At 37.2% G+C, this 72,089-nt stretch overlaps 2 protein-coding genes across 2 annotated transcripts in view; both read right to left on the bottom strand.

Moving 5' to 3' along the window:
- Positions 1-35,731: 35,731 nt before the first annotated feature.
- LOC128124291 (vomeronasal type-2 receptor 116-like) lies at positions 35,732-55,013 on the bottom strand. Its single transcript, XM_052760453.1, has 7 exons — positions 54,994-55,013; positions 50,685-50,852; positions 43,242-43,542; positions 42,082-42,888; positions 41,093-41,311; positions 39,288-39,411; positions 35,732-36,660 (listed from the first exon to the last, which is right to left on the bottom strand). Exons 1-7 carry the CDS (start codon positions 55,011-55,013, stop codon positions 35,732-35,734), a joined length of 2,568 nt encoding a protein of 855 aa, XP_052616413.1.
- Positions 55,014-64,959: 9,946 nt separating this feature from the next.
- The window catches only part of LOC128124290 (vomeronasal type-2 receptor 116-like), a 25,241-nt gene continuing 18,111 nt past the window's right edge, over positions 64,960-72,089 (bottom strand). The window contains exons 6-8 of the mRNA XM_052760451.1: positions 71,770-71,893; positions 70,495-71,383; positions 64,960-65,005 (exon numbers count right to left, since the gene is read on the bottom strand). Of these exons, the coding sequence (XP_052616411.1) occupies positions 64,960-65,005; positions 70,495-71,383; positions 71,770-71,893 (1,059 nt within the window). The remainder of the gene's footprint in view (positions 65,006-70,494; positions 71,384-71,769; positions 71,894-72,089) is intronic.

Here is a 72,089-nt window from a genome sequence, read left to right as displayed (position 1 = left end):
AAGAATGTTGGTAAATTTGGAAGTTTGCGTGCATTTCCAACTTTAATATAAATATGTCAAAAATCAAAAGAAGAAACATCAAGCTGTAAAGTGTTTTAGAACCACCAGAAGCAAATATTTATTATATTAATACATAAAAGTGCTTGCTAAAAGGCTATATCTACAATGATATAGTAAACAAACTATTAAAATTCAAATTTCCAGATATATATTCTTATGATACATGAAGTTTTATGCTGCTATTAACATAAAAAATGAATGTGTTTTTGCTGTGATCCACATTGATAAACCAAGTCAATCACAATTTCCATAACTGTAAGAAATACTTATATGCACCATCTAAAGAATTGTAACAGCGTGAAAATAAGTCCAATTAAAAACTTAAACGACACAAAAGTTGACAAAGTGGCACAAGACTCTAGTCACAACTTAGGGCATATTTTAGTGATGATAATGATGAGTATTCTTATGGGTGTAAAAAAATTAACAAAAGCAATTGGAGAGAAAGGGAGATGGGGGAGGGAAGGAGACAGAGAGGGACAGGCGCAGTTGCATAAATTTGTAAGTGCATAAAGTGAAACATGTGCACCACACAAACATGCAGTACCACTGAAAAATACACATTCCACCTGAACAAACTTTTGGAATTTTGTGTATCTCAATCAACATACCATACCACTTATACACACATCTATTTTTGGTTTTTGCACTGTTTATACAGAAAGAATGTCTTAGATGCCTATTATGACATTACTGAACAAAGAAAATGCAACTTAGGCACATGTATTTGGATGCACAGACTAACATGATGAAGATTGATTCACTTGTATGGAAGTAGACGATCATAATAACTGCAGAAAAAAATGGATAGAATTGGGGGCCAGAATTTTAAGACAAATGTGTCATAATCTAAATGTAAAACACCATATATTTTTCACATTTATTATCTAACATATATATCAAGAAGGTACATGATTTGATCCTCCATAATTTGATCATAAGACCCCATTGTTGAAGACACCACATGCTGAATCACATAGAATAGAAGAACCAAGATGTTAGTCATCTGAAAGCTGCATCTCTTCTGGTTTGAGTTCAAAGTGCTGGGAAAATCTATGCATCATCTCATAGAAGAAACACAGTCATCACCTTCATCCAGCTGTGAACCAAGATAGGTACAGTAACAACTGCCCTGTGGGGAAAAATGGTCAGAAAGTTATGTTTGTAATCAATCATTTTCTGATTGGATCTAAGGTCCCTACCATAGTATGGAACACATGACTGGAAATATACACATGACTAAATTTCTATGGCTAGAGAGTTCATAGACTCTTGGTTAGAAACAAATGCTATTATTCTGCCAAATGGACACAGTATTAAAACAAGTCCCAGTGAATTATTTCTGTACCATGGATTACTGCATCTCTCAGTCCTCACCAGAGAAGGTCCTACTTGAAGTAGTTAGCAATTCAAACTGAAGCCTACAACTGACCAAGTTGCAGACAATAAGAGAATGTGAAGCTCACAGCCATAGATGGGGAAAACAACATATTCATCCCCGCTAAACATCTTTGGTGAAGGTCTGTAAAGCTTGTAAAATCCAGATTGTGTAGATAGCCTGAGACAAACATTGTTTTCTGAACACCACAGGGCATGTGAACATATGAAGTTACAGTGATTGTGACGGTATTCACAAGATTTTTGAATTCTTAAGTGAGAAAAACTTTCTAGCATGGCACTGGGAGTTGGGCACAAAGTCTAAATTTTCTTTTATTTTCTTATAATATTTTCTCTTATGGAAAATAGATTTGTTTCTCATACAATATATCCATATTACAATTTCCCCTCCCTCTAATCCTCCTCTCCCCCTTCCAACCTTTCCTCCTCTCTGGATCCACTCCCTTTCTGTCACTAATTAGAAAAGAACAGACTTCTAAGAGAAAACAAACATGACAACCTAACATATAGTAAGATGAAGCAAAAATATCATGTCCAATTCTACATAGAGTTGCCTTGTTTGTTCCTGATTTTCATGGAGTTGCTATGATTTTCCCTTCATTTAAGTTCATGTTGGCATGTGCTTGATGTAAACTCCTTTTAGTATCTTACGGTATATCTCTTGTATCTCTAATTTCTCCAGTACTTCTGTCATAAAGTGGTGTTGAATTTTGTCAAAGGCCTTTTCTGTGTTCGGTGAGATGATCTTTTTTTTTTATTTCAATTTCTTTAGGTGGTGGATTACATTTATTGTTTTTCATCTGTTGAAGCATCCCTACACCTCTAAGATGAAACATAGTTGATAATGGTGAATGATCATTTTGATGTGTACTTGGATCCTTTGCTTTTAATATATTGAGAAAATTTGCATCAATCTTCATGACCGAAATTGGTCTGTAATTCTCTTTATATGTTGGGTGCTTATTTGGTTTGGAAAATAAATTGGAGAAAGTTGCTCTCTTTATATTTTGTTCAGTAATTTGAAAATTATTTGTGTTAGGTCTTCTGTGAAATTCTGTACTAAAACCATTTTGTTCTGAGTGGTTTTTTTTATTTTTACTTTTTGGTTGGGAGAGCTCAAATGACTGCTTCTATTACACAAGGAGTTATAGATCTGCTGAAATTGTTTATGTGATATTGATTTAACTTTGGTAAGTGGTATGCATTGAAAAAATTATCTATGTATTTTAACGTCCAAGTTAAGTGAAGTCAAGGTATTTAAAATATGTCCTTATGATTCTCTGGATATCCTTGGTATCTGTATTTATGTCATCTTTTCTTTTTTATTTTTTCTAATTTGGGATTATTTTCTCACCTAATTTAATTAGTTTGGACAAGGGTATTTCAATCTTATTGATTTTGTCAAGGAAACATTTCCAGTTTCATTGATTTTGAGATATATATTTGTTTTGTTTCTATTTATGGATTGAAGCCTTGAGTTCAGTTATTTCTTGCTGTCTAATTTTGGATATGATTTCTTTTTTTCTCCAGATTTCCTGTGTGCTGTTTTGTTAGTAGTATGAGATATCTCTTCTTTTTTCAAGTAGACATTTAGTGCTATGAACTCTCCTCTCAGAACTCTCTTCAATCTTTCCTGTACTCAATATTGGTATACTTTGTATTCATTTTTATACAATTTTAGAAAGTCATTAATTTATGTCTTAGGCCATTTTTCATTCAGTAATGAGTCCTTTATTTTCCATGGATTTGTAAAGTTTTTCCTGTTTCTGTTGTTGTTGATTCCAGATACAAGCATGATTTTCAGAGTGGATGCATGTTACTATTTCATTTTTTCTTGTATCTATTGAGATTTGCTTTGTATCTGAGTATGTGGTCAATTTTGGAGAAAGTCAGATGAGCTGGTGCAAAAAATGTATTTTATTTTTGTGCATGTTTGAGTGAAATGTTCTGAAAGTAACCCTTAGGCCCATTTGGTTATTAATATCATCAAGTCAGCACTTTTCTGCTTAATTTTTGTCTGCATTGGAGGTCCACTGATGAGAGTAGGACATTGAGTCTTCCACTATCAATGTTTGAGGCTCAATATGTCATTTAAGATACAGATTTTTTTATTTATGTACTTGTATGTCCTTAATTTTAATGTGTAGATGTTAAGAATTGCAACGTCATCTGCATGGAGTATTATTTTTGTTGACTATCTAATGTCCTTTCCTATTTCGTCTCATTTAATTTTGTTTTGAAGTATATTTTATCAGATATTAAAATGGCTACACCAACATGGTTCTGAGGTACATTTGTATTGAGAGCTGCTGGTAACAAAAGTCCATGAGAGTATACATTAGTGACAACTAGAGTTCAGAAGGTCAACCTATCAGAACTAAGGGTTCTGTTAGAGGAAACCATCATGCAAGGCATTATGGAATTACCGCCTTTTGAATGAACTGGCTGTCTCTTCTTGTAAACTTCTTGTGCAATAACAACTATGATTCTCCCAATTTATCATGCATCTCCATGTTAGGGTACATGTAAACTCATGATTGCATCTCAATCTTGGGCACAACTTTCCTATAAATTTGGGGTAATTGGACAACTGTCCCCAGCTGTGTTTATTTATTTATTTATTTATTTATTTATTTATTTATTTATTTATTTATTTATTTTTTTAGGTTTTTCGAGACAGGGTTTCTCTGTATAGCTTTGCGTCTTTCCTGGAACTCACTTGGTAGCCCAGGCTGGCCTCGAACTCACAGAGATCCGCCTGGCTCTGCCTCCCGAGTGCTGGGATTAAAGGCGTGCGCCACCACCGCCCGGCGTGTTTATTTTTTATTAACATATATCTGCCTAGGGCCATTCTCCAGACAAACGAATTTCAGCAAAGATACCTTTTTCAAGGACAAAACTGCACATAGACAAAACTGCAGATTGCTAAACATTAGCTCACCTCACTCACAGATAGAGAAAAGAACTACTAACAATTAAATCCTCAACCCCTTACCTTCACCCTGGGTTATTTACACAAGACCCTAACTTAAGAGATTTACTGCTCACATTCCTAGGATGAAGTTTTAGTCATTTGCTAGATACTGAGTTAAGGCAGTTACTTCCCACTGACCCAAAGAGTTTGCCTCCAGGCCAGGTAGGCAATAGGTACCAGGCTTCTTTCTTGTGCAAGTTAAGATTTTATTCCTCCTCAGCCAGGTGCTATTCCTAGATTTTCTCCTCAGCAATTACTCTGAGTGAAAGTGCTTTTACTAACCAAATACTGCATGCTTTGACATAGGTTGCTTAGCCACCTAGCATATGTCCCCCTCCATATCAGAAAGCAGCTGTAGCCGGGAAGAGTGGGAAAAGTGGCGCCAAAGACAGTTTACTTTCTTGTGACTTAATTGACCCCTAACATTCTACCTAGCCATTTCTAGATTGTAGTTTGAGCACATAAATTCCCTAATTGGTCTTAGCCTTTAATTGACCCTACCAGAGAACTCCCCTTTAGTCACTCCCCTTTTGGGTTGTAATTGGAAGCTGACAAGTAATTGCTTTATGAGTGGGACTTTATCATCTCTCTCTGAAACCCTGAAAACTTCAAGCCTCGCATTGCTTTACCAAAGAATTACTGTGTGGGTATATATACTGGTTCTCTGAGAGCACTAGAAGAAGAGGATTGATGGAGAAGAACAAAGATGAGGACAGGGAGGGAAAGAACTAGGTAGAATGATGAGAGAACAGCAGAAGGGACCAAGAGCAGGAGGGACCAAGAGGAGCTAAGTAAGGGAGCAGAAAAGAAATTGTGTAGATAGAATCGCCATAGAAAAATAAAGTGTATGGACTAAAGAACTCACTGTGCTTAGATTCATTGAATATCCCTCAGATTAGAATCCTCAGCTGGTTGGTAGACTCTTCCACAGACCCTGGGAGCAAACAATATAGGCTGGACCAAATATTGTTTGCGTTACATTTGCTTGTAATATATAGTTCTGGTCTTTTTACATAAAATGATGTCTATCCATGATGTAAAGGCATGTCTCTTGTATGCAGAAGAGGAATGGATTCTGTTTTCACATCCATTCTATCAGAGTGTGTATTTTTATTGTGGAATTGCAATCATTGAGATTGAGAAATATTAATGCAAACGATTTTTGATGCCTCTTATTTTGTTATTGTTATTGTGGTGTTTGTTTTAGTAGTGCTGGTCATGTGTGTATCAGTATTGGTTTGAGTGTTTTTATTCTTTTGATTTGTTCATCTGGAATCATTTATTCCATGTTTTTTCTAGGGCATGGGAACCACTTTAGGTTATATTATTTCTGTGCCTTCTTTAGGGCAATATTTGTAGGCAGTTATTTAGATTTATCATTGAATGTCTTATTTTGTCCAACTTTGGTGAATGAAAATTTTGCTGGGTATAGTAGCCTGGGTTGGTATCAAAGGTCTCTTAGAGTCTGTATAACATCTGCCCATGACTTTCTGACTCTTAAAGACTCCACAGAGAAGGCAAGTGTTAGGCTCTGCTTTTATGTGTTAATTGGTTAATTGATCATTTTCAATTAAAGCTTTCTATTTCATTGTTTTATAGATTCACTCTTCTGATTATTCTTTACCAAGGGAAATTTTCCTTCAGGTCTAGTCTGCTTGGTGTTGTGCTTACTTCTTGTACCATTTTAGCCTCCTCCTCCTTTAGGTTAGGGAAATTTCCTGGTATGGTTTTGTTTAAATATTTTCTATGCCTTTGACCTGATCTTCTTCTACTATTCCAATTATTCTTAGATTTGGTCTTTCCATAATATTCCAGATTTCCTGAATGCCTTGTGCCAGGAGTTTTTCAGATTTTACATTTTTTTATTAAGGCGTCTATTTTTTCTATATTCTTCAGTGCCTGAGTTTCCCTTTTCCACGGTTTATATTCTGTTGTTGAGACTTCAATCTGAGGTTCCTGTTTGAGTTCCTACATTTTTAATTTACAGATTTTCCTCAGCTAGAGATTTCTTTACTGATTTTTTCCACTTTCCCATGTTAAAATGTTTTATTCATTTTCTTCCATTGCTTATTTGTGTTTTCATAGATGTCTTTAAGAGATTTACTCATTTCGTCTTTAAGGACATCTATCATATTCATAAATGGTATGTTAACATCTTTATCATGTGCTTCCACTATGTTGCAATACTCAGGGGATACTTCAGTTGTGTTGTAGGCCTCTAAAGGAGACATGGAGTTCTGGTTGTTATTGTTTATATTTTTACATTGATGTCTAGGCATCTAGGTTTGGGATGATTATAAATCTAGGTATTGATATCTGGACTAGTCTATATTTTGTGGATGCTGTGTTTTTCTTTTTTTTTATTTCTTTTGCTTTCTGCCATTGTTTGGAGTGTATTGTGGCTGCATGTTACCTGGTAGGAACTTTGTCTAGGATCATGATAATTTTGGTCCCTGGGGCTTCAGGGTAAAATATGTTTCTAGTTATTGTGAGATGACACTTAGAAATGGAGATGAGCTGGTGGGTATGTGGATGGTTCCAGAGGCAGGAGGAGACAAGTTGTTTCACCAGGATCTATTTAGTTCCCAGGGAATGAGTGTAGAGTCTGAGAAGAGTCCTATTGGCATTGTAGGTTGAGATAACAAAGTATGTGATGAGGAAGGTTTCAAGAATGTATCTTCATGATCCACTGGATATAGGTACATCAGAGAAGCGAGGCCTCAGTGGGTGATCTGTTACAGAGCTGGGGGTGACAGCAGAGGTTGAATGTGGAGTAAAAGAGGCAGAATTGAAAATCTACAGTTAACCTACCTGCATCCTTGGATTGGAAGGAATTCCTGAATTCCTTCCATTGTATGTAAATGAATAAAACAGTTCAAGGCATGAAAGATGAAATAGAATCAATAAAGAAATCCCTAACTCAGGATTATCTGGAAATTAAAGATTATAGATTTCATTTATATGAAATATTCTGATTTGCTTTTTCCTCCCTCTACTCCACCTAGTTTCTCTTTCTCCCCAGTTCCCCTCCCACCTGGGTTCACCACTGATGTCTTATTAGAAAACAAAGAAGCTTCTGAGGGATAATAATAAAATAAAATACATCCAAAAAGTATTGGAATAGGACAAAATCAGCAGACAGATGGAAAATATCTGAAGAGTAGGAACAAGAAACAAATAGTCACAGAGACCCAGTTTTTCTCCCATTCAGGACTCCAAAGAAAACACGAAACCAGAAGCTACAATATTAATGCAAAGGACCTGTGTGGCCAAGATACACACACACACACACACACACACACACACACACACACAGAGAGAGAGAGAGAGAGAGGAAATCAAAGCAAAAGACAAAATTAAAAATAAATGTAGAAAAACAGAAAGATTAAATTTAAAATAATAAGAAAGGCCTGACACAAAACAGCAAAACAAGGAACCTCCAAAGGTGACTTTGAGTTAATTTTCTTGGGCCATCTAGTACTGCACTTGTGGCCTACCCTTAAGAGAATTCGGTTTCCCTAGAGATACTCCCTTGGAAAAAATCTACGTATTCATTTGAAAGTGATTATCATTTGGAGATAGCCATGGAGTGAGTGATGAAGGGATGAATCCACTTCTCCTTTCATAAGGACCCCATATGTTTCTACCTATCAAAATTACTATAAAATGTTGAGGGTTAATTCTAAGATCTAGCAAGTCTACACAAATATAAAGAAGATGGAAATTTGTATAATGGAATTCAGTTTTATGGAAGCAAAGAACACAGGAATAAGAAGTATGTAACACATGGTTTACAGTGGTAAATAGTTTCTGGTAAGTTCTTCTGATGTATTCTCATTGTTGTATTAAAATGAGTGATTATTCCTACAGAGACAAATACTATCAAATTTGTAAGTATCTCTGTTTATAAGTAGAAAGTGAATAAAAATCATGTGAGGCCATTCAATTAATTTCTTTGCAAGAGAAGTATCTAAGATTAATATGGTAAAGGCATTCTTTTTTTTTTTTTTTGGTTTTTCGAGACAGGGTTTCTCTGTGTAGCTTTGTGCCTTTTCTGGAACTCACTTGATAGCCCAGGCTGGCCTTGAACTCACAGAGATCCACTTGGCTCTGCCTCCCCAGTGCTGGAATTAAAGGCGTGCGCCACCACCGCCCGGCAGTAAAGGCATTCTTATTCAATGAATATTTACTAGTTTAGCAAGTAGAATGGCAAGATAACTATCATGCAAAGTAGTCTGCACTATAAAGATTGTCATTGTCTTTTTAGAGTACTTAAATCTCATGAAAACATTTAATAGTTCTTAATGGTCAAAAATCATGTTAGATATTCAAATATACATGTAATGTATCATAAAAATTATATATGTGTGTCTGTGGCATATCATATCTACATTTCTGATATGACAGTTTTATTACTATGCTGCAAATATACTGGTGATAGAAGACACTAGTGTGTGGTGATATTTTACTTGTACTGAAATGTGATTTTAATTGTATGTTAATAAATAAAGTTGTCTGGGGGTCAGAGCTATTGGAGCCATAACAAGTGTGTGGCGGCGGTGGCACACACCTTTAAGGACCTGGAGGGCGGTACATACAGGCAGTGATGAGGCAGTCACATGTTTGGGTTTACAACCAATGAGAAGGCAGAAAAGAAAGACTATAAAGACATACACACACAGGTAGTAGGTCCCTTTTCGGAGAGCTCTCTTGGCTGGAGAGGATCCCTGAATCAGGAAGGGTGAGGCTCTTAGCTCTGACCTCTTGGCTTTCTTCTCTGAATTGGCTCTGTGTTTCTTATTTAATAAGACCGTTGGTTACATCTACATTTGGCACCCAACGTGACAAGAATCCATTAAAAAACGCTTAACTTGGCTTGGCGGCAGGTCCGGTTTCCCGCCAGGGTGGCCAGCAGGTCCGGTTTCCCGCCAGGGCGGCCAGCAGGTCCCGTTTTCCATCAGGGCGGCCGGCTCCCTAGACCAGGCCCAGGTCGGCTTGGCCTCAAGCCGGACTAACTTTGAGCTACTTGCTTAAAGCCGGTGCTACAGACAATTCAGGCCTGCCCTGCCGAACAGGGCCCCTGCCTGTAAAGCCAATGCACGTGGTTGGAGCTTAAGGTAGCCAGAGCCAAGGCTTGACTAGGCTCAAGTGGGAACGCTTGCCTGGATTCAAGCTCTTAGGCAGAACTTGTGGCTACGGTTCTTGCGTGTTCTCTCTCTCTCTCTCTCTCTCTCTCTCTCTCTCTGGATTCACACCTTGGACACTAGGAGGTTGTTTTGAAATTCCCTCGGATTGGTACTGTTCTACAAGGACTTGGTAAGTCACTTAACATATCGAATATTTTAAAGGAAACTATTTAAAAGAGAAATTTTTTTCAACATTTAAAAAAAATGAGTTTTCTGTGTTCATTGGAAGAAAATTGGGCTTTGTTTGCAATTTTAGACAGTCTGACAATGGAACAGCTATATGAGAAGATTAATGTTGATCGAATTATGCAGTTTATTACTATGCTTATCCTCATTTTACTATTTAAAAAGATAGTCAATTTAAGTGCCAGGATGACAGCTTTAGAAAAACTTGATAAACCTGTAAAAACTCAGACAGAAGAAACTAACAGTGAAGTTGCTTCAAGATTGGATCATAGGGTTACAGAAAGAAAGCCTGTGTTCACACAGTCACCCTTAGTTTTTCCAGTAACCGTACTGCAGTTGCCTGATCAAATGACTACACAAAATATTTGGGCTCCAATTGAAATGTTAGATTTACAAAGGTTTAAGGAGGCAATAGTATCTTATGGCATGCATTCCCCATATGTAAAGCAAATGTTAAACTCTTGGTCAACATATAATAGGATTGTACCACAGGATTGGCGGGAGCTGGCACAAGCTGTTCTTGAACCCAGTCAAAGGCTTCAGTGGCTAACTTGGTTCAAGGATGAAGCTAAAAACATAGAAAAACAGTGGAGGGATAAAGGAATACAAGTCTGCCAGGATCAGCTTATTGGAGAAGGTCAATATGCTTCAGCACAAGCACACTGTTTATATGATGTCCAAACCCTAATTTTATGTCGAACAGCAGCCTTGAATGCATGGGACAGAGTTGAGGAACCAGGAAAAAAAACTGAGTCATTTACAAAGGTTGTACAAGGCCCAAAAGAATCTTTCACAGATTTTTTACAAAGACTGGCTTCAGCAGTAAAGAGAATGGTCCTGGATTCAGAAGCTAGTAAGATAATAATTGAGTCTTTGGCCTTTGAGAATGCAAATGCAGCATGCAAAACAATAATCAGGCCATTAAAGTCAAGATCTGCACCTTTGGAAGATTGGATTAGAGACACGGTTAATGTTGAAGCTCATGAACATGATGATACATGGGTAGGAGAAGCAATTTCAAAAGGTTTGAGAAATGTTAGATGTTTTGGATGTGGAAAGCAAGGACATTTGAAAAGGGACTGTAAACAGGTCATTCCTAGAAACAATGTTTCCTCAAGGAACAATGGCATCAGAATGCCCCTTCCTTCTGGAGTATGCAGAAGGTGTGGTAAGGGAAAACACTGGACCAATGAATGTAGATCAACAAGGGACAGACAGGGTAATCCTTTGCCTCAGTCTTCGGGAAACTAACAGAGGGGCCTCATGCAGGCCTCAATAGCAAATCCAGTTCAAACCTTTCCTGCAGTCGTAGAGGAAACCCCTACTCAGAGCAATTAAATAACCAAATGCCTTTTGGAATAAGTCATGCTGGTCAGGATGATGAAACAGAGAGAATGGAAAATTCAGGAGAAAACATAAAGAAAATTTTTTGGCAAACTTCTATTAATGAACAAAGACCAAAATTATCGATAAAAATAAATGGTGTTTTGTTGTCTAGTCTGATAGACACAGGTGCGGACGTTACCATAATTGCACCAGAATTTTGGCATCCAACTTGGCCTCTTCAGGAGGTAAACATTCAACTGTTAGGAATTGGGACATTATCTCAGGTGAAACAGAGTGCAAGATGGCTCGAATGTATAGGTCCAGAAGGACAGAGAGCAAAATTAAAACCATATGTGGCTAACATAGCGATGAACCTGTGGGGTCGAGACTTGTTACAACAATGGAATACTCAGATTAACATCCCTCCAATCTCAGAAACAAATCATAAACTAGCACATGTTTCTGAGAGAAATATTAGAAGGCATTATTCTGAGTGGTCACCAGCCATCCATATTATACAAGAACAGGGCACAACAACTAATGATCTTCCAAAAACAACAACAGCTCTACCTTTAAAATGGTTAACAGACAAGACTGTATGGGTCCAGCAATGGCCTTTAACAACAGAGAAACTCCAGGCTTTAGAAGAGCTGGTAGAAGAACAGTTAAATGCTCAGCATATTGAAGAATCAACCAGCCCTTGGAATTCTCCTGTATTTGTTATTAAGAAGAAATCTGGTAAATGGAGAATGGTAACAGACCTTAGAGCAATTAACAAAGTAATTCAGCCAATGGGCTCTCTACAATCTGGAATTTCTTTGCCTACTCTATTACCAAAAGGATGGCCTCTCATAGTTATTGATTTAAAAGACTGTTTCTTTTCAATACCCTTACAAGAAAAAGACAGAGAAAGATTTGCTTTCACAGTGCCTACTTACAATAATTCTCAACCGGTTAAAAGATTTCAATGGAGGGTCCTCCCACAGGGAATGTTGAATAGCCCAACTCTGTGCCAATATTTTTTACAACATCCATTGGAAGTGATACGTAAAAAATTTCCTAAATCTATAATTTATCATTATATGGATGATATTTTACTAGCTGACTCAAATGCAGATATTTTAGAAAGAATGTTTGAAGAAGTAAAGAAAATTTTGCCTTGCTGGGGATTACAATTGCTCCTGAAAAGATACAAAGGGGAGATTCTATTAATTATTTAGGATATAAAATAGAGCTACAAAAAATTAGACCCCAAAAGGTGCAAATTAGGAGAGATAGACTACAGACTCTTAATGACTTTCAAAGATTATTTGGAGATATTTCTCATCTAAGAACTATTGCTGGGGTAAAAAATGATGAACTGCATAATTTGTTCAAAACCTTAGAAGGTGACAAGGACTTAAATAGTCCAAGAGAATTATCACCTGAAGCTGAGAAAGAATTGGCCTTGGTAGAAAAGAAAGTACATGAAGGGCACGTGGATCGTATTGATCCAAAGCTGGATTGCATTTTGGTTATTTTACCTTCTAGGCATTCTCCAACAGGAATATTAATGCAGTGGGAAGATATTACCTGGCAACAAGCCAAAGAAATAGTAAAGAAATGTCCTACTTGTTCCTTCTACAATCAAATGCCATTACCTGCAGGATGTAACCCAAAGGGTACTCAGATGAATGAAATCTGGCAGATGGATGTGTTACACATTGTACAATTTGGAAAATTGAAATATGTACACCACACTATCGATACTTATTCAGGATTTCAGTGGGCAACTGCTTTGAGTTCTGAAAAAGCTGATTCTGTAATCACTCATTTGCTAGAAGTTATGGCCATCATGGGTATACCTGCACAAATCAAAACTGATAATGCTCCATCATATGTCTCTGTTAAAATGAAACATTTTTTGCTTATTACAATATAAAGCATATTACAGGCATACCACATAATCCTACAGGTCAAGCAGTTATAGAAAGATCAAACAGAACTCTAAAGGATATGCTAAATAAACAGAAAGGGGTAACAAAAACCCCCAGAAACAGACTGCATAATGCTCTATTAACTTTGAATTTTTTTAATGCCAATGAGAAAGGAACAACAGCTGCAGAGAGACATTGGATAATAGAAAAAACTACAGAATTAAATCAGCCTATACACTTTAAGGATGTGCTGACCTCAAAATGGAAACCAGGGTATGTGTTACGTTGGGGACGAGGTTTTGCTTTTGTTTCTACAGGAGAAGATAAGCTGTGGGTACCATCAAAATTGATAAAGGTTCGATTTGAACAAGAGAAACCTCTTAATTAGAGGAGGTGATAGTTCTTCAACAAGCATGAACATCCAATTTAAACTAACTTATACCAGTAACACATGTCTTTTCATTTAATCAGATAATAACTTGCCCAAAAGGAACATCCCCAAAATTAGTCTTGGGGAAAGGTTTTTGTTTTTGTCTTTTAGAAGAATGAAGGTTAAGGAATCTGAAGAACACTGGACAAATGAGACCACTGAAGAAAAGGGACAAATCATCTATCCCAGGAAACAGAGTGAAATGGCATATGGGTATATATTATCTAAAAAATTTTTATGTCTTCCTAAATGTTTGTTTCTGCTTTTCTCTAAAAATTTAACACTATTGGTCTTCTAATAGTCCCAGTTAAATTAAAATTTAAAGCTGACTTTGGAGTTGGAGAATGGCTCTCTCCTTCTTTAAACTCAAGCATGTTGTTAAAAGGAAAATGCAAACCCCCTGTATCATGCCAGAATAAAAGAGCCATCTTCTGCTATGGGACAGGAGAAAAGCCAAATTAACTAAGGGACTATTCTATTACTAATCTCAACTCTTTGATTCTATTCTGATTCTTTAAAACTTTTCTTAAGGTATAAATTTTATATCAAAATTTACAAGATTAATATATATATAGATATATAGATATATATACATTTTAACCTTTGTTAAGATATGAATGGTCATATAGAGTATTAATTAATTCTAGAAAAAAGGCTTCAATTAGCTGCATATATATGTCTTTGTGTTCGAGTCTCTTATCAGTTTTCTGCAGGAAATCACGGTCAGGCCTAACATCAACTGAAGTCTCCTGGAAGAAATTGGGGCCCCACAACAACAACAATTCCACGTGGACAATAATAATATCACTAAGCTGACAAACATCATCTACAGATCAGCTTTGAACTACAAGGTGCTCAGAGCAATTTTGAGATGACTAGCTGAGATGATCCAGTCTCAAAGACTACTTGAATAAGGACTTGAGATAAACCCTGAACTTTGGCATTATACACAGACTGGATAATGAAGGATATGGTTACCTTTCCTACAATTTGACAATTAACCTAAAATTTTTCTTTCAGGATAAAGATAACTTCGCCCATACCCAGAGAGGTGGTGTGGGGCGGGTGGTTTTTTGGTCTTTTTAATGGGTTTTGGGTCTGGGATAATTTTCATTGTTTAGGGGAGTTGGTTACAAGTTGTTGTCAAGGGTTAGGAAAAAGGCTAAGCAAAGGAGATTAGATTTAAGGTTCTTGTTTAAAAAAAAGCGAAAGAAAGAAGACGAAAAAGACAATTACTAGTTTTAAATACTTTACATTGGATTGGATTGTTTTATATTGTATACAAATTATATATATTGAAATTGATATTGTTAGAAAATGCTATATGTATATCTCTAATTGTACTTATACCATTCATTTAACAATGCAATTTTCTGATCCTTGAATGTTATTATTACCAACTATTAGGATATAAAGAAATGAAAGTTAATAGTTACACATTACAATAGAACTTGTAGTCATATTAGATATGTTTTAAAAATTGAGCAGATATATTTTAGACAGGTCATCTTCAAACCCTTCAGAGATCTACAGAATATGGCATTTAAAATGTTTTAATAACTTAGAAAATTTTTCTTTTTTGTTATGATTATGAGGCATGTCGGCTCCTGGCAGTACCAATCTACTTCAGAGAAAATATGGGCATTGAAGAAACTGTGTATGGAGTTAACTTTCATTGTGGCAAAAGTTAGCCACTGGACAACAAAGTATCCTCGAATCAACTGCTGACAAAATGGACAGACAGGACATGAAACAAAAAACTACTGATTCTTGCCAAAACAAGTGTGGATATGGCTTTATCAAAAGGCATCTTCTGAGGCCAGGACAATATGGCACCATCCCTGAAATGGCCTTCACAATTTGGAAAAGGTACAGTGCCCTTTTCTTCGAAGGCAGCTGAATAGGCAGTGGGCCGATGGCTTTTGATGTGCAATGGAACAGCAGCTGAAACAGTTATTCTTGAAGAGTAACTAAGCTCACGCCTCGCAATAGTAAACTGGCATTTGACAGAGGGATGTGGAGAAGAACGGGATGCTGAGATGAAGCCATATATACACAGCCAAGAAGAATGGACAGCTGAATTAAAAAACCAACAACAATTTCCAGAATTTAAAATCCTGAATCATGACATGACACTAGTGGAATTCAGGTGTTTCTGGTACATGGACTGCTCTCACCCAATGTGAGGTTGAACTGATGACCTTGTGTACATCCTACTTCACAAATGAGTCTGTCAGATATGCTAAGCCTATAGGCTGAAGATGATGCCCCAACCCTGTGGAGAAACCTCAGGTGACTGTCCAGTCAGCTGGCTGTTTCTGTCAACTCACAAATTTTTTGGAAGTTGCTTGCATGCACTTTCTGTTTTTATTTTTGTTAGCTAATATTATTTCCTTCTTGGGTCTCTGAGGGAGTTGAAGATTAGGTAGTTATAGTTGAAGGTTAGTTAGTTATAGTTGAAGATTAATTAGGATAGAAAGTGAATTAGATACATTTTGGACTTAACAAAATAGGATAGATAATGAAATTATTTTCTCTGAATTTGTCAAATACAAATGGACTAGACATTGTTTAGACATTTATTACTTGTATATATTGTATATAGTCATTGTACTTTTGTATATAGTTTTTCTTTTGTTAGTTATAATCTTTTTCTTTTTTTTCCTTTTTATTAAAATAGAAAAGGGGAAATGTGGTGGTATTTTACTTGTACTGAAATGTGATTTTAATTGTATGTTAATAAATAAAGTTGTCTGGGGGTCAGAGCTATTGGAGCCATAGCAAGTGTTTGGCGGCGGTGGCGCACGCCTTTAAGGACCTGGAGAGCGGTACATACAGGCAGTGACGAGGCAGTCACATGTTTGGGTTTACAATCAATGAGAAGGCAGAAAAGAAAGACTATAAAGACATACACACACAGGAAGTAGGTCCCTTTTCGGAGAGCTCTCTTGGCTGGAGTGGATCCCTGAATCAGGAAGGGTGAGTCTCTTAGCTCTGACCTCTTGGCTTTCTTCTCTGAATTGGCTCTGTGTTTCTTATTTAATAAGACCGTTGGTTACATCTACACTAGTGCACACTAATCCAAGTCATCATGAGCCCAGAGAGCTGGCCTTGCAGGCAGGATACAATTCCTGTTCCCTAGTGTGCTGAGTTAAATCAAATCAGCCTTCAAGCACGAGATCCAGTTCTGCCAAGGATAAATGGATCCTCTTTACTGTGTGCATGGGGCCATTGAAGGAGAAACTCCTAGGAACCTGACAATTCAGAGAAGGATACCTGTGGACAGATGAGCAACAGCTGGATTTTTAAACAACTCTCAGTTCTTTGAAAACCAGGTGTCATTATCACTACAATTAAATCAGAGCAGTGTGAGTGGGGAATTCTATCCATGTAGGTGATCTTGGGATTTGGGGTCTACAACCTCAGTTATCTGTTGGTGGGTCATGTTTCTCTGGATTTATTCTGATTGATGAGATCCTGTCTTTATGTCATTTACAAACTCACTTGGGTTTCTGGTGAGGTCACTTACCTTAAATTTTGTGATTACCTTTGACTTCTGTACTCTGCCTAGAGGAGTGCACATGGAGACTATACCTGTGACATTCCTTTTGAAAACATACTGTTTTCAGTTCCATGATCTCTGTGACCAGCAGGTGAGCTTCAGGGAGGAACCCAGTGCCTGAGACATGGGATTTGTGTCTATGATCTCCCCTACCCTCAGTCCTGCAATTTTCTCCTACAGTAATAATGGGTTCACAGAGATGTAGAGCAATTTTTCTGAGCAACTTTTTCCTGGTGACAATAGTCAAAAATGGAAAAAGTCTCTTGATATCATGGTGAGAACTCCTGAAAACTGCAATCCTGTAGCTCTCTACAGGATGTGTAGAAATCCACACTGTACCTCATCTAGGCAGCTGGACACCTGAGGCTATCCTCCCATAATGCTTTTCTGCTTCTATGTCACTGGAGAGAGGTCCTTGTGAAAGTTACTTGCTTCTGCCTTCCCAGACAAGGGAATTTGTTTTTCCTTGAGTACAGTGTACCTCATATGTCCTCCTGAGGTGCTGTTTCAACTCAGAGGAAACTGAAATACAACAGAGAGGGCTGTACTCTGCAGTGGGTGCACAAGTGATGACAATGAATATCCATGTTACAGAATTCATGTTTATTTATGTAGGGAAAAACAGCACCCAAAAATCACCTCCCTGGTGCTTGTTTGAATGTTGAAAGGCCCAGTGTTATACAGCCACAGTGCAGGCAACAACAGCAGCAAATTGTGATGAGATCTTGACTTTAAGCAAAGAAAAGCAGCTCTGGCACTGTAGTACTCCTTTCTAATATAGGGACTCCATGCAGGGGTCAGGGAGTTAGGTCAGAAAGTTCATTGAAAAGAGCAATCCTGGTTTGTCCACTCAATCCCCAGAGATACATACTGGTAACTGAAAAGTTGATTGTAAAAGGGATGACATATTTATCATGTTATAAATTACCCTTTTATATACTTATACATTCATTTAAAATTCTGATTAGGTTTCTAATAGTATATTATGATTCTGTAAATAAATTAATTCAAGATAAAACAACAAAAACAGAAATTTTGTGGTTGTCATAATGCAGACATCACATGTTTATTACTTAACAAATATGCATCCCTGTAGATGAATTTCTAGTCTTATCAAATAAGAAACACAGAGCCAAATAAAGGAGTGCAAGCCATAGAGATCAGAGAAAGAGCTGCCAACTAAACTTAGGTCACCACATCGCCGTAGCTTCCCAAGAAAATCTCTTTTTATCTAACCTACGCCTTTATTGCTTTCCTGTTCTGCCTTCTTATTGGCTCTAAGCCCAGCCACATCACATCCTCATCACTCCCTGTCTATACAGACCTCCATATCTCTATGGTTGGTACTGGGATTAAAGGAATGTGTCACCACGCTTGGCTGTGTCCTTGAACACACAGAGACTGGCTGCCATGTGATTGGATTAAGGGTGTGTGCTGTCACCACCTGACTTGCCTTTATGGCTGACTATGACCTCTGATCTTCAGACAAACTTTATTTATTAACATACAAATAAAGTATCACATGTCAGTACAAATAAAATATGACCACACATCCCATTTACTGAAACACAAACAAATTGCAATGTTTCAATTTAAATTGTGTGTCATTTGGTCAATACCTTCTACAGGAGCTTCAGGACCCTGCATGGGGAGATAGTCATGGGTTACTTGTACCAGGTTATCTCAATCCCAACCTTTGCCCTTCAACAAAGTCCCAATGGAATTAAGATCAAGGGATTTACTGAGACTTAAGAATAGATTTGCAATATAGAGATCAAGCTATTTAAAAAGAACAACATATAAGATGTTCAATCTTTGACGGCTATGAGCAGATATACTTAACAGGTTATCACTGAAGATGCAGGAAATTGAGTTACACTACTGTAGTTTAGTATTTTTGAAATACATCTTGTTTGAGGGTATTTGGAGAATGGAACTGTTTGGATGGTGATGGAATTAGTAAACAGCCATTTCAGGGGATCCATAAATGGTAGTTACTTACTGGGTTTTCTAAACACAGAAGTAGCATATTTACTTCTCATTTTGTACTTCCTTATTATATCCTTCACAGCAAGAATTTTATTATTTCTTCTCTTGGAAGTATGGATTTCTTTGAGAATGGAATAGTATAGGTCATTATCATGTAACAATGAGTACTGAGGTATTTTTGATCAAGGATTACAAACCTTGAAAATCCCAATATGTCAGGAACCTACAAACGATGTATCTGTGTAATGAACCACACACCTGAAGTGATCTTATGACTTATTCATTCATCAGATGCCAACCACATACTAGTTAAGGTATGGTTGAAGGAAAGAACACATTAATTATTTCATAAGATGACCTTAAGAACCAATACATAGCTGAGCTAAGCATTGAAACAAATCTGTAGAATGATTTTTATAACACAGGCTGTGTACAAAATCTGGCACACTTATGACATGAAGCCATGCATATAACAGATGATACAGTTTTTCAGATCAATTTTTATTCATATACTTGCGAAACCTTAGTGCTTAGATCAGGATTAAGTTACAAGCAATACAGAGCAGAGGTAGAGTCCTCTTATACCTGAAATCATTCACATACTCTTCACTGTCAACAAAGAACATTTCACAAAGGTGAAACAGGATGTGGCTCCCCTGACAAGCTCTGCTATAACCTCTCAGTGTCTGTGTTAGCTGTCCCTAAAGGTAGTCACCAGGCTCACAGAGGAGATGACCTCATGATCTAATATTAACATCTCATTCACCTGCCTCCACTGCACAGTTAGAGAAAGTCCTCTGAGACAGTTTCCAGAAACTCACACTTTTACACAGACCTAGATGCTTCCTGTATATGCATAACTCACTTGAATACAGACATTGACAGATAACCAGTGCCATGATGAAAACTCTCAATCCTGTTTAGGATTCTAGAAGTGAGTTGTCAGTAATAGATTGATTATTAAACAATTCTGATACCCTGAAAATACAGTTTAACTCTCACTTGAGTTAAGCCATGTCTATGACTGTGTCTGAAGATTTCATTCAGTCAGGGGAATCGAGTTTGGGGTAGATATAGGAACTCATATTCTTTGCGACTCTATCATCATGAATGTCTCTGCTTAGTCTGTGGTGCTGTCACCAACCAACTTTAATCTTAAGTCTTATTTTCCTTTTGTGATTCCTTACAAGATGTTGGTATCACCTTTCATCCATAATCTCTCATTAGCAGACAGCTGTTAAAAAAAGCTCACTAGCTGGGTGCTGGTGGTTTAAAAAAACCTCACGCCTTTCATCCCAGCACTTAAGAGGCAGAGGCAGGTGGATATCTGTGAGTTTGAGGCCAGTCTGGTCTACAGAGTTAGTTCCAGAACAGCTATGACTGTTAAACAGAAACCCTGTCTCAGAAAAAAAAAATCACTAACTTTCTAACAGAATTGTTTTCTCCCTGATGTTGACTCGGTGACTAGGTCTGGTGATTTAAAATGCTTCAGATGTGCATCTGTGATTCTGTACCCTCACCTTTCCTTAAAATGGCAAGTATCTTTTCACCTGCCATAGCAAAGTACATACAGACTCCAGCATCAAAGAACCTTCCTGAGAGATGTTTGCCACAAGTAGCAGGGATCAAGAATAATTAAAAAATTATTGCTCCCATCTTTTAAGGAAATACTGTAAATAATGATCTGAAAACTCTGCATCATGGGAGGAAGACAAGATCCCACAGGGAGTGAGAAAGAAATATTGAGTTATGACATATGAAGGACTGGCAGTCATCTATGGAAGTCCCATTGCATCCTTTTTTCCATCAGAGAAACAGATTTAGCTATTTCCTCTTTGTTATCCTCAAGAGACTGCATCACTTAAGTTAGTAAAGAGAAAGGAAATGAGACAAATCGATGATAAAGATGTCATGGATCATAAGAAAATGACAATAATCCACACTGAATGTTATTGTGTCCTCTGTTCAATCACACTCTGACACTGTGTACATGCCCATGTCTCATTGCCAATGGGTAGTTATAATTTGTATTAAGGTGTGGTTTATTTAGAGTCTTATTAGTCACAGGAAAAAAAGGAAAAAGAGTAAGTATAGAAGAAACACTGGAGGTTCTCATATCTCCTGACAAAAGACAGCCTCAGTAGCAGGTGCTGTGACAGGTCAACTCTACCATGTCTGTAGCTGTCAGAAACACCTCTGCTGCCCAAACCTGTTAAAAACTGCAGATGATGACCCCATCAGAGTTTTCTCCATTTCTTCCCAAATTCCCAAATCCACAAAACCCTTAAGGACAGTATTTGGTTTGAGATAAAATGAGAAAGAGCATGCAGAGGCAGAGATATTTGTCTTCCTAATGACAAACATTGACTGGGGAATGGGGAATAGCAAATATTTTTACCTTGCATTTAATTGATACAGATAGATATAAACGCTATGTTTCTTTTTTCTTTTGGCAAATTGTGTTCCTTCTACAAATAGCTCTCTGTGCTATTCATTAATATATGAGGTAGCCGGGCGGTGGTGGCGCACGCCTTTAATCCCAGCACTCGGGAGGCAGAGCCAGGCGGATCTTTGTGAGTTCGAGGCCAGCCTGGACTACCAAGTGAGTTCCAGGAAAGGCGCAAAGCTACACAGAGAAACCCTGTCTCGAAAAACCAAAAAAAAAAAAAAAAAATATATGAGGTAATTCTGTAATTCCTGCGATACAGTGAATTTAAATTTTCATTTCTTTTCATGATTTATACACTAATATATTCTCAAATATTTTCTTAACAAGGATTTTATTATTTTTTTTTTTATAAGTGACTGTGGGACCATGGGTAGGATAGATTCATCCCCACATTAGATTTGGGCAGGACCAGAGAAACTTCTGGCTACATTTGGTCCCCAAAGTTTTAGCAAGAATTTCCACCCAAAACCTGAGAAAGCTTTAAAAAAGGAATCTAAAATGGAGCGAAGAGCTGCTTCCTAGTTGTGTCTCTCAGGCAAGCCATAATACAAAGATATGTCAGTATGGAGGCTTGAGCTAAAGTATGGTGTGTTCAGGGTAGGTGGGCTTGACCTACAGCATGGCAGATTCCCACCACAGTACACAGAGATGTCTCCAAGCCATGCAGTGGACTTAGCTTTTGTGAGTACAGACAAAAAAAAAGGGGGGTTCTGGGCTGCACACTGCTTGATAGAGGCATAGACCCACTGCTTCCTAGAGTTGGTGGTAAACATAGCTCCACCATGTTAAGAAGCCAAGAGGAGTGGAGTCCCCAACCAAGTCTGCTGCTTTGGTCCTAGCCACACTGCAGCTTAAAACAATGGTCCGAAGGTATAGACAATCATATTGTACATATATATATGTGTATGTGTGTGTGTGTGTATCGATAATGCCCTTGCTACCACCACCTGATCACCATGTCACTTGTTTTCAGGCCTTCTATTTCTTTTTGGCAACAAAAGATAAACACTATAATGGCAAAAGTGACCTCCTTGTCCCAAGATATAGTGTGGATAAATGGCCAAATACCCAGTCACAGGTTTATTTTGGAAAAACAGAGACAAGAGACAGCAGGTCATTCACCTCAGCAGAATGCTGAGTGTCAAATTCCGTTTATTGAAAGAGAGAAGAAATCTTAAATACAGGCCTACAGCTCAATGGGAGAACCCCAGAGGGCAGAAGTTTGCTACAGATTTCCTACATTCTTGCATATAAGCTGTTAACACCCAATATTCAGGATACACAAATAAGGAACTACCTTAAGCATTCAGGAGGGTGGAAACCAGCAGGGAATCAGCATAGGGAGGACATCTGATCAAGGTCAGCAAGCAAGGTAACAGCTAACGAAAACAGGGGTGGGGCCTACACACACACACACACACACACACACACACACACACACACACACATATAATAAAGTCCCTAAAAAGGAGAATAAATTAATATAAAAAATTAAGCCACACAAAGGCAGAAATTACACAGCCAGTCTAGACTGTGTTGTCTTTGGGATTTTTAACTGGAGAGAGACATTTGAGTATAAAGGCTACTTAGTAAAAACCAATATGTATATTTTAAAGGTATCTTGACTTTAAAATTTTGTCTAGGAATATGTTGCTTTGGAAAAGAGGTTCTGCTTTTCTTTCCACAAGAGATTAGAACCTGTGGATTTCTTCTAGGCTAATACAGGTTGATCAACCTGAAAAGTAGAGAAAGGCTTAAATACTACTACAGCCATATTTTAACTATAATTCTTAATTTTCTCAGGATAACCATAATATTGCCAGAACGCACAACCAACAGGAAGTAGTATTAGAAGCTATGCCCAAATTTCCAAAATATTGTTTATAAATGTTTATTTTATTTATTTATTTTTTGGTTTTTTGAGACAGGGTTTCTCTGTGTAGCTTTGTGCCTTTCCTGGATCTTGCTCTGTAGACCAGGCTGGCCTTGAACTCACAGAGATCCACCTTGCTCTGCCTCCAAGTGCTGGAGTTAAATGTATGCACGGGAGAGAAGGCTCAGCCTTTAAAGGCTAGGCTCAAAACCAAAAATTATAAATGTTTATTTTTATGTAAAGGTGGTTGATTATAAATGCAATCTATTTCTAAAAAGAAAAGGGGATATAGATATGATAGGATAAAGGGATAGATTATTGAACCTACTTTTAAAGAGCAACAATTTGTTTGAAATGTTTTACATTGCTATGGATTTTGGTTTATTGAAACAAATTTAAAGTTAATTTTGTTACACTGTATATATATATTTATTCCTGTTGAAGGTATTATGTTTATGAACCTCATTTAAAAATGTAATATATAGTTAAGAAATATGCTGGGTGGTGGTGGCAGCTGTGGTAGCACACGCCCAGCACTCGGGAGGCAGGGCCAGGTGGATCTCTGTGAGTTCAAGACCAGCCTGGTCTACAGAGCAAGATCCAGGAAAGGCACAAAGCTACACAGAGAAATTCTGTCTCGAAAAAACCAATAAATAAATAAATAAATAAATAAATAAATAAATAAAGTAAATAAAAATAAAGAAATACAAATTAATAGTCAATTTTTTTTGGGTTTTCAAGATGGGTTTCCATGTATAGTTTTGGTGTCTGCCCTGGATCTCACTCTATAGACCAGGGTAGCCTCAAACTCACAGAGATCCACCTGTCTCTGCCTCCTGAGTGCTGGGATTAAAGGCATGTTCCATCACCACCCAGTTAATACAGAAATTTATATTCATGTTAGTTAAGTTTTGTTTGATATACAAAGATACATTTCAGTGGGTAGGTAATCTTCAAAGACCTACAAAATATGACATTTGAGGTGTTTTAAGAACCCAGACTTTTGTGAACATTGAGACATGTCTGTTCCTGGCAGCACCAATCTACTTCAGAGAAGATGATGGGCATTGAAGAAACTCCACATGGAGCTTGCTTTCTTTACAGCAGAAGTTAGCCATTTGGGAAAAAAAAAACACTCTTGCCTGGATTGCTTGACAGTATGTTGTATAAACTGGACATTCAGGACCCATAGGAAAATGAACAATGAATTTTGCAAAAACAAGGCAAGGTGGTTCTCCAGGTTCTTGCTTTGCAAAGGAGAATGCCTGACATTGTTCAGGAAACAGGGAGCAGTGACTGAGAAACTATAGGCCTATAGGCTGAAGATAGACACCCCAATATTAGGAATGAACTTTGTATGAATTTCCAGTCAGCCAGATGTCTCTGTCATTTCTAGAATTTTGGAAGTTGCTTACAATGAGCTTCCTGTTTCCTTAGGTATTGTTATATCTTTCTAGAGTCTTTGATGGAGTTGGACTAGATAGTTATAATTATAGTTTTTCCTTAGTTATGATAAAAGATAAGTTAGATATAAAACTTTAGATTCACAAATATAAGATAGATGATAGAATATTTTCTTTAATTTTACCAAATACAAATAGATTAGATACAGTAACTGTAACTCTTGTTTGATAACTTTTGTTATATAAAACTTTACTGTTAAAGTTAAAACTCTCCTTCTTGATTACACAGAAAATGGGAAGTGCTGTGGGTTGTCATTCTGTATGCTGTGAATATTTGTTGCTCCCATTTGTTAATAAATACATCTGCATTGACCTATGGCAGGGCAGAATGGAACCAGGTGGGAAATCCAAGTGAGATAGAGAAGAAAAGTCAGGTCATGACAGATGCTGTGAGCTGCTGCCAGGAGAAGCAAGATGTGAGAGAATAAGTAATTCCACAAAGCCATGCAGCAACATGTGGATTAATAGGAATGGGTTGAGTTAAGTTGAAAGAGCTAGCTAATATAAGCTAAAACCATAGGCCATAAGATTGTGATTAAAATAAGCCTGAGTGATTATTTTATAAGTAGCTGCAGGACAATGGGTGGGAGAAATTCATCCCAACTGCAGGGCCAGGCAGGAAGAGAGAAACTTCCACCTACAAACTCTACTTGCACAATGCAATATGAAGCACAAAACACTAGATCTTTTCTGAGTTACTGATCCCACTACCAAAATCTCTTTATCTGGGACATATGCTATAGGGAGGCAGCCAAGGCCTGAGATATGGCTGTGTGATTCCATGTGTTTCCCCCCAATTATCATCTCACCTGTGAAGACAGCAAGTATGCAGCTATGTGGAGTGTACTGTAGGGACCAGCTGACCTGTCCAAGGGTACCTGAATAGAGGAGTGAGGATTAAGACAGAAGACAGAAGATAGAATCAGGAGGGCTCGCATTGAAGACTGCAGCAGCCCCGAATTTATTTACCATAGCCTATTTATACCCAAATCAAGGCGGGGGATGGGGAGACCTTCTTACCCTGGTTCAAGGAACAAACAAGCATAAACACCTCCTTAATTATCAAAACATTTAGTAACCACACCTTTGACCAAACATGCTATTACTTGGCCTTGATGAGCAAGACGTCTAGTAACCAGTTCTTTGGCCAAACAACCTGTTGTTCAGCCTTGAGGAGCAAAGCTAAACTTGAACTCTCTGAAATTAAGTCAAGATGGAATCAAGCCACAAGCTGGAGTCATTGTGGCATCTCACAATTCCCCCCTTTATTTTCTAAGGGTGCCTGGAACCCCTCAGGTGACTGTTCCTGTATTAGATTGCCTTTTTCAACTAACCAGTCTTGTCCATCATAGTCTCATGACTTCCATCATTCATTCACTGCTTAGGTAGAAAAATGATAAAAAGGACTTATTTGTCTTCAACTACCAGCCTCTAGAAAATTTCAAGGGAGGATGCAGAGCTTAACACCATGTAACTCTGAACCAACTTTCCATGAAGAGTTCACAAATAACTTGATAATAATAAGTAAATTATGCCTAAACATGTTCCTATGGCTGCAATACACTCTAATAAGGGAGTAAAGAATGACTAAGATGGAATGACCTTTTTAAATTGGTCAAGGATGTCTTTAGCAGTTTTAGCTGCATCAAAATCCAACATTTCCTTTTTAACCACATTAGATCTAAGGACTCAATAGCATCACACCAAATTCCTCTCAGATGAGTTCTAACCATTTTCCACCCAGTAACACTTTCATTGTGAAAAGAAGTTACAAACAATAATGGGATAGCACCATAATTCTAGTATGATTATTAAAAATGGACACACAATTGGTTAATTACAATTCTTATAATTTACATTAAAAAGAGGTTGCATTAACACAAGCTAATACTGATCTATTCAAGAGACGAGAAAATGTGTTTTTTGTTGTGAGTGTGGTGTGGTGGTATTTTACTTGTACTGAAATGTGATTTTAATTGTATGTTAATAAATAAAGTTGTCTGGGGGTCAGAGCTATTGGAGCCATAGCAAGTGCGTGGCGGCGGTGGCGCACGCCTTTAAGGACCTGGAGGGCGGTACATTCAGGCAGTGATGAGGCAGTCACATGTTTGGGTTTACAACCAATGAGAAGGCAGAACAGGAAGACTTTAAAGACAGACACACAGGAAGTAGGTCCTTTTCGGAGAGCTCTCTTGGATGGAGAGGATCCCTGAATCAGGAAGGGTGAGGCTCTTAGCTCTGACCTCTTGGCTTTCTTCTCTGAATTGGCTCTGTGTTTCTCATTTTATAAGACATCTACAGTGTGGTAGGAGAAACTCCATAATTCTGAACTTCTTATTTTCCCTCTCCTAAAATCCAATGCATCACCGCCTCTGGCTTCCAAAGATAAATTTCAGTTGCTCCATTCCCTGAGTACCAAATACCAACATCAAAGCTTTCATCCCACTCCTCCTCATCATATTAGACAGCCTCTTCAGTACCTCCTAATTTGGTTTCCTGACCTGTCTAGCACATATCTCTGAAATCCAGTGATACTATACAGAAGAGGGGCTTCAGCCACACGTCGCTTTCATAATAGTGTTAGATTGCTCCAACCAGTCTCTTTCCCACAGAGGGAAAATCTCTGAGGCACTTGTTTTCAGGCCTTCTATTTCTTTTTGGCAACAAAAGATAAACACTATAATAGCAAAAGTGACCTCCTTGTCCCAAGATATAGTGTGGATAAGTGGCCAAATACCCAGTTACAGGTTTATTCTGGAAAAACAGATAGGCATTTCTCAACTGGATCCAGAATAATTAATACTCACAGGGGTCTGGAAAATTGTGTAGCATGTCTATCAAGAAGCTTAGAATCATTAACCATAACCATAATCTCCTTCCTTTTCCAGACTAGAGGATGAAATATTGGGGAATCAGGAACATGGGTTCAGTAAATCTCACTCCAACCCCTCTGGGAAAGCATCAGCAACCACAATATCACCTGGACTGGCATTCCTCTCTTTCGTACACTACTCCAAATGCTGAAGTAGCCATCCAGCTTTATTTTCTTCCTGTGAAAAAATGCAAACATGCCCTTGACCACATATCAAAAGAGGGTTGTGTCCCTTCCATAACCCAGTGCAAAGGTCCTTCCATTTCACCTCAGCAGAAGTTGTTCGAGAGCCATCATGCCACAATTATATGTGGTAGACTGCTCATGGGCATCCAATTTCAACATATTTAAAATAAATGGGAATAATTGAATGCATCATATGGAGACTGAGGATATAAGTCCCCTTTTTATTTTTTGAAGATGGATCTTGAGACTACCATGGGCTCATTCAACAATACCTAGTCCTCTAGTCCTTTAGGATTATAAGGAATGACTGTGTTATGCTCAATTTTCCATTGGGAACAAAACTGCTGAAATGCTTTACTAATGTATTCCAAACCATTATCTGTTTTTATAATTTTAGGAATCCGAATATATGAAAAACATTTTAAGAAATGAGCTATCCCATGCTTGGTAGCTTCCCCAATTTGCCCAATAGCCATCAAAAAACCTGAATAGGTATTGACTGTCAAATGCACATATTTTAATTTGCCAAATTCTGCAACAAGAGTAACATCCATTTGCCATAAATGACTGGGAAGACAGACTCAAGGATTTACCCCTAAGGAAGGCACAGGCAAATACTGTGGACACACACCACATTGTTTAACAATTTGACTAGCAACTTCCCTAGTAAGGCCAAACTGTTTCCTTAAACTTTGCTATTCTGATAATGAAGGACATGTGACTGTTGAGCCAATTCTACCTGGGACAAGGTGGCCATCTGTGTTAAATTTATCAGCTGATGTATTATCATCAGCTACAGGGGCAAGACGATTGTAATGACCCTAATATGAACCACAAAGCATGACAACTTTCTTTGATGACTGGCATCTTGAATTTGCTGAAATAACATCCTAACATGACCATTAGTAGTCCCGATGCAGGAAACAGTCTCTATAAATTGAAGGGCTCAAAAACATAATGACTATCAGTATACAAATTAAATGAGCTATTTACAAAAAAAAACTGGAAAACCATAGACACAGCTCAAAATTCTGCTACCTGAGCTGAAGCTGGATCTCTTTGTAGTGCATAATGATTACCATTAATGACATAAGCACCTCTTCCCTTGAAGGAACCATCAGTAAAAACCAGCATAGCATCTTTTATGGGATCTTTTATCACAACTTTAGGAAATATAAATGAATGCATTTGGGCATATTGAAACAATCAATCAGCTGGAAAATGCTGATCAATTTGGCCCCAAAACGGAGCAAAAGCAATTGCCCAAATATCATTATATTAAAATAAACAATCAGCTTGTTGTTTAGTAAAAGGAATGTTGATCACACTAGGATGTCTACCAAAATATCACTTAGAATCTATCCAGGTTTTCTGTGTTAAACAAGCTGCTGCTTCACAATAAGAGTTCAACCATCAGGCTGGTGAAACAGCTAGATTCAAACACAATAACAGCCCAATTTGCAATAACACAGCTGTTGGAGTCTGTAATGTAGGAAGCACATAGGTTCCCCATGGTTTTGCATAGTCAACATAGCATACTTGCTGATGTTGAATGGCCTGCTCCACCAGAGCCAGTAATTGTCCAGCAACATCTGTAAGATAACTAGGGAAATTAGGATCACTATTTCCTGTAAGAATCTCACTGAGGGACTCCAGATCTCCAACAGACAACTTCAAATAGGGCCATAGCCATTAAGTATCTCCAATATTTTTTGAAAACCATTCAAAGTTTGCAAGCTATGTTTCCTAATTTCCATTTTCTGAGATTTATTTTTTTTAGATTACAATATATGTCCCAAATACTGAAAAGGCAGCTGTCTTTGCACTTTCCTGTAGCAATTAACAACTGTGCAAGAACAAGACTGCTGAAGCTGTATTTATGTGGCAAGAAAAACTCCTTTATTTTTATGGGTAAGCAAAATATCACTGATATAACACAGTGGGTTTGCCTGGCTATCCTTCTTTGATTTACATTTATTAGCCCAATGCTTTCCTCTCTTGAATCCACAACAGGTAATCCTCTCACAACAGGCAAGCTTTGGAAATCTGTTTTGAATCTCTGGGAGGCAAGGCTTCTATCAGTCCCTGGGCACAATTGAAATCCTTGCATATCCTTCCCTCTGCCAGCTGCTTCTCTAACACTAGCTTGCAGGGGAGATGCATGGCTAAGGGTGAAGGCTTGCCATGTTACAGGAGGACTTTGCACCACAGCAATCATAGACAAATTTTCTACATTGATAGATAGCCCCCCAGGTAGATCTAATCCAGCCACTACAGTAGAAAGAGGAGTGCTCTTCCAAGCAGAGGAGACCTGCAGAGTCTCCAATTTTGTGAAAAGGAAACTATTAAATCTCTCAAGCCCTTCAGCTCCTCCTTAGTTTCATCACAAAATTTGTGCTTCTTAACATTCATGGTCAGAAGCAGAGCAGGTGAAAACTCCTGATTATGCTATTTAGTGGCTTCTCCCTTAAGCTCAGCTTCATCATCAGGATTGAACTGATCATCATCAAACAATTTTGTAAAGGAGTCTGTGTCTAATGGCTCCTCTGGTCTCATGGAGTGTTTTGTTTCACTTATAACCATTTCAAGGGGAAATACCTTCTGCTGTTTTTGGCACAAATTAAAAGTGTCCCTGATAGATGCCCACAGAATAAGTGCATCCATTGTGACCTTCCCAGCCCCAGTCTCATTATAAAGCTGTTGGATTTTGACTACAATTATCCTTCATGTGTCTGAGTCCAAGGTCTCATGCTTTGGAACCCAAAGGCACACTTGCTCTACAAACTAAAAATTTCTTTACTGGCTGCTGCCCTACTTTAGCTCCTCTGACTTTTAAAATATCTTTAAGCAAATGTATAAACAGCTGTCTACTATTACCCTGCCCCATATTTACAATTCCACTTGCAAGTTACTCACTGCATTTCCACCACAATAATATCTGAGTGCTCCATTCACCTGATTGTCCTTCATGAAGCCCCCATTTTCAGAGCCCTGTTTGGGCACCACATATATGGACCAACTGACCTGTCCAACAGTACCTGAAGGGGGAGTGTAGATTTAAAAAAAGACAAGAGACACAAGATAGAATTGGGAGGTCTATAAATGAATACAGCAGTAGCACCAAATTTATTTTGCAAAGCATTTTTTATACACAAAGCAAGGGGGAAAAGACCTCCTCACCATGGTTCAAGGAACAAACAAGCATAAACATCTCCTTGTTATCAAAGCATCTAGTAACCACGCCTTTGTCCAAACATCCTGTTATTCAGCCTTGAGGAGCAAAGACAAGCTTCAAATATCTGACCTTAAGTCAAGATGGAATCAAACCACAAGCTGGAGTCTGTGTGGCTCCCACAAGTATGTCCTTATGTTTCTCTCAATTTCCTTAGGATCTGTTGTAATGTCATCTCTTTCATATCTAGCTTCACTAAATTAGATATTGTCTCTCATTTTATTGAATAATTTTGCTAAGGCTTTGTTATCTTCTTGATTTTTTTGAGGAAAAAACCTTTCATTTCTTTTATTCTTCATTTGGTTTATGCTGTTGATGTTTGTTTCTATCTCATTGATTTCATCCTTGATTTTCACAGCCCTGATTTGTAGCCCTCTTATTTCTTTTTATCTACTATGTTCAAGTATTGTTTGTTTTTCTAGAGATTTCAAGTATGTAATGAAAGTATTAATAAGAAATCACTCCAGTATTTTTATGTAGGCATTCAGTACTTTGAACTTGCCTCTTAGAACTGCCTACATTGTCTCATTGTTTGGATATGATGTGTTTTCATTTTCATTCTTGGTTTCTGTCTTGACCCACTGTTCATTCAATAGTGAGTTGTTCAACTTCCATGAGTTTGTGTATTTCCTGTTGGCATTGTTGATATCCAGCTTTAATTCATAGTGGTGGGACATAGTCCAGGGTATTTTTTCAATTTCTGTATCAGTGGAGGCTTGTTTATTCCTTATTTGTGGTCAGTTTTGGAGGAAGCTTTGTGAATTCTTGGAAAAAGGAATATTCTTTAGTGTTTAGTTTTTATATTCCATAGATGTTTGTCATGTCTATTTGATTCATGATGTTATGTAACTCCAGTGTTTCTTTGTTTAGATTATGCCTGGAAGACCAGCCTGTTTGTGTGATTAGGGTATTGAAGTCACCTAGTATCACTGTGTTTGGATCAATATGTGATTTTAGCAGCAGTACTGTTCCTTTTACAAACTTTTGTGCCTGGCATTTGGTGCGTACATGCTTAGAATTGTTATATGTTTTCACTATATTTTCCCTTTGATTATTATGTAATATCCTTCTCAACCTATTCTGTTTAGTTTGGCTTTGAAATTTATTTTATCATATAATATAAAAATAGCTATGCCTGCTTTCATCTTAGATTCATTTCCTTGTAATATTTTATAATCTTTTTAAAGTATGCAATGACTGACCTTGACTGTGAAGTGTATATCTTGGAAGCATCAGAAAAATGCACCTTCTTTTTTACTCAATCTGTTAGTGAGTATAGGATGTTAGTAGGATATTAAGTTCACCTGTCCCATATGTAAAATGAATAAATTATTATTTTCCACATGTTTTTAAAACAAAAAATGTCTATACTATGAGAAAATTTAGTCTCTTTTTTTGTTTGTTTGTTTTTATTTTTCAAGACAGGGTTTCTCTGTGTAGCTTTGCACCTTTCCTGGAACTCACTTGGTAGCCCAGGCTGGCCTCGAACTCACAGAGATCCACCTTGCTCTGCCTCCCAAGTGCTGGGATTAAAGGCATGAGCCACCACCGCCCAGTCTTAGTCTCATTTTTTACTATTAGATTAAAGCTGAGAGTAAGAAGAATTATCTCCATGCATTCATTGTCATTAAAGTATAAATTAATTTATTCCACTGTTTTTATTAAAGGACAACTTTTTTTTACTCTCTATTGATTTTATTGTCAAGATTCATCTCTTCTCATGCATCTTTATTCTTTGGAGGGGCTAGCCTTAACACACATTCCCTTGGCTAACATATTTGGTGTACTCTTTCTCTCCTTTTTTATTCATTTTTCATATCATCTACAGAACCATCTCTCTACCCTCCTTCTGCTCTGCCCCTGCCTTCCCCCCTCCCCAACCCACCTCCAACAGGGTAAGTTCATCCTCTCCTCTAACAATGTAAGTTCTCCCATGTGAGGACAGCTAAATCTGGTACATTTAGATGAGGCAGGACCAAGCTATTCCTGGCCGCATCAAGGGTGAACAGGATGTCCTACCACAGGTAATGGGATCAAGAAAGCCAGTTCCTGCACCAGGGATAGATCCTGATCACACAGGGTGCCTCAAACAGACCCAGCTACACAATCATCTCCCATATGAAGAAGGTCTACTCTGGTTCCATGCGGGATCCATACCTGTAAAGGACAACTCTTTCAAAAAAAAAGTTTGATGTGAATGGAAGGATAATTTATTTCACAACATATTTATTTACTTAGTAAGGAAAGGTAAAGAACAACATTAAAAATATAGATGATATAAATCAACTTTAAATGCCAATTAATAGAACTGCACTGTTATTTTTCATATTATAGTGAAATTACATCATTTTTTCCTTCACATCTCTCTGAATAAATGATCCTGAATACCTATTCTTTCTCTATTACAAATTCATGGACTTTTTTTTTAGTTGTTATTACATATATACATTCAAATATCTGTGAGTACACATTAGGAATATAAATGTATTATAATTCCTATATAAAAATTATACCTCATATAACATACATCATATACATATAATTTCAATTATAACATATAAATTATGTACTATATGATTCATGTATATGAATACATATAAATATACATTCCTAAATTGTATATGAATACCATTTTGGCTTACAAATCATTTTGTGTGCTCTGCCTCATGGAAGATTTTTCTTCCTCTGTCAGCTTTACTTTGTTCAATGTAATCCTTGTATTGTTGATGTCTAATGAGGTTTGCCATTCACATATGCATGCCTATTGCTGTGTTCCTAGTTCAGCTCATATTTATGAAGTCATGTTGATCAGACATTATGTGTCTTTTTGGATAATGTATAACATTCCTAAGAGACATAATCTCACAGCAAACTCTCAGGTGCTGAGGCACTTAGATTCTTTCTGTCCCAACTTTATCAATGAAACCTGAACCTTAGGGGAGTATTTACTGTAAATGTATCAATGGGAACTGGGATCCACAATTATTTAATTTGATTGCTTGTGGTCTTGTATAATTGTATGCATCTGTTTCAATATGACATATCCTTAAAGAGATCTGAAGAATAGACTTAATTGTATGTATGAGAACAAATATTTAGAATGTTTAGGGACTATGCTAATTTAGTAAAGCGGCACTTGTAGCTTCTCCTCTGAGATCCAAGACTTCAATAGTTCTTGGTTGTTGCTTTGGTTTCCATAACTAGGGTTGGTTTCCCTCTTGACAACAGTAATTATATTCAATTAAAGCTAACAATAGCATCTGTGAAACTTCCTAGCCTGGTATATACACATAAAAGCAAGAAGTCACCACAGCTAGAACAAAACTCACAGTAGTAAAAGTCCAACAATTTTATACAATTTTGCTATTGCTTAATGATGTGGAAATAGAAAATATTTTACTTCATATATTGTATGTATTTGTATGAAGTGGTAATGAATTCTAGAGAAATATGTAATAAGAAAGTGGCACATTGTATCCTATTCATGATTTTAAATGAAGAGTATATACTAATTCAAAGAAAAGCAGTTAATTAGAAGAAGCATTCAGATAAATGATGTGCAAATGCCCAGATTAAAAGGGAACTGGGGGCGGGGGGGGGGTAGTTAGCTAGACTTAAAACAGGTGGAAATGTGACATACATCATATGAGGGCAAATAAGGGATCCATGTAGTTAGACCTAGTTACTTGTTCTGATTGACTGACATTTGACATTGGGTAATAAAATATAATTCGAAGTAAGTCTACATTCTAACTTAGCATGCAACATGTTATTCAATGACTGATGAAATATTATGTTCAAGAAGATTACATTTACATTTTGAAAATCCCATATTCTTCAGTATAATTACATAAACATGAATGAAAGCATAATAATTTAGTGAAGAGCCTTGAGACTTTAAGAAACAGGTGGATGTTCTTGTAAAAATCTGTAATATTAAAATTTGAATATAAAATAAAATTTTGATCTATATATTTTACCACTGTGATTGAAAGACCAGATAAACTTTTACTAGGATACAATTTCAAAATTTAAAACATGTGATGAGTACAATTGGAAAAGAGAATATACTTGATGCTTTCAAGCAATTTAAATCAATAACATGAATCTTAGCAGTCTATATTATAAAAGGTTTCAGACAAGCCAAGATACATACTGAGGTCGTGCTCTTAAGAAAATACAACCTGGATTTCATGTGTGGATAACTCCAATAGCTCCAGTATAAAGAGGCTCTAATAAAATTGGATGACTGTAGACAGAAATTTTCCTGTAAGCAGATGACCATGTAAAAGCACAAAGGATCAAACTCATACCCTAACTGCATAACACATATTTTCAGTAGAGATCAACTGGACTTCATCTTTTTTTTTGGTTTTTTTTTTTTTTTTTTTTTTTTTTTTTTTTTTTTTTTTTTTTTTTTTTTTTTTTTGGTTTTTCGAGACAGGGTTTCTCTGTGTAGCTTTGCGCCTTTCCTGGAACTCGCTTTGGAGACCAGGCTGGCCTCGAACTCACAGAGATCCGCCTGGCTCTGCCTCCCGAGTGCTGGGATTAAAGGCGTGCGCCACCACCGCCCGGCGGACTTCATCTTTGAAATTCATGTTTAATATGAGAACTATGTTGAGTTTTAAACTAGGTTTTGAGAGGATTATTCCTTCTAGTATGTGGCCTGTTCCTGATATGATGAACTGAGTTCTTATCTGGCCTTATTAAGATAATATAGCACTTAGGGACAAAAATGAAGCCGAGGAGGGCTGAACTAGAAGCCAAGATAGAGAAGACTTCCATAGCCACCATGACCTTCCCCTTGGTGCTGTGGTAGACAGGGAAGAATGTGATCCACACACAGAAGAACACCAGCATGCTGAATGATAGGAACTTGGCTTCATTGAATGTGTCTGGCAGATTCCGTGACATGAAAGCCATAGTAAAACTCCCAAGTGCCAAGGAGCAGAGATATCCCTGTATACCATGGAAGGCAAAATCTGAGCCTTTGTTACACACAAGGATGATATGTCCATGTTCAGCATGAACATCTTGGTCAAGGAAGGGAGGAGAGATCCCTAGCCATATTCCACAGAAGACCAGGTGGATCAGAGTACATATGGGGATTATAAGGTTTGGAGCCTTTGATATTATTAACCACCTCACCACTCTCCTTGGAAAAGTAACCTTGAAGGCAATAACCACAGTGATAGCTTTGGCCAACACAGTGGCAAGAGCCACAGTGAAAGCACCTCCAAATGTGATCTGCTGCAGGATACAGGTTGTGGTGTTGGGACGGCCAATGAATAGCAAGGCACATAGGAAACAGACAGTGAGTGTGATGAGCAATGTGTAACTAAGGGTCCTATTATTAGCTTTGACAATTGGAGTGTCTCTGTGCTTCACAAAGAGTCCAAGAACCACAGTTGTGAGTACAGAGAAAGACAGAGCTATGGTTGTGAGAGACATCCCCAAGGGGTCCTTATGGTTAAGAAAACTCATAGCTTTCTGGAGGCAGTGTTTCTTCTCTGTCTTTGCATAATGACTCTCTGGACACTTCATGCACTTTTCCATATCTTATCAGAAATGAAGGTGAGATTTAATCCAAGCTGAAGTTATCCCTTTTATTCTAAGCCATTTTTCTGTACTTTTTGACAGAACTGCTATCTACATCACTTTCCTTTTTTCTCAGGGACAAAGAAACACAAACTCTGTAGTGAACATTTTCCTATTTATACCACCCAACTTCCTTATCTGATATTTCAGTTATTATTCATGTGAAGTTATAAAGTGTGTTGATCCAACTCAACCCTCTTTCCTCTTGCTCTATTCTTCAACTTCTCCCACTTTTACTTCCCAACTTAATGTGCGGTCTTATTTCTTCTTTTTACATTTTAAAACTCACTGAGTGTATTTAGTGATGCTAGTATATACATATTATGGGGACAACAACCGAAATATGGGCAACATTTCAGAGTCCACAACCTTAAAGTACAAGTGATGTTCCTCTTTTGTTAGTAGTTACAATTACTAGTAGCTTCTCATACAACCCATTTTCTTTATAGTGATGTAAATTAAATACACCTTACAGTTTTCTCTCTTATATACCTTCAAGCTTCTTGTGCTATTCATGTATCTCTTTTGCAAGTTATTAGAATACTGAATTACAATACAGAACATACTTTATTTCTGAAACCACTTCATAAGTCATACCACATTATTAATTTGAGTAGTGCAAAAGAGGGAATATGCCCTTGAAATTATTTCCATAAAAATACTCTTCTTAAACATAGGGTATCAGTTGTCTTATCATTATAAAATGCTTCAGTTTTCTAATATGGACTCTTCTCTGTGGAAGCTTTAGTAAATAGGCATTACTACATTGTTACAGGCTTGACTAGTGCACTAGTGAATAGTCATCATTCAAACTGGGGAAAGGTTAGAACTACTGAGACAGTTTTATGGTATGAAATAAAACAGTGTTATAATATTCTGCTCTTGAAAATTCAATAAGTTCATCTTGTATTTGAAGTACAAGAACAGTGATTTATGCACGCCAGATTTCCATTGTTATTTTTGTATGATTTTAAAAAGAAACTAATCACCAGATTTTCAATTTTATTTTGTTGACAAATTTTAATAACAAATATTATTGAACTCACTTTAGTAGAATAAAGTTTATTTTTATATACCTTGTAAATGTTTCCTCAGCTATTGTGACACATTGATATATCTGTTCTTAGGACCTACTTTCAAGGTACAACCTCAGGCTCTATTATTTCCTTCTCTTTTATGTGGAGGTGTTCATTTTGTTTTAGTTTTCTAAGTTTTAATGGACAACTAACATGTATAACTACATTCCTTAATAAAGGCAAATGGCACATGTTAGAAAAATGACTATGTGAGTGTGTGTGTGTGTGTGTGTGTGTGTGTGTGTGAATTTGTGCATGCATATTCACTAAAAGTTTGTTTCTTTTGAATAACAGCTTGAGGGCACAGTCTTTTACATCTCAATGTGGGATATCCATGAAAGAAGTTGCAGAAATAATGTAAAAGTCAGAGGTCATGAAATACTTCAAGGGAATAGAAACTTGTAGACACAGCTGGGCAGTTGAATATATAAAATTGAGGTTTGAATCCATTCATATAACATGTGAAAGCTCAGGGCAGACCAAATATCATTATGTATTGAGAGCTGGCATAAAATACTACACTTAACTGAGAAGTTATTTGACCTCATAGCTGTTATAATGGAAAGACACTTTACACTTTAAGAATGTGGCAGTAGGAATTAGTCCATATTCCATTCGGAATTGCACTCGAAAGTGTATTTGGGTAGCAGAAACTGAATTCAATGAGTTTTTCTTAATTTTTTTAACAAAAGAGAAAAGAAATTAGGTAGGAAAGTAGATTTGGGAGGGTATGAATATGATCAAAATACATAGTATGAAATTCTCAAAGAGTAGAAAATATTTCAAAATTTCAAAATTGAAATTAACCTGGTTACAAATTTATTATTAGGTATGGAAATACCAGCTTATAAAGATTTTGCTTCTCAATGAAATATGCTGTGAATACATTTAGGACCTATTCTTCTAAATGGAGATTCTATATTTCATTGCAGCTCTTAGGTCTTGGTACAATTCTCAGTAACAGACTGTTGGAACTGCTTTGAGGATGTTGTTTTATATATGGTTTCTCAGAATTGGAGCATAAAAATGGACATAATCCTATTCATTAAGGAAATTTGAAATTTTAGTTATGCTCTACAGTCAATAATTATATAGTGGGGATATTAAACACAAATTTCTAATTTTCTGTTCTTGCTAGGAAGAATCATTATTAAAATAACCTATCCTACATTTAGGTGAATTCTAATTATTATTAAAATACATTTAGGAAAACATCCATTTTGTGTAATTTATTACTGTGTTAAATTATGTGGGGAAATAAAGCATATTGATTAGTACAGAGAAAAGGGGTTTCCTGTAGGAAACAATAGCTGAAGTTGATCATAAATGTAAATCAATTATAAATTTCTGTGCCTACTCTGCACTATTTCAAGACATGGTGATGCACATTTCATATCCTAAATAAGAGAAGGAATACATTTGTCTCACTTCTTTCTAGATATTTTTCAGTTTTTAAGATAATGCAGAATCCTGTAGAAATGTGGAACCATTCCTGGAAGATTTATTCTTACCTGTCTCATTGGAAATCTCGTTGTCTGCACAAGGAGTGCAATCATAGCAGCAAACAGCCTTGCCCTCTAGGGAAACTTTCCTGAATCCAGGACCACAGCTCTCACTGCACACAGACTTAGGAATCTGAGAGAAAATGGAGCAAAGTTAACAAATTTTCATGGTTTATTGAAAGTCTCAAGCCGGGCGGTGGTGGCATATGCCTTTAATCCCAGCACTCAGGAGGCAGAGCCAGGCATATCACTGTGAGTTCGACGCCAGTCTGGTCACCAAGTGAGTTCCAAGAAAGGCACAAAGCTACACAGAGAAACCCTGTCACAAAAAAAGGAAAGAAATTTTCAATAATATTTTTAGTATCACATAACTAATTTGCAAGTTTTATTCCTATAAAAGTAGAAAAGGAATTTGAGCATCTGTGATCTATACACAATTGGTCTGAGGATTATCCCATTATTATACAGTTTGGATCATAATGAAGTAGGGACAGTTTTGATGCACGGAGGTCATAGAAGACATGACCTAAAAGGTCAAGTGGTTCTTCCAGATGGATCTTGTCATTGAGCTTGCTTTCTAATGCATTGAGAAACCTTTATTTCCACCATGATTGTAAGTCTTGCTTGTCAACTTAACAGGACTTATAATCACCATGTAAACAAATTGTTGAGCATCCCTGTGAGTGTTTCTAAAGAAAAGTTTAAATGGTTTACCCTGAGAGTGAGCATCATCATTCTGTAGGCTGTTTTCTCAGAATAAATAATGAGAAAAAGGTGATTCATTGTATTTACTTTTCTTCTATTGACTGAGAATATGATGTCATCAGTCACCTCATCCTCCTAGAGCAATCAATTTCCTAAGATAAGAGCTGAAGGCTTATACTGTCATCCAAAAGAAACACTTGTGTAAGTTACATTAGGTATGTATGTATCTTCAGTAGCAGAAAAAGTAATAACATAAACACATGCACGCTATAGTATTTCAATTCAAGGGATGGATAAAAGTAATGGTAACTGTTTATCTTCTGTATTTTTAAGCATGGAATCAAGACGAACTACTCAAATTTCAGAAACAGTGAAGGAATTCTAATAGAGACATTGTGAATTGGTTTGAATGAAAAGTGGCAATTATAAACTCAGATATGTGAATATGTATTTCCTCAGTGGTGGTGCTAGTTGAGAGTTATTGCAATGTTAAGAGTTGCAGACTTATTGGCAGAGTTATTTCAGTGGTTGGGGATTTTGAAAATTTATGATCCTCACCTAATTTCAGTATTCACTCTCTGCCTCCAGTGTGTGGACTGAGACATTTTTTTCAGCTTCCTACCCATCTCTCCACAGATGCGACACACTGGCATGCCTCCTGAGTATAAAGGACACCCAAAACTCCAGAACCATAAGTCAGATAAACTCTTTTTTCCAAAAGTCACTTCTGGTGATGGTGTTTGATAATAGCAAGAAAATATAATTTATTCAGTTTTCTGTTGTGAATGTAGAGATTTTCTACATCAGAGTATCCTGGGAGACTTTATGAGAATTGCATATACCACTTCTCAGGTGTACTTAATTTGTGTCAAAGTGATGAAATTTAACCCATGCACCACTGAATATTAGCAGACATTTAAATCTTAAAAAGTCCTTTTTAAATAATCAGGGGATTATAGAGCACCGTCTTTTAGTAGTTATTTTTTGTCTTTGTCTACTGGGAATTTTATAGTACTGGGATTTAATTTCAAAAGTAGAAGTTGTTATACTGGAGGATATATTGGTATTATTATGATAAGTTTAATGCATTGAGATAACATATAACCCACCTCTAAATATCTTTCTGTCCATTGTATCATCTTCTCAGAAAAAGTCAACTGTTGACTCTGTGGAGCATTGGGCAAAAAATTTCCTACTTTCACTTTAAGTCCAAGACCCTTTGGAAAATTCCAAAAGTTGAGAATATCATACTTATCATCATCTAACTTCTGTTTCCATTCTAAAGCCATATTGGCTCCCATGTGGATATTCCTCAAGAAAGGATGAAGATGAAAGTGATGCAAGAACATGTTTTAATGTAGGTCTGATAGTTTGACCAATAATGGATTATAGAATAACTCTCAATGTTCATAATCTGTGGTGTAGGACACAATAATAATGTAGGTATCATTGAAGGTCAGCAATGTTGACCTATGTAAATGGGATACAATTCTACATCTGTGGAACGGTCAGCCTCAAGAACATCTTCTATACAAACTTAGAAATGGAATCGGTGAGTATTGATTGAAGCAAATCTCATTTTCTTTAATAGAAAGCTATACCCATTTACACACAGGGTTCATCCCAAAGTTCATTGAATAAAATGTGGGTACTTATGACTAAATAGTAGTTAAAAGAAATCATTTATGTACTAACAACTTGGGATAATGAGCTTTCATTTTTTCACTAAGAAAATTCTTAGGTTTCTGGTGTAATCATTACAATGAAAAAATTGTGCAGCTATTTGTGACATAAATTTTATATTCATTAAAATCATTTCCTCCTTGCCACTAGCACCTTATTCCTCAGCAACATGAACAGAAAGATCTGCACTGACATGGAAGATAGGATAACATGTGAAGAATCTCCTGTAGATGGACACACACACACACACACACACACACACACACACACATACACACACACACATGCACATGGGAATGTATACATACATATACTATATGTAAAATTCTGAAATATGTAATACCTAATTTGGTGCCTCTGAAGACTCTCAAAATTTCACATTGTTGATGCTCTAATACAATGGAAGGAATATTACCTGCCAGGGGAAGAACACCAATCTTTCCCCATTTCCATATGGTTGCATTTGTACTTGATGAAGACTCATCTCATGGAGACTCTGGGCCACAGTATAGACAGCCTTGTATGTATTGTAGCTGTCTTCACTCATTACCATGTCAAACATATGTCTAGGCAGTAAATCCAAGGAAGCATTGTTTTGGCAGTTCTCCAAAAGATGACAATCCAGCTCTGAAAATGAGCACTTGAAGAACAAAAACCACAATTTAGGAAGGTAATTGTCTTTTGGGTATTTATAAGGATTAACTGTTTGGATAAAATTTTTAAATTCAGCCACCTGCTCATGGTGTTGTGAAAAAATGAGACTTCCATGGAATGAATCCAGCAAGAAATAATCAGCGCTATTAGTAACATCCCACTCAGAGGTCATGACCCAGACTTTACTTGTGAAAATTTGTTGTCCTAGATTTGTCATTAAACCTTGTAACAAATCATTGTCACCATAAATGATGATAATATTGGCCCATGTTTCCTGGATGATGCCAAGACTTTTCCAGTATTTGTATGAAAATGAATTCCAGGTGCTTTGGATCATTTCAACAAAAGCTATGCAGACTTGATTTTTCTCCATATTTTGTCTGATATCTGCTAGAAACTGAGTCCCTCTGTGATCATCTGGCATAAGCAGCCCAACCCATGTCCAGCCAAAATGAAGCATCAAAGAGACCATGGCAAGAGACAGAGTTGTGCCTTGGGGGGCCATCTGGTAGAGAGACATAAACTGACTTCGGTCACTGAAGATAGGCTCAAAAGGACCAACAGTGAGCTGAAGAGAAAAAAAATGGAAACAAGAGAAAGAACAATGGCATTATGCACAATCCTTGTTCTGTAGAAACATAAGGAAATGGTTAGCACAATGTTGGATTCACCCTGATTGTAAGACAAATTTCTGTGAGAGAGGTTTTCAGAAAATGACTGGCCTATTTTTTTTTTTATTAATCCTCCTTGTCTACTCCAACCTCCCCTTTCTTTTCCCAGTGACTGAAATAAAGGTCTGTCTCAAATTATCTGTACAATTGTCATTGACACCTAACTAATACAATTATAACTTTTTACCTATGGACACACCTGAAATGTCAGCAAAGGAGATCTGCATTTTTATCCCATACAAGTCCTCACCTGTGGAAATTTGTAGAGCTGAAGCAGTGTCCCAATATGGGCAGATTTTGCCCACGATGGTCCTGTTATTGCAGCAGTTGACTTTCTCTCCTTTAAACAGTTATAATTACAGTGAAGACTGCGAAGGTTACTCAGGCCTGTGAGCCAAATAAGAGCATTCATAAGAATGTTTTTCTCACTGTATGGGATGTTATAGAAGTCAAATCCCAGAGATATGTTTGGTAAAAGATGAGGGTTCCTGTTGATCTCATCAATGGCAAATACCAGGGTCAGAACCAACTGATATATTTTAAAATTATAACTGCAGAGATTGAATAAAAAATATACCCAAGAAAATTACAAACCACACAGAACTGCAGATTCCAACTACAAAGACTAAGGCACAGATTCCAGAATTCCTGGGTGCAGCTGGGTATTTAAGTGTTTGTGGAAACTGCAATGCCTATACATAAGCACAGTAGGAGAACTAAGACCCTAATCTTGACTGAGACTAAATGAAAGACATTCAAGGCTTTAAACATATCACTGATTTTGGCTCCAGCCCTAGAACTTCCGGATGCCCCAAAACCTTTTCATTGCCAATGCATGACACAAAACACAAAGGAGTTTTATACATATGTTGGGACCATGGAAATTCCCTGTGATACATCAATCCAAATGATTGGACCCTGTAGCCATATGTTGTCCCATATGTCAAATATGTGTGGAGAGTACTGCTAGCTTAATAAAAGAATGCAATCGAGTTGACTGTTTTAAGATCTGATAATCACAGTATCTAGGAAAAAAGAGGTTTTCTAATGAGCAAAAAAAAAAAAAAAAAACAATCAACTGTTTAATGACTGTTTGACCCAGTACAAGACTCTACTCCTGGCCCCAACTTGGGTTCAGTTTGTTGTCAATCAAGCTATCCCTCTTGACTGATTATGACCTACAGGGACTCAGATAAGACTGTCACCAGATGAATGATGAAACCAGGAATGTGGGAGATGTGTAGCTAGAGTTTTCCTGCCTGGCCCACAGTCAGGACAAATCTCTGACACCCGCCAGCCCCACAGCCATTCAGACCCAACCAAATAAACACAGAGACTTATACTGGTTACAAACTGTATGGCCATGGCAGGCTTCTTGCTAACTGTTCTTACAGCTTAAATTAATCCATTTTTATAAATCTATACCTTGCCACATGGCTCGTGGCTTACCGGCATCTTCACATGCTGTTTCTCATCATGGCGGCTGGCAGTGTCTCTCTGACTCAGCCTTCCACTTCCCAGCTTTTTTCTCCTCCTTGTCCCGCCTACACTTCCTGCCTAGCCAATGGCCAATCAGTGTTTTATTTATTGACTAATTAGCAACACATTTGCCATGCAGAACATCCCACAGCACTTCCCTTTTTTTTTTTTTTCCAGAAAGGAAGGTTTCAACCTTAACAAAGTAAAATTACATATAATTTGGGAATTTGGGCGTAGCTTCTCTTACTACTTCCTGCTGGAGGGGGGTGCTGTATCTTATGGGGATACAAAGAAAATTTTAGAATTATAGAATAGTCCATGAGGGTGTATCGTCTGAGCCAGTTGCCTTCAAATCGTTCTGGATGTTGGATCATCTGGGCCATGGTGTCATCGGAGACCTTTCAGGAGGTCTTGGCTGCTCAAACCTGATGTATCTTAATCTGGAACAAATCCATAGCCTCTGGCTTTCTGTGGGAATAAAAGCAGAGTCTCCTTTCCAAAGTAACATATCCTTATATCCAAATTTTGAAGTCAAGGTACCTTTAAAATATACATTTTAGCATAACTCAACAGCTTTTACAATCAAATGTTTTTCTGCAGTTAAAAGTCCCAAAGACAACACAATGCAGATTCTCTGTGTAATATCCATTTTTACGTGGCTTATTTTTTATACTACCTTTACTGTCTCTTTAAAGACTTTATTTTTTAAAACTATGTATTTATTTCTATAACTCTATATATCATCTTTTTTGTCTCTTTTAAGCCTACGTATATTTTACACATATTGTAAACTATTACATCTGAATCTGTCTTATTGTGAATCTATTGCCTTAAACTGCAGCAGCTGTAGCTGCTGGCTCCACCCACCTTAGCTTCCCAACATGGCATTTTCCACCAGCTCTGGGAGCTATCGTGGGTCTCTATGCTTTTATCCAAGCAGCGTGTAGCCCAGAAACCTCTTTTTTTTTTGTTTTGTACCTGCAAAGGCTAAATCCACCATGCAGCTTAATGTGCCACTTGCAAAGGCCTCATTCCCGCCAAACTGCAGGTCGAGCACGCACTCTAGGAACCCACCAGTAGCTCAAACAGGCAGCTGCCGCTCATTTGAGAGAGACAATTAGGAAGCTGTTTTTAGCTCCGTTTTAGAATCTTTTTTTTTCTCAGTTTTTAGGTGGAAACTCTTGCCACCACGTTGGACGCCATTTGTAGCTAGAGTTTTCCTGCCTGGCCCACAGTCAGGACAAATCTCTGACACCCGCCAGCCCCACAGCCATTCAGACCCAACCAAATAAACACAGAGACTTATACTGGTTACAAACTGTATGGCCATGGCAGGCTTCTTGCTAACTGTTCTTACAGCTTAAATTAATCCATTTTTATAAATCTATACCTTGCCACATGGCTCGTGGCTTACCGGCATCTTCACATGCTGTTTCTCATCATGGCGGCTGGCAGTGTCTCTCTGACTCAGCCTTCCACTTCCCAGCTTTTTTCTCCTCCTTGTCCCGCCTACACTTCCTGCCTAGCCAATGGCCAATCAGTGTTTTATTTATTGACTAATTAGCAACACATTTGCCATGCAGAACATCCCACAGCAGAGATGCAATACGTACTTTTAATAAAATTATTTGTGCCTAAACCAGGAAACTCATCCCAGGAAGAGGAACTGATTGTTCTAGCCCAGCATCTCATATGGGGAAAACGAAACTCCACTACAATATACATGGACCATCAGTTGATATGATTTTACAAGTGGGTTTGTCAACTGTGTGATCTATAGAGAAAGATGGTTTCTTACTGCTGGAAAAAAGGACATTAAAAAATCTTGGCCCTCCTATGGACTACGTGGCTTCCCTAGAAATTGCTGTCCTCCATGGACACACAGTTGAACTCACTGTCCGACAGCTGACACTAAAACTTATTGATGTTCTGATGACACATACCACAAAACAGTGCAACCTATGACTGCAGGGTAAAGAAAAGTGGTCAGTACAAAACTATATGTAGTCAGGAGGTTTCCTAGGTCCTGGCCTGATGACAGTTGGGGCAAATTTCTCCTACTTGCATCCCCCAAGTAAACACACAGAGATTTATATTAATTATAATTGCACAGCCATGGCTCAAGGTTTTTGCTAGCTAGCTCTTATATCTTAAATTAGCCCATAACAATTAATCTATGTATCACCACATATTCTATGGCTTTACCCATGCCCTATTAAAGTTTGCTCCATGTCAAGTTCATATATGACACTAAAATGTGGGGTTTTTGCTGCTTGAATGCTTTATTATTAGATTTTTAAATTGAAAATGCACTAAGATAGGTCTGGAGTACATCATATTTGTTTCTTGGAAGAGGACAATGGGAGAGAGAAGAAACACAGCCATGCTTAAGAACTTGAGTTCATCAAACATGGAGGTCAGACAGAGATGGAGAAGCCACATTGCATGGAAAATGGCTTCAGAGAAAGAGAAAGGAAGCCCAAGATATCACAGAAGCATAGGTAGGATCTATCCAGAACCCAAAAGATTGAAATAGAAAGAAAAAAAATGAAATTAGGATTTTAAGAATGAGCACTCAGCTGTGTTCAAAACCAAGGAAAGTTATGACATACTCAAGTATGTAAATGTTGTGATCTGGATATTCACTATTGTTATTCACAAGAAAGTTCAATCCTATCTCCTATGTACTAGTTAAAATTGATTTTGGATTTCAATATATTTCATGGACATTAATTTTTAAAAATTTTGACTAACATGAAAAACATAAAAATTGGCAAAAATGTTGAGAAATAAAAATACAAGATTCTTTCTCTTCATAAATATATTTTAGTAACCTATGATGTACAATATTGTCACTGGATGATTGCTGTAGAAGATGGACAGACATATTGAAAGGTTTAGAAATCAGAGAATGTGTTGTAGGAATTATTGTCCCTGCATTGCCTAATTTCAACTGGAAATCATAGATGTCATTATTTATTAATTCAATTACATTAGGTATGAGAGTGACATGGGATAAATTAATATTTATTAATCTTATTAGACAAAATCAGTCTAAAATGGTTCAAATTATTACTGAATGTGAATACAGTGATAGATAGACACATATATTTCTCCAAGTGACACATTGAGGTAAGTAATAAAAGAATTCCCATAGTGCTAACAATGACAGTCATCTGTACTCACTTCTGCGAAAACCCAAAAACATTCTTACACCAGGTAGGTTGGTGTGTATCTGATTAGCTGTATGTGTGTTTCTTGTTGTGTTGTAAAATACCATGGCAGATTACACATTCTTTGTGAAACACCCTAAGAAAAGGGGAGCTAGCAAATAAGATCTCCATGCTAATGAAAAGTACCAAGTGAGGATAAACAAAGCACAGTGGATACAACAGAATGGATACCAAAGAAAGGCTTTCATATAAACTAATGCAGTCCACAGAGACCTTCATACAAAGATGTAGAGAGCATTCAAAGTTCACTGTGACCATATGAAGAGAAAAGGCCACAGAGCTTCATTTCACGGAAAGAAGAGATCGATTATGAGGCCACAGGCAGCAATGGAGGGAAGAGCTCAGAATCATGATATAGATAGACATCGAGATATTTTCACTGCTAATACACAAAAGGAAGACAGATTGTGAGGAAACATGAAAGCTGACTTTACTATCTGAGTTATGCTCCAGAAAATTGATAGTTATATCTCTTTATTGCTTTTTTTCAATTCCACAAAAATACTATACATATATATATATATATATATATATATATATATATATATATATATATATGGTATTATTCTTAACTATTTGTCTTAAAAAAGATACTAAAGGCATTTATTGTTATCATTAAAAAACAATGTTGATAAATCTTGGCCATTCCAAGTTAAGTTATTTGTTTGAAAATTTTTACATTTTATAATCAATGTCTTATCCTGAAAGTTTCATGAACATGACTGCCTGAACATGATATGAATTAAGAAGACAATAATAGATATACTGAAGTAGCTGGGAGAAAGATCACAGGGTCTTATTTCTAGACAAAAAACTAGAGGCAACTAAGGAAATCAAAAGTCAGAGAAATAGTCTTCTACAGGGAAAAGCAAAGCCATCTAAAATCCAATAAAAAATGGTCATCCTCAAAACTATGCATAGGAGTACATTAATGTAGACAGATCTGTTTGTAGTTAGGAACATGTATATATATATATATATATATATATATATATATATATATATATATATATATATATATATATGTGTGTGTGTGTGTGTGTGTGTGTGTGTGTGTGTGTGTGTGTGTGTACCCTTATGTTCATGTATTAATAATTTTTTAAACAGTCCATAAATTTGGAAGGAAGGAAGAAGAGTTATGTGACAAAGTTTGGAGGTAAGGAAGGAAAAGAGAAATACTCCAATTACATTACATTTCAAAAATAAATGAAGTAATAAAATTTTAAAGCAAGCATCCCACAGCAAAGTATTTTAGAATAAGCTGCAAGGAAATGCTTTTCGATTTTGATGTGTGAAACTGCTCACAAAAGGGCATATATTTATAGTAGAGGAGGAAAAACTCCTAACATCCATATTGTAAAAGATAATATTCATATGATACATGGATTTTTGTCACATTATTAACAGAAATGTTTGGAGATTTGGGGTAATCAACTTTGATAAATCTAGTCAACCAAAATTTAAAGACAATGGGATAGACATGTTCTTCATCTCATACATTTCTAGAGACAGTAACAATTTTAATTTGGAAAGATAACAGGCACCATGTATAACAGGATTTATCATATGGAAAATAATATAGTTCACCTAGGGCAAAATCCTAGAACTGAGTATGGGATGAATTTGATGTCAACACACACATGGTGGGAGGTTAAGTTGTTCTTCCACAGATGATCTCTCATCTGCATGTGAGACCTGAGGCATGAGTGTCCATGGACACACAAAAAATTAGGTAAAAATGTCTTGTAAAGTCTGTATCATGTGCAGTCCATTAGACTAAGTCATGTTGCCTCAAAAGAAAACTTACATTAGTCTGGAAATTAATATATAATTTTATGTTTGTATATCATATCATCTGAATAGTTATAATAGACCTAAAGTAAAATCTGTTTAAAAATTTAGACCACACAAAAACCAAAGTAGTGAAGAAAAATTCCTGCCCACAGCTAAGATGTTTTGTAATCTTGATAATTAAGATGATCATTTCTAAATATGTAAAAATTATATGCATGAAAAAGACAAAGAAACTTAGAGAGCAGACATATTCCCTCTTTGAAAACATATATGCACTCTCTCAGTGTAATAAAGAATGTACTCAGAAGCCTTACAAAATAATTTTAGCTTTAAGATCTATACATTTCTTGTTCCTCAACATGTACGAAAAAATTAGGAAAGGTGTTGTACAATGGAAGATTTTGAGATTTTGAGGGAGTTATGGAAAGTGAGAAACACATACATATTACTCTTTCATAGTAACAAAAATATTTCTCTACCACAAACTTAATTTTATTTCTGACTTAGTAAGAAACAACCCTAAGTGGCCACAATCTTGTCAATGTTTCTTATGACAACATCCATGAAAATGAAATTAAAAACTTGTTAGAAATGCATGGAAAGACATGCAAAAGAGAAAAATGATTCTTGTAGTAAAATCTTAGTAAATAATTAATTTAACTAAAAATTTTTGAAGACAGTCATAGCTGTTTGACAACAAGCAACTATTGCCAACTTCTAAATCTGACATCCTTACTGCTAAATCAGTGGTAACTGGCATATGCAAACTTCTTACTCTACCATCACATCCCTCCATAGTAACAACTTTTGATGGCATCACCTCTTTTTACATGATTACATATAGACTTCTAGAGTGTCCTGAAGAGCAAGGTAAACTTTAATAAAACCATCCTCCCTCTGAAGACCTAATATGAGAAACATGTGACTGTAAAGGCATGGCCAAGGAAGATTCAATATTTCAATTGTCATATTTGGAAACAAAAATCAATAAACAAACAAGCAACTTATTGTATCATCTTTGAGAATAGAAAATAAATGAAGAATAACATACAATTAAATAAGGAACTTTGGATTGGAAGAGGGTATTTCATGATAAAAATAAGAACCATAGGAGCTTGAATACACATATCACCTGGGTCATTTGTAACTTGAAATCTGAAACAGCATAAATGAACAACAACACTTACTGTATTCGAAAGTTGGTGTAAATGTTTGGCAGATAAGGATGTGGAACTTTGTTGTCTGTGTACACAGTATGAACTGGGAAAAATACACCAATGGTTACATCTCCTTCATGGTGAAAATCTTCTTTGATTCTGATATAACACTCAGCGGAGCTATAGGCGTATGCATGACTGTGATTAAACAAGATCCTGATAATAATAACCAAAAGAAAACATCCCACCAACACACATGTCTGCTCAGACATAAGTCTGATGAATCCAGATCTCACACTGTCCAGCAGGTTTAAACTTAGCTCAAGTGTTTGTGACCATATGCACTTTTAACTTTATTGATGGGTGAGGCTGTCACAGTAACCCAGAGAGCTGTCACACTCTGAGCACTTTCTTATACCTCTTCCACTGCCACCGAGAATTCTGGAACTCTTTCTACCCTTGGGCTATGCATCTGAGGCCCTGTATTCAGGTGAAAAACAAGCTGGAAAATATGTTTATAGATTTTCTTCTGCACCCGTAGGCACCATAATTTCACCTAAAACAACAGGCAGTAAGAGCTCAGGGATGAACTCCTCTTTGGATTATTTGGTCACAAGAATGAAGCAAGAAACTTTTCATATGAAAACAACTGAGATTGGTATTAACAGTCGACATTAGAGGATGGCATTCCAAGTGTAGTGAGTAGAGAAAGGGCCAAAATCCTATGATGGAGGGAACCCCACATCATGATTTTCCAAACCAAAAGAAGTCAGTAGATTCTACCTTGCTTAGTGTCTGTGTCTCAGAGATTCTTTGCTTCTATGATACATCTGTATATGAATATTAATATAATGTCCACATTTAGTAAAATCTGCTTATTTCTCACTTTGAGAAAATTAATAATCTTACTAAATTATTCAGATCCAAATTGACCAACTAACTGAGACATGAATTTTCTTGTTTAGATTCTATGCTTTGTGCTACTGTACCTCTGCTGTCCTAGTTAATCCTCAGTAAATAATTGTGTAGATGTGTTGTTCTGATAAATACCTGTACCTAGTGCAGTGAGTTGACCAGCTACTTACCCTGTTCTGAGAATATGAGAATGATAGGAAATCCTTCTCTTTTCACTATAAAGCATAATAATTTAATAGCCTCTAAATGTACTCTTCACCTAACAAACCAAATGAAGCTGTTATAAGCAGAGTTCTATTTCCTAGTTCACAGGATAAGTTAATGCAGTGAAAGTCTTTTGTATTATGTTGTATAAATGGGTTGGTGCTCCAACACATTAATAAGTTCCCTAAAGAAAGGATGGAAGAGTGGAGTGAATAAAATCCCACAGACAGTTGTCTGAGGATTGATAAATGTTATTATTTCTTTTGAATCATGTGCATTAGAAGACAAACTGAAACATCTCAAATAGTCCAGTTGGCAGTGAAATTAGTAAATCCCTCCATCACTTGTGCTTCAGGAACATAGAAAGCAGGAGGAACTGATTTAACCAAACAGGATATCTAGAGGCTCTGTGAATGTCTTCTAAGTAATTGCTATTTATGCACAACCCTATTTGGACTTTGTCACTTATATCCTATGATATTTTGGTTTTTGTTTTAGCATATTATATCTGATTTTATATCTTGTTGTTACCTCTTAGAAGCTCATTCTTTTAAATGAGAGACAGAAATCAAGGGGATCTCTATATGATCGAGGAGTGGGAGGGAGTGGTATGAGTAGAGGGAAGGTAAATTGATCAGGATATATTGTATGAGTAAAGTATCTGTTTTTAATAAAAGGAAGAAAATTCAAAAGAAGAAAGCAAAATGCTTTCACCTTAATGGACTAGATACTTATTCTTGTTATGAATTTTCTTATCCAGAGCCTAATGCACATGTCAAAACTAACATTGAGTGTCTTATTGAGTATCTTACACACCATCATGGTATTCCAGACAGCATTGTTTCTGTGTGTGTGTGTGTGTGTGTGTGTGTGTGTGTGTGTGTGTGTGTGTGTGTGTTTCTGTTTTAATCACAATCAGTTTCAGCTCCCTCCCCTCTTCACGAGTCCTCCTCTCATCCCTATTCACACAACAGACACATCCAGTTCTCCTTCCCTGTTCCTCTCCAGAGACATGTGGGCCTCCCACAGATATCAGTCAGCCATGGTGTATAAAGTTTCAGTAGGACTGGACACTTCCTCTTCTATCAATGCTAGAAGAGACAATCAGAAGGAGGAATCAGATAACAGAGTCAGACCCAGCCCCTCATAAGACTGTTAGGATTCACACAAGAAGACTAAGCTATACCACTGTAACATATATGCACAGGGATTAGGTCAGTCACATGAAGGAGAGTACTTAGATAATCTTAGGAATCTGAGGACAACTCTGTGATGAGCTAGAAACCTAGAGCACTGGAAACTCCCAGGAATAGATGAGGGTGACACTAGCCAAGACTCTTAGCAATACAGGATATGGAGAGCAAACCAGTCATCTCCTATAACCAGGCACATCTTTCGGTGGAGGGACTAGGACACTAATGGAGCATTATTTCTTACAAAGGAACTCTCTTCACAGGAAGACATTTACAACATTAGGCCAATATTCATTGAAACCACTAGTTTAATATGTCCTCCACTATCCTTTATCAACAAGCTTGGTGTAATGGTAACATAGCTTTTCACAGGTAAGATACCATTTATGTGGTGTTTGTACAAAGGGCTGTGACAGTCCTTCCCAGAAGGTGGTAAATGCTTTGAATCAGGATGCAGTGTATTGTATGCTGTCTTTCTTAGCCATCAGTTATGGGTCAAGGAATTCTGGTGTGGAAATTGGAATGTTTCCACTCAACATTACCTCTCATGTCCCAGGGAAAAATGCTTATTTATGCAAGGATTTTATGGACTGCTCTCCTAGAAATGTGCTTTCAAGAGCTGGAGTACTACTGCCTGGAAACACTATAATTATTTCTTCAAATTAGAACTTGATATTTCATCCTGGTCAAGTTGAGCTGTCAATGGCCTCATGTGACCAGGTTTCTGTAGGAATAATGGTGCTAGGAAATGGGATTAGTCCACACTACTGAGGGAAATACTGGTTGTTTTTGTACAATGAAAGAATAGAAGGTTGTGTCTGGATTACAGCAGATCCATTAGGAATATGGTCTATGTTACTATGTCCGGTGATTAATACTGTAGGAAACTGAAACCAAAACCAGTCCATGTAGGATGTTACAGAGCCCATGACTTTCAGAATGAAGTTAGACATCATACATTCAGGGAAACACTCAAGACCTTCATAGGTGCTTTGCTATAGTGTGGGGGAAATGAATAATGAGAGATAGTAGAACAAGTTTATTACTATCGGCACTCACTCTACTGACTGTAACAATTCTTTTCCCTTGCCAGCCTCTCAGGTAGACCCAAAAGTCTGGGATACCCAAAACCCTTCTATTGGTGTACACCATCCGCCTATTATTATCCAGCTACAAGATCTTGCCAGATATATCACCCAAGCTCAGTACCCTCTCTCTCACTCCAGAGCCTAAGAGGACTTAAGCCTATCATTTCTGACCTTCTCAGGAAAAAGCTGCTCTGCCTAACCTCTTCACCTTTTAACACCCCTATACTTACAGTTAAAAAGTCTAATGGAACCTACCGCCTGGTTCAAGACCTCCAGCTCATTAACTCTGCAGTGGTCCCCCTCCATCCTGTAGTGCCTAACCCTTATACTCTCCTGTCCACTATACCTTCGGGAACCTCTCACTTCTCAGTTCTAGATCTCAAAGACACCTTCTTTTCTATTCCTCTCAGTCCTCAGTCTCAAAATATCGTTGCTTTCACCTGGACTGACCCTGACACTCACCGGTCCACACAGCTGACCTGGACTGTTCTGCCGCAGGGATTCAAAGACAGTCCACACCTATTTGGTCAGGCTCTGGCCTCTGACCTGCTTTCTCTGTCTCACCCTGGCTCTAAACTAATACAGTATGTATTATATTATATTATATATGTATGCATGATATTTTACTCTGCTGCTCGTCCTTACAGGTTAGCCAAATTAACACCATTGCTCTCCTAAATTTCTTATCCATCTGGGGTTACAGGGTATCTCCTTCTAAAGTTCAGCTGTCAACTCCCCAGGTCACCTATTTGGGTCTATCCATTACTCCAACTCACAAGGCTATTACTATAGACAGAAAACATCTAATCCAGTCCCCCACAGTCCCTTCTACTAAAAAGGAGATTCTGTCTTTCCTAGTAATAGCTGGCTTCCTACGGTCTTGGGTTCCATCTTTTTCTCTCCTTGCTCACCAATTGTATGAGGCAGCTTAGGGCTCACCACATGATCCTCTCCTCCATCCTGTCACTAAACCTTTCCAAAAGCTTCAACAGGCCCTTCTTCAGGCCCAGCACTTCATCTCCCAGACTTAACCCATTCCTTCTCCCTCTATGTAGCAGAGAAGGAGGGATTTGCCCTGGGAACTCTAGGACATCAGCTGGGACCCTCCTTTGCACCTGTAGCCTATCTGTTAAAGAAGCTAGACCTTACCATTCAGGGCTGGGCACCTTGCATCTGTGCCTTAGCAGCTGCAGAGCTCCTTATTCGGAAATCAGAAAAGCTAAGCTTTGGGTCACCCATTATTGTGTTTTCTCATCATAATCTGTCCCATCTTTTAACTTATAAAGGCTTACACACTTTACCTCCTTCCTGTGCTCTTTCTCTCCAGTTGGCATTACTAGAAGATGTCACACTTACTTTCTGGACTTGTCCACCTCTTACTATTTCAAGCCTCCTCCCTCAACCTAATGCTGAATATTCTCCTTCTCATTCCTGCACTGAAACCTTAGAGGAACTGTTACCTCACCCTTCACACATACAGGAGAGCACATTGCCTCAGGCTACTTATACCTGGTATACAGATGGCAGCTCCTTTTTATATGAAGGGACCCGTAAAGCAGGTTATGCCATAGTGTCAGATACTGAGAAAATAGAGGCACAGGCATTACCCACACACAAAACTAACCAACAGGCTGAGCTGATAGCTCTCACCCATGCCTTCCAACTGGCACAGGGACATTCTCTAAGTGTTTACACAGACTCCAAATATGATTTTCATATCCTCCTTCCCATGCTGCTATTCGTAGGGAGCGTGGCCTTCTCACAGCAAAAGGGGGATCCATATCTAACTCAGACCAAATAATGGCCATGCTGGAGGCTTTCCACCTCCCCAGGCCTACAGGAATTGTCCACTGCTGGTCTCACCAGACTGATAGCTCCATTATCTCTAGGGGAAACAACCGGACTGACCAGGCAGCCAGCCTACACCCTCATAGGGAACTCCAGACACTAGACAAATTCTTTCCTATCTACACCAGCTCTTTCATCCTAATAATCTTGCTCTGTCTCAATTCATAAAAGCTCGCCTGCAGCCCACCTCTGAGAACTTACAGTTCTTAAGAACTATTACTGCCTCTTGTGAGATCTGCCAAAAAACAGATGCCAATTTCAAGTACAGGAGTCAGCCTTTTCCTACCCACCAGGCTAGAGGTTCCCTTCCAGGGACTGAATGGCAGCTCGATTTTACCCATATGCCCACCATCAGGGAAGTTAAATATCTCCTCGTGATGGTAGACTCATTTTCAAATTGGGTGGAGGCATATCCAGTTTCTAATAAGCGGGCTCAGACAGTTGCAGGCCTCCTTCCCTGAGGAATTATTCCTCAGTTTGGGGTTCCTGCTTCTCTTCAGTCTGACAATAGCCCAGAGTTCACCTCTCAGATTTCTCAGACACTAGCTAAGGCTCTTAACATTCCTTGGCATTTTCATATCCCATACCGTCCTCAATCCTCAGGAAAGGTGGAGCATACCAACCAGTCTTTAAAAACTATTCTTCCTAAGATGTCACAGGAACTTCATCTCGACTGGGTAAGATTATTGCCTCTAGCTCTTCTCAGGCTCAGGCCTCTTCCTAAAAAGCTTCTTTCAATTTCTCCATTTGAACGAATGTATCAAAGGCCAGTTCTAACACCAGGTCTTTTATCCAACCCTCCAACTGTTCCAGATAGCCTGTTAACTCCCCTTTCATGTCACCTCAGGTCTATCCTATGGAGCTACGCAGACTGTTCATTACCTCAGCTGTGTGATAAGAATTGTCCACCTCCAATACACATTGGGGATCAGGTTCTTCTCTTCCCTCCAGGCCAGCACCCTTCACCCCTTTCCCCTTAGTGGCAGGGACCCTTCATGGTAATTCTTGTGACTCATACAACTGCTAAACTCGAGGACTTTCCTCACTGGGTCCACCTGTCTCATCTAAAACCTTTTATCTCACCTCCATCCCAGAAAAATCTCTCTTTCTATACATCAAAACCAACAGGTGTTAGTTTTTCAGCTGCATTGTTCTTACACTGCACGGAAATGTCACGAAACACGACAGAATCCGTTAATAAGAGTTTTATTAAAGATAAAGGGACAGAGAGTGAACAGGCCTGCGGGAAACACGTGTGTGGAGAAGAAGAAGGAAGAAGAAGAGGAAGGAACCGGGAACATGGCGTCGGATTTTAAAGGCTGGGTGTGGACAGATTAGCGTCACTACTACAGGCAAGCGCGTAAATCACATGGCCATGTTGTGCACCTACGTGGCTAGTGGAATGTCACGGATCTTGGTCACGCGAGATGCCCTGACCGGGAAATGGCTATCCTGACCTGGACCTGGCTAGGCGGAAGTGTCCACCAGGCATATGCAAACACGCCCGACCGTGGGGGGCTTGTTGTAAACCTTTCAACAGGGCCTTGCACTCTCAAGCTCCAGAGGACATCAGGATCCACTGCCTTGTCACCAATTCCAGAGGAATTAGGTATCATGTCTTTCTTTCCCAACTAGGGCCACACAGAGCCGGAGGCAAAAAGAACAATAAAATATCCAGGTGGTAAGGAAAATTATAATACAGCAATCTATCATTGTTCAATATTCAGTAACTGATCACCTGTGTTTCCTAAATGCTAAACTAATAAAGGTAACAGGTGCCTTAAATAAACTACCTCTAATAAGGTTTGTCTCAGATAAAATTTAAGCAGAGTGCTAAGGCCAGGTGTACCTCAGATAAATGCCAACTCCAAAAATAAAATAATAATGATTCTTTTTTCTCTAAGCTTTTTCTTATATTTTTGGTTGTGAGCCTAGCCTTTAACAGCTGAGCCATCTCTCCAAGCCCTCTAAGCTTTTTCTATTTCAACAGTATCTTGTCAAACAGAAGGTTCCCTTTCACAGCACAGATGGACAGCTGCAGTGTAAGAGGACGGCATAACTTCTGTACCCCCCCCATCATCCTCCCAGGACTTCACAAGCTACCCTCCCGATTTCCACAAGAGCCAACCGACGCCCACTCTTCAGCCGCAAGCGTTCTTTGAGAGAAACGTCACCCTATACCCACTCAACCACATTTTTTTTCTTTTTTAAAAAAGAAGAGTCAGGGATGATGGATTCATAACACGCCCCCAAGGTTGGGCATGTTTACGTATGCCCGGCAGACCTAGACACCTCCACCTAGCCAGTTCCAGGTCAAAATAGCCATTTCTGAGTCAAGGCGTCTTGCCTGACCAGGACCCAGTGGTTTTGTAAGAGCGAGGCAAAGCAACCATATGATCTGCGCATGTGTGGAGTACCCACATCGACCTGTGTACGCATGTGCCCCCCAACCTTTATAAGCCCGCACCATATTCCCGGCCTCCTTCTCCCTCTTCTCCACACGTGTCTCTCCGCAGGCCTGAGCACTTGTCTGTCTCTTTTATCTTAGTAAAACTCTTGTTAGTGGATTCTGTCGTGTATCATGACATTTCCTCACAGGGTAAGAGCCGCTAAATAACTAACAGCTACACTTGAGTGCTTGCTAGGTCCATTTGCTTGAAATATATAGTTTTGATCTTTTTTTTTATTTTTATTATTTTTTTTAATTTTGCAATAAAATTCAGTTCTACATATCAGCCATGGATTCCCTTGTTCTCCCCCCTCCCACCAACTTCCTCTTCCCCCCAGCCCACCCCCCATTCCTACCTCCTCCAGGACAAATCCTCCCCCGAGGACTGAGATCAACCTGGTAGACTCAGTCCAGGCAGGTCCAGTCCCCTCCTCCCAGGCCGAGCCAAGTGACCCTGCATAGGCCCCAGGTTTCACAAAGCCAACTTATGCATCTGTGCATCCAGATCCCTCAGTCATTGGATGGGCTTTCTAGCATGACAATGAGGGGGTTTGGCCATCCCATCACCAGAGTAGGTCAGTTCAGGCTGTCTCTCGAACATTGACAGCAGTCTGTTGTGTGGGTATCTTTGTGGATTTCTGTGGACCTCTCTAGCACTTTGCTTCTTCCTATTCTCATGTGGTCTTCATTTTCCATGGTCACCTATTCCTTGTTCTCCCTCTCTGTTGTTGATCCAGCTGGGATCTTGTTATCTATCCTTGATGTAAAGGCATGTGTCCCTAATGTAACAGAGGAATGGATTCTATTTTCACATCCATTCTATCAGTGTGGGTATTTTTATTGTGGAATTGAAATCATTGAGATTGAGAAATGGTAATGACGAATGATTGTGGATTTCTGTTATGTTGTTGTTGTTGTTATTAGAGTGTTTATGTTAGTAATGTTGGTTTTGTGTGTGTGTGTGTGTGTGTGTGTGTGTGTGTGTGTGTGTGTGTGTGTGTGCATTTTTATTGTTTGAATTTGCTTGTCTGGAATTATTTATTCCCTGTCTTCCCTAAGGTGTGATTAACCTCTTTAGGCTATATTATTTCTCTAGTGACTTTGGTAGGACAATATTTACAGACAGCTATTTCTAAAACTTAGTTTTATCATTGAGTATCTTATTTCATTCATCTATGGTGACTGAAAATTTTACTGGGTATAGTAGTCTTGGTTGGCATCAAAGGTCTCTTAGAGACTCTATGATATTTGCCCATGACTTTTTGACTTTTAAAGACTTCCCAGGGTAGTCAGGTGTTAGGCTCTGCCTTTATGTGTTAATTGTTTAGTTGATTCTTTTCCATTTCAGCTTCAATATACTTCTTTGTTTTATACATTCAGTATTTTGATTATTATGTACCCAAGTGAAATTTTCTTTTTGGTCCAGTCTACTTGGTTTTCTGCTGGCTTCTTGCACTTTGTTTGTTTGTTTTTCATGACATTGCTAATCAGTGTTGTTTTGGTGCCTGTCCTGGATCTTGCTCTGTAGACCTGGCTGGCCTCGAATGGCAATATTCCACACTAATTTTTATTTTGTCCTCTGTTTAATCACACTCGGACTCTTGTACATGCTCATGATTCATTTCCAATCTGTGTTATATTTTGTAGTAAAGTGTGGTCTATTTGGACTGTTATTGGTTACAGGAAAGAAACCAAAAGTGTAAGTATAGAAGAAACACTGAAGGTTCTCACAGCTCCTGACAAATGACAGACTCAGTAGCAGGTGCTGTGACAGGCCAACTCTACCATGTCTGTAGCTATCAGATACACTACTGCTGCCCAAATCTGTTCAAAACTACAGATGATGACCACATCAGAGTTCTCTCCATTTCTTCCACCTTTCCCAAATCCACAAAAGCATAAAATGAGAAAGAACATAAAGAGACTGAGATATTTGTCTTCCTGATGACAACCATATGACCGGGGAATGGGGAATAGCACATATTTTTTAACTTGCCTTCAATTGATGCAGATGGTTATAAACACTGTTTCTTTCTTCTTTTGGTAATTTATATTTCTTCAACCAAGATCTCTCTTTGCTATTTATTAATGTATTTAGCAGTTCCATAATTCCTGGGACTCAGTGTATTTAAACTTTCATTTCATGATTTATACATTAATATGTCCTAAAATCTTTTCTTAAGAAGGATTTTATGCTCTTTTGCTGTTTATAATCTTATTACATTCATTTATTTATTTTTGTGAGGTGCAATCTTTTACGAGTTTGGAGGTTACAATCAAATGTTCTCTCCATTCCACATGAGGGCCACCACAATTGAACACATGATCAGGATTATGATTGATTCAGTGAGTCAGTTTTGCTGTGTTTCTTCTCTCTCTGGATTTTAGGACACTCATAAAAACATTGCTGTCAGTTCTTTAAAGGTTTGGCAGAAGTCAGCAAAGGATTCATCCAGTCCTGGGCTTCTTGTGTAAAGACCATTTTTATGATGATTCTTCAGTCTTCTATAATTGCGAATACCTTTTGGAGTAATCAAATCAGGTCATATGTATCAGGAATTTGTCTACTTCAATATTTTTCACTTTTTTTTAATAATTGAAATTTTAATGTATTCCCTAATAATTCACTAGATGTTGTTGGGATCTGCTAAGACACTTGTTTTCACTGAAAACTTTATAATACTTGCTCTTAGTTCTCCTTCAGTTTTACAAATGGCTTCTCTTAGTGCAGCAAACTTGGCTCTAAGCCATCTCCTTATCTTTTCTTATTTAATGACTTACTGTGGTGGTATTTTACTGGGATTTTCTAAGACACCTGTTTTCACTGAAAATTTTTAATCCTTGCTCTTAGTTCTCCTTCAGTTTTACAAATGGCTTCTCTTAGCGCAGCAACCTTGGCTCTAAGCCATGTCCTTATTTTTTATTTAATAACTTACTTATTTTGAGACAGGGTCACTCTATGTAGCCTTAGCTGCCATCCATTTATCTTCCAAGAACAAGCTGTCCTTGAATATGTAGAGATCCACCTATCTCTGACTTCCCAGAGGTTAGATTAAAGCAGTGCTCCCCTTAAGTGTTGAACTACATCTTTCCATGTCTTGCTGCTAACTAGATGCTAATGAGAAGCCTGACACCCTTCTGTTGTATTTTCACTTGCAGAGTGATGTCATTTCTCTTTATATCTTGTTATTTGTTTTATTAGTTATGTATTTCCCAAAATCTGACTACAATATGAGGGATATAGAACAGATATAGAATGGAGACCAAAAAATTCCAGACAAACCATACAGTGAATTTTTTGGCAAAATTCTATAAATGAAAAAAGACCAAAATTAAAAATATGAATAAATGACATTCTCATTGAGGGTCTTGTAGACACAAGTGCAGACATAACAATAATTGCACTAGAATCTTGGCATCCAAATTGGCCTCTTCAGGAGGTAAATGTTCAGCTCTTAGGGATTGGAACATTATCTCAAGTGAAAAAAAAGAGTGTGAGATAGCCCAAATATATAAGGCCAGAAGGAAAAAGGGGAAAATTAAAACCATATGTAGCTAATATAGCTTTGAATCTATGGGGACATGATTTTTTACAACAATAGTGTGCCCAGATTAACATTCCTTAAACATCAGAAATAAACCATAAACTAACATGCTTCTGAGAAAAATATAGAAAGTATTAGAAACAACAGTCACCAATCATCCAGATTGTACAAGAACAGGGCACAACAGATTCTGATTTTTCAAAGACACCAACAGCCTACCTTTAAAATGGTTAATAGACAAGCCTGTATAGATTCAGCAATGACCTTTAATGATAGAGAAACTAGAGGCCTAGAGCAGATGGTACAAGAGTAGTTAAATGCTCAGCATATTGAAGAATCAACCAGCCCTTTGAATTCTCCTGCATTTGTTATTAAAAAGAAATCTGGTGAATGGAGAATGGTAATAGACCTTAGAACAATTAACAAAGTAATTCAGCCAATGGGCTCTCTACAATCTGGAATTCCTTTGCCTACTCTGTTATCAAAAGGATGGCCTCTCATAGTTATTGATTTAAAAGATTGTTTCTTTTCAATAACCTTAAAAAAAAAGCAGAGAAAGATTTGCCTTCATGGAGCCTACTTACAATAATTCTCAACTGGTTAAAATATTACAATGGAGGGTGCTCACACAGGGAATGTTGAATAGCCCAACTATGTGCCAATATTTTGTACAACAGTCATTGGAAGTGGTACGTAAAAAATTTCCTAAATCTATAATTTATCATTATATGGATGATATTTTACTAGCTGACTCAAAAGCAGATACTTTAGAAAGAATGTTTGAAGAAGTAAAGAAAATTTTGCCTTGCTGGGGATAACAAATTGCTCCTGAAAAGATACAAAGAGGAGAGGCTATTAATTATTTAGGATATAAAATAGAGCTACAAAAAATTAGACCTCAAAAGGTGCAAATTAGAGAGATCGACTACAGACTCTTAATGACTTTCAAAGATTATTTGGAGACATTTCTCATCTAAGTACTATTGTTGAGGTAAAAAATGATGAACTGAATAATTTGTTCAAAACCTTAGAAGGTGACAAGGACTTAAATAGTCCAAGAGAATTATCACCTGAAGCTGAGAAAGAATTGGCCTTGGTAGAAAAGAAAGTACATGAAGGGCACGTAGATCGTATTGAAACAAAGCTAGATTGTATTTTGGTTATTTTACCTTCTAGGCATTCTCCAACAGGAATATTAATGCAGAGGGAAGATATTATATTGGAACAAATATTTTTACCAAATAAACCAAATAAAAAATTAAAAACTTATGTGGAAAAATCTCTGACTTGATTTGGAAAGGAAAATTGAAACTTTGTCAGTTAGCAGGAATAGACCCAGCAGAAATTGTCATACCTTTAACTAAGGAGGACATTGAAAAATTATCAATAGAAAGTGAAGCTTGGCAAAAAGCTTGCAGTATTTTTTTGGGAGAAATTAACAGCAAATATCCCAAAAGCGATAGAATTGTTCTTATAAAGAGAGCTGATTGGATCTTGCCTCGAATTGTGAGGAAAAAACTCATATCTGGAGTTCGTACATTTTATACAGATGCCAACAAACAAGGAAAGGCAGGTTACAAATCAGAAAATTTAAGTAAAGTGGTTCAAAGTCCTTATAATTCAGTTCAAAAATCAGAATTGTATGCTATTCTGTTGGTATTAATGGATTTTTCAGAACCTCTCAACATAGTAACTGACTCTCAGTATGCTGAAAGAGTAGTATTACATATTGAGACTGCAGAATTTATCCATGATTCTTCAGAATTAACTTCACTATTTATTCAATTACAAGATACAATCCGGAAAAGGAGTCATCCTTTACATATAACTCAGATCCGATCTGATACTGGTCTGCCAGGCCCTCTTGCACAAGGCAATGATGAGATTGATAAATTATTGATAGGAAATGTGCTGGAGGCCTCAGAATTTCATAAAAAAACATCATGCCAATAGTAAAGGTTTAAAAAAGGATTTTTTCCATAACCTGGCAACAAGCCAAAGAAATAGTAAAGAAATGTCCTACTTGTTCCTTCTACAATCAAATGCCATTACCTGCAGGATGTAACCCAAAGGGTACTCAGATGAATGAAATCTGGCAGATGGATGTGTTACACATTGTACAATTTGGAAAATTGAAATATGTACACCACACTATCGATACTTATTCAGGATTTCAATGGGCAACTGCTTTGAGTTCTGAAAAAGCTGATTCTGTAATCACTCATTTGCTAGAAGCTATGGCCATCATGGGTATACCTGCACAAATCAATACTGACAATTCTCCATCATATGTCTCTGTTAAAATGAAACATTTTTTGCTTATTACAATATAAAGCATATTACAGGTATATCACATAATCCTACAGGTCAAGCAGTTATAGAAAGATCAAACAGAACTCTAAAGGATATGCTAAATAAATAGAAAGGGGTAACAAAAACCCCCAGAAATAGACTGCATATGCTCTATTAACTTTGAATTTTCTCAATGCCAATGAGAAAGGAACAACAGCTGCAGAGAGACATTGGATAATAGAAAAAACTACAGAATTAAATCAGCCTATATACTTTAAGGATGTGCTGACCTCAGAATGGAAACCAGGATATGTGCTACATTGGGGACAAGGTTTTCCTTTTTATTTCTACAGGAGAAGATAAGCTGTGGGTACCATCAAAATTGATAAAGGTTCGATTTGAACAAGAGAGACCTCTTAATTAGAGGAGGTGATAGTTCATCAACCACCATGAACATCTAATTTAAAATAACTTATACCAGTAACACATGCCTTTTCATTTAATCAGATAATAACTTGCCAAAAAGGAACATCCCCAAAATTAGTCTTGGGGAAAAGTTTTTGTTTTTGTCTTTTAGGAAAATGAAGGTTAAGGAATCTGAAGAACACTGGACAAATGAGACAACTGAAGAAAAGGGACAAATCATCTATCCCAGGAAACAGAGTGAAATGGTGTATGGGTATGTTATGTAAAAAATTATATGTCTTCCTAAATGTTTCGTTCTGCTTTTCTCTAAAGATTTAACACTATTGGTCTTCTAATAGTCCCAGTTCAATTAAAATTTAAAGTTGACTTTGGAATTGGAGAATGACTCTCTCCTTTAAACTCAAGCATGTTGTTAAAAGGAAAATGCAAACTCCCTATATCATACCAGAAGAAAAGAGCCATCTTCTGCTATGGGACAGGAGAAAAACCAAATTAGTTAAGGGACTATTCTATTACTAATCTCAACTCTCTGATTCTTTAAACTTTTCTTAAAGTATGAATTTTATATCAAAATTTACAAGATTAATAGGTATATATATATTAAACTTCATTAAGATATGAATGGTCATATAGAGTACTAACTAATTCTAAAAAGAAAAAAGGCTTCAATTAGCTGTATATGTATGTCTTTCTGTTTGAGTCTCTTATCAGTTTTCTGCAGGAAATCCCTGCCAGGCCTAACATCAACTGAAGTCTCCAGGAAGAAGAGGGGGCCACACAACAACAACAATTCCACGTTGACAATAATAACATCACTAAGCTGACAAACATTATCTACAGATCAGCTTTGAACTACAAAGTGCTGAGAGCAATTTTGAGAGGGCTAGCTGAGATGTTCCAGTCCCCAAGGCTACTTGAATAAGGATTTGAGATAAACCCTGAACTTTGGCATTATACACAGACTGGATACTGAAGAATATAGTTACCTTTCTAGAATTTGACAATTAACCTAAAATTTTTCTTTTCTGGATAAAGATACCTTCGCCCATACCCAGCAGGAAGCAATTTTAGGAATACTACACCCACATTCCCAAAGAGGTGGTGTGGGGCGGGTGGTTTTTTGTTTTTTTTTTTTTTTGGTCTTTTAATGTGTTTTGGGTCTGGGATAATTTTCATTGATTAGGGGGCTTGGTTACAAGTTGTTGTCAAGGGTTAGGAAAAGGGCTAAGCAAAGGAGACTAGATTTAAAGTTCTTGTTTTTTAAAAAAGAAAGATAAAGACAATTACTAGTTTTAAATATTTTACTTTGGATTGGATTGTTTTATATTGTATATAAAATATATATTGAAATTGATATTGTTAGAAAATGCTATATGTATATTTCTAACTGTATTTATACTGTTCATTTAACAATGTAATACACTTTTCTGAGCCTTGAATGTTGTTATTACCAACTATTAGGATATAAAGAAATGAAAGTTAGTAGTTAGACCTTATAATAGAACTTGTATTCATATTAGGTATGTTTTCAAGATTGAGCAGATATATTTTAGATAGACAGGTGATCTTCAAACCCTTCAGAGATCTACAGAATATGTCATTTAAAATGTTTTAATAACTTAGAAAATTTTTCATTTTTGTTATGACTGTGAGACATATCGGCTCCTGGCAGTACCAATCTACTTCAGAGAAATTATGGGCATTGAAAAAACTGCATTTGGAGTTAACTTTCATTGTGGCAAATGTTAGCCACTGGACAACAAAGTATCCTCAAATCAACTGCTGACAAACAGTACAGACAGGACATAGCAAAGGACTACTGATTCTTGTCAAAACAAGTGTGGTTATGGCTTTATCAAAAGGCATCTTCTGAGACCAGGACAATATGCCACCATCCCTGAAGTGGCCTTCACAATCCAGAAAAGGTACCGTGCCCTTTTCTTCGAAGGCAGGTGAAGAGGCAGTGGGCCGATGGCTTCCGATATGCAATGGAACAGCAGCTGAAACAGTTATTCTTGAAGAGTAACTAAGCTCAAACCTCTCAATAGTAGAATGGCATTTAATAGAGGGATGTGGAGAAGAACGGGATGCTGAGATGAAGCCACATACACACATAGCCAAGAAGAATGGACAGCTGAATTAAAAAAAAAAACATCAACAATTTCCAGAATTTAAAATCCTGAATCATGACATGACACTAGTGGAATTCAAGTGTTTCTGGTATATAGTCTGCTCTCACCCAATGTGAGGTTGAACTGTTGACCTTGTGTACACCCTACCTCACAAATGAGTCTGTCAGATATACTAAGCCTATAGGCTGAAGATGATGCCCCAATACTGTGGAGAAACCTCAGATGACTGTCCAAGAAGCTGGCTGTTTCTGTCAACTCACAATTCTTTGGAAGTTGTTGCATGTACTTCCTGTTTTTATGTTTGTTAGTTAATATTATTTCCTTCTTGGGTCTCTGAGGGAGTCGAAAATTAGTTATTTATAGTTGAAGATTAATTAGGGTAGAAGGTGAATTAGTTACATTTTGGACTTACCAAAATGGATAGATAATGGAATTATTTTCTCTGTATTTGTCAAATACAAATGGACTACACATTGTTTAGGTATTTATTACTTGTATATATTGTATATAGTTATTGTACTTTTGTATATAGTTTTTCTTATGTTAGTTATAAGATTTTTCCTTTTTCCTTTTTACTAAAATAGAAAAGGGGAAATATGGTATTATTTTATTTGTACTAAAATGTTATTTGTATGTTAATAAATAAAGTTGCCTGGGGGTCAGAGCTATTAGCAAGCCATAGGAAAGCTGGATGGTGGTGGTGCATGCCTTTAATCCCAGCACTTGGTAGGCAGAGCCAGGTAAGTCTCTGTATGTTCAGGGATACAGCCAGCATTGGATACACAAACCTTTAATCGCAATACCAACCATAGAAGACCTGGAGGTCTGTACATACAGGCAGTGATGAGGCGGTCATGTGGTTGGGTTTACAACCAATGAGAAGGCAGAACAGAAAGTCTATATAAAGACTTTAACACAGGAAGTAGCTCTCTTTCCAAGAGGTAGGACCACCGCAGGAGGAAGGGTAAGGTTTTAGCTCTTAGCTCTGGCCTCTTGGATTTCTTCTTTGTATTGGTTCTGTGTTTCGTATTTAATAAGACAGTTGGTTACATCTACATTCTCCCTCCCAATCCCACCTCCAACAGGGTAAGTTTATCCTCTCCTCCAACAATGTAAGTTCTCCCATGGAAGGACAGCTAAGTCTGGTACATTTAGATGAGGCAGGACCAAGCCATTACTGGCTGCATCAAGAGTGAGCAATGTGTCCTACCACAGGTAATGGGATCCAGAAAGCCAGTTCCTGCACCTGTAATATATCCTGAACACACTGCCAAGGTCCCCTCAACAGACCCAGCTACACAATCATCTCCCATATGCAGAATTTCTACTATGGTTCCATGTGGGATCCACAGCTGTAGAGGACAACTCTTTCAAAAAATTTTGATGTGATTTGAAAGATAATTATTTCACAACATATTTAATTACTTAGTAAGGAAAGCTAAAGAACATTAAAATATAGAAGATATAAATGAACTTTAAAGGCCTATTAATAGAAGAGCATTGTTATTTTTCATATTATAATGGAATTACATCATTTTTCCCTTCACTTCTCTCTGACTAAATGATCCTGAATACCTATTCTTTCTCTATTACAAACTCATGGACTCTTTTTTTAAGTTGTTATTACATATATACATTCAAATATCTGTGAGTACATATTAGGAATATAAAAATATGTATAATTCCATTACATAATATATACCTTATATAACATATACATATAATTTCAATTATAACATAAATTATGTACTATATGATTCTTGTATATGAATACATATAAATATACAGTCCAAAATTGCACGTGAATACCATTTTGTCTTACAAATCATTTACTGTGCTCTGCCTGATGGAAGACATTTTCTTCCTCTGTCAGCTTTACTTTGTTCCTTGTAATCTTTGTATGGTTGAGGTCTACTGAGGTTTGCCATTCACATATGCATGCCTATTGCTGTGTTCCTAGTTCTGCTCATTTTTATGAAGTCATGCTGATTAGACATTATGTGTTTCTATGGGTAATATGTAACATTCCTAAGAGACATAATCTCACAGCAAACTCTCAGGTCCTCAGGCACTTAGATTCTTTCTGTCCCATCTTCATCAATGAAACCTGAACCTTAGGGTTAGTATGTACTGTAAATGTATCAATTGGAACTGGGATTCACAATTATTCAATTTGATTGCTTGTGGCCTTGTATAATATTATGCATCTGTTTCAATATGACACATCTTTAAAGAGATCTGAAGAATAGACTTAATTGTATATGAGAACAAATGTTTAGAATGTTTAGGGACTATGCTATTTTTGTAAAGTGGCAGGTGTAGCTTCTCCTCTGAGATCCAAGACTTCACTAGTTCTTGATTGTTGGTTTGGTTTCCATAACTAGGGTTGGTTTCCCATTGACAAGCAGTAATTATGTTCAATTATAGCTAACAATAGCATTTATGAAAACTCCTAGCCTAGTATATAGACATAAAAGCAAAAGAGTCATCACAGCTGGGACAAAACTCACAGTAGTAAAAGTCTAACAATTTTATACAATTTTGCTTTTATTTAATGATGTGGAAATAGAAAATATTTTATTTTATATATTGTATATATTTGTATGAAATGGTGATGAATTCTGGAGAAATATGTAATAACAAAATGGCACATTGTAACTTATTCATGATTTTACATGAAGAGTATATACTAAATCAATGAAAAGCAGTTAATTGGAAGAAGCATTCAGGTAAATGATGTGCAAATGTCTATATTAAAATGGAACTAGTTGTAGTCAGCTAGACTTAAAACAGGTGGAAATGTGACATACATCATATGAAGACAAATAAGGGATCCATGTAGTTAGACCTAGTTACTTGTTCTGATTGACTGACATTTGACATTGGGTAATAAAATATAATTCGTAGTAAGTCTACATTCTAACTTAGCATGCAACATATTATTCTATGACTGATGAAACCTTATGTACATAAAAGATTACATATACATTTTGAAAATCCCATATTCTTCAGTATAATTACATAAACTTGAATGAAAACATGATAATTAAGAAAAGGGCCTTGAGAACTTACGAAACAGAAGGATATTCTTGTACAAATCTGGTATATTAAAATTTGAATATAAAATAAAATTTTGATCTATATATTTTACCACAGCTGTTGAAAGACAAGATAAAATTTTACTAGGAAATCCTTTCAAAATTTAAAACAACATGTGATGAGTACAATTGGAAAATAGAATATACTTGATGCTTTCAAAAAATTTAAATCAATAACATGAATCTTACAGTCTATATTATAGAAGAATATGATGGGATGGTGGGACTGGCCATCCTTAATCCTAGAAGAGGTGGTGTGAAGCTGTCCATCTCAGAAAAGCAGGGGCAGAAGTAGGTTGATCTCTAAGCATTCAAAATATCATGATATTCACAGAATGTTTCAGACAAGCCCAGATACATACTGAGGTCCTGCTCTTATGAAAATACAACCTGGATTTCAAGCTGCATAATTCCAATAGCTCTAGTATAAAGAGGCTCTAGTACAATTAGATGACTGTAGACAGAAATTTTCCTGCAATCAGATGACCATGTAAAAGCACAAAGAATCAAACCCATACTCTAATTGCATAATACATATTTGCAGTAGAGATCAACTGGACTTCATCTTTGAAATTCATGTCTTAATATGAGAACTATGTTGACTTTTGAACTAGGTTTTGAGAGGGTTATTCCTTCTAGAATGTGGCCTGTTCCTGATATGATGAACTGAGTTCTTATCTGGCCTTATTATGATAATATAGCACTTAGGGACAAAAATGAAGCCAAGGAGGGCTGAACTAGAAGCCAAGATAGAGAAGACTTCCATAGCCACCATGACCTTCCCCTTGGTGCTGTGGTAGACAGGGAGGAATGTGATCCACACACAGAAGAACACCAGCATGCTGAATGATAGAAACTTGGCTTCATTGAATGTGTCTGGAAGATTCCGTGACATGAAAGCCATAGTAAAACTTCCAAGTGCCAAGGAGCAGAGGTATCCCAGTACCCCATGGAAGGCAAAATCTGAGCCTTTGTTACACACAAGGATGATATGTCCATGTTCAGCATGATAATCTTGGTCAAGGAAAGGAGGGGAGGTCCCTAGCCATATTCCACAGAAGACAAGGTGGATCAGAGTACATATGGGGATGATGAAGTTTGGAGCCTTTGATATTATTAACCACCTCACCACTCTCCTTGGAAAAGTAACCTTGAAGGCAATAACCACAGTGATAGCTTTGGCCAACACAGTGGCAAGAGCCACAGTGAAAGCACCTCCAAATGTGATCTGCTGCAGGATACAGGTTGTGGTGTTGGGATGGCCAATGAAGAGCAAGGAACAGAGGAAACAGACAGTGAGTGTGATAAGCAGTGTGTAACTAAGGGTCCTATTATTAGCTTTGACAATTGGAGTGTCTCTGTGCTTCACAAAGAGTCCAAGAACCACATTTGTGAGTACAGAGAAGCACAGAGCTGTGGATGTGAGAGACATCCCCAAGGGATCCTCATGATTAAGAAAACTCACAGCTTTCTGTAGGCAGTGTTTCTTCTCTGTGTTTGCATAATGACTCTCTGGACACTTCATGCACTTATCCAAACCTGATTAGAAATGAAGGTGAGATTTAATCCAAGCTGAAGTTATCCCTTCTTTTCTAAGTCATTTTTTTCTATACAGTTAGGAAAACATCCAATTTGTGCATTTTATTACTGTGTGTTAAATTATGTGGGTAAATAAAGCATATTGATTAGTACGGAGAATAGGGGTTTCCTGCAGGAAACAATAGCTGAAGTTGATCAGAAATGTAAATCAATTACAAATTTCAATGCCTACTCTGCACTATTTCAAGACATGGTGATGCACATTTCATATCCTAAATAAGAGAAGGAATATATTTTTCTGACTTCTCTCTAGATATTTTTCAGTTTTTAAGATAATGCAGAATCCTGTAGAAATTTAGAACCATTTCTGTAAGATTTATTCTTACCTGTCTCATTGGAAATCTCATTGTCTGCACAAGGAGTGCAATCATAGCAGCAAACAGCCTTGCCCTCTAGGGAAACTTTCCTGAATCCAGGACCACAGTTCTCACTGCACACAGACTGAGGAATCTGAGAGAAAATGGGAGCAAAGTTAACAAATTCTCATGGTTTATTGAAAGTCTCAATAATAATTTTAATATCACATAATTAATTTCCAAGTTTTATTCCTATAAGAGTAGAAAAGGAATTTGAGCATCTGTGATCTATACAAAATTGGTCTGAGGATTATCCCATTATTAGATAGTTTGGATCATAATGAGTTAGG

Source organism: Peromyscus californicus, unplaced genomic scaffold, assembly GCF_007827085.1.
Source record: "Peromyscus californicus insignis strain IS unplaced genomic scaffold, ASM782708v3 Scaffold_4__1_contigs__length_199733344, whole genome shotgun sequence".
NCBI classification, from domain to species: Eukaryota; Metazoa; Chordata; class Mammalia; order Rodentia; family Cricetidae; genus Peromyscus; species Peromyscus californicus.
Note: the sequence above shows the minus strand (reverse complement) of the source record. Positions and strands in the feature narration are given on the sequence as shown.

What these genes read in the sequence shown, in the direction of transcription:
- LOC128124291 (XM_052760453.1), bottom strand. Translation starts at nt 55,013, where the DNA reads ATGGAGGAGAGGATCATGTG. An exon ending in ATGGAGGAGAGGATCATGTG is followed by an intron (nt 50,853 to 54,993) that starts GTGAGCCCTAAG and finishes GTTTAATCACAG; the next exon opens with TCATGCATACGCCTATAGCT. An exon ending in TGGTGTTCTTCCCCTGGCAG is followed by an intron (nt 41,312 to 42,081) that starts GTAATATTCCTT and finishes CATCACTTTCAT; the next exon opens with CTTCATCCTTTCTTGAGGAA.